The sequence below is a fragment of the Zingiber officinale genome, chromosome 2B (assembly GCF_018446385.1).
Source record: "Zingiber officinale cultivar Zhangliang chromosome 2B, Zo_v1.1, whole genome shotgun sequence".
Taxonomy (NCBI): domain Eukaryota; kingdom Viridiplantae; phylum Streptophyta; class Magnoliopsida; order Zingiberales; family Zingiberaceae; genus Zingiber; species Zingiber officinale.
In genome coordinates this window covers 117,682,607-117,754,695 of record NC_055989.1, presented here as the reverse complement: position 1 = coordinate 117,754,695, position 72,089 = coordinate 117,682,607, and the positions used below count along the sequence as shown (strand labels likewise).

General features: G+C 33.6%; 2 protein-coding genes across 3 annotated transcripts; one reads left to right on the top strand and one right to left on the bottom strand.

Annotated features, from left to right (window-relative positions):
• The first annotated feature begins 23,642 nt into the window (after positions 1-23,642).
• On the top strand, positions 23,643-56,159 carry LOC122046910. Of its 2 annotated transcripts, XM_042607865.1 has the most exons (25): positions 23,643-23,809; positions 24,207-24,886; positions 24,955-25,079; positions 25,181-25,275; positions 25,366-25,593; positions 26,577-26,667; positions 32,759-32,810; positions 34,499-34,564; positions 36,118-36,254; positions 38,630-38,700; positions 38,906-39,100; positions 39,244-39,285; positions 43,165-43,272; positions 45,812-45,901; positions 46,009-46,084; positions 51,185-51,281; positions 51,374-51,443; positions 51,571-51,747; positions 51,953-52,075; positions 54,533-54,616; positions 54,742-54,926; positions 55,011-55,149; positions 55,226-55,285; positions 55,467-55,535; positions 55,624-56,159. In XM_042607865.1, exons 2-25 carry the CDS (start codon positions 24,300-24,302, stop codon positions 55,747-55,749), a joined length of 3,093 nt encoding a protein of 1,030 aa, XP_042463799.1. In that variant the 5' UTR covers positions 23,643-23,809; positions 24,207-24,299; the 3' UTR covers positions 55,750-56,159. The 2 variants fall into 2 exon arrangements, with proteins under 2 accessions (XP_042463799.1, XP_042463800.1); XM_042607866.1 differs by lacking the exon at positions 34,499-34,564.
• Positions 56,160-57,634: 1,475 nt separating this feature from the next.
• Positions 57,635-65,203, bottom strand: LOC122046909 (2-hydroxy-palmitic acid dioxygenase MPO1-like). The gene is made up of 4 exons (XM_042607864.1): positions 64,706-65,203; positions 58,143-58,205; positions 57,968-58,039; positions 57,635-57,898 (listed from the first exon to the last, which is right to left on the bottom strand). Exons 1-4 carry the CDS (start codon positions 65,048-65,050, stop codon positions 57,785-57,787), a joined length of 594 nt encoding a protein of 197 aa, XP_042463798.1. The 5' UTR covers positions 65,051-65,203; the 3' UTR covers positions 57,635-57,784.
• Positions 65,204-72,089: the final 6,886 nt, after the last annotated feature.

Sequence of the window (72,089 nt, the reverse complement as noted above, 5' to 3'; positions counted from 1 at the left end):
TGTAAGCAACTGTTTATAATTTATAAGGATTTGATAACATGATCTTCTGTGCGTCTCCTCACACCATGTTATCTACAATATAAATTAAATGGACAACTACACTTAACATAAATGTAGTCATTTGACCAATGTGATTCTTATATGTTTATACAAAAGCTAAACTTTTAGTATACACTCTAACAATCTCCCACTTATACTAAAAGACTATGCTACCATATACCTTGTCATACATCTGATTCTCAACCCTTCAACATGTCCATCAAAAGCTCTTGCCTTAAGGGCCTTAGTGAAAGGATCTCCCAGGTTATCATCTGATGCAATCTAGGCGACAACAATTTCTCCTCATTATACAATGTCTCGTATTGGGTGGTACTTGCGCTCTATGTGTTTACTTGCCTTATGGGCTCATGGTTCCTTCAAGTTTGCTACTACACCACTTATTATCACAATACACTGTAATATTTTTTGGGCAAACCAAGAATCACATATAAGTCCATCATGAAGTTTCTAAGTCAAACAGCTTCTATGGCTGCCTCAGAGGCTGTCACATACTCAGCTTCCATTGTGGAGTTCAAAAAGCATCTATGTTTATCACTCCTCCATTGTTATGACTTTACCTCCTAAAGTAAACACAAAACCCCGAGGTCGACTTACTATTATCTCAATCTGATTGGAAGTCAAAATCTGTGTAACCCGCAGGGAAAATTATCTACTTAGTAAGCCAGCATATAATCTCTATGCTTTACGGCAGTCCAATATCTCTATCTTGGATTACTTTGATATCTGCTAACCATGTCCACAGCAAAACAGATATCCGGTCTCATGCATAACATAGAATACATTAGGCTTCCTACAGCTGAAGCATAAGGAACTGCCTTCATATCTTCTATCTCTTTTGATGTCTTCGGAGACATCTTTTTAGATAAAGATACTCCATGCCTAAAAGGTAGAAAACCTTTCTTAGAGTCTTGTATGCTAAAACGAGCTAGGATCGTATCGATATATGAAGCTTAGGATAAGCACAACATTCTTTTCTTGCGATCCCTTATTACCTTGATCCTAAGAATATGTGTGCATTCTCCCAAGTCCTTCATATCGAATTGCTTGGACAACCATACCCTTACTTCCGACAACATTTTGATATTGTTTCCAACTAATAAAATGTCATCTACGTATAGTACAAGAAATACTACCACATTTCCATCACACTTCTTCTTTACACAAGACTCATCTGGACACTGAATAAATCCATACGACTGGATTACTTCATTAAACCAGATGTTCCAAGACCTTGAAGCTTGCTTTAGTTCATAAATAGACCGATTGAGCTTACATACTAGATGCTCTTTGCCCTTTGCAATAAACCCCTCTGGTTGCTACATATGGATGTTTTCTTCAAGACTTCCGTTAAGGAAAGCTGTCTTGACATCCATTTGTCAAACCTCATAATCCATATGAGCAACAATAGATAAGAGTATCTAGATAGAATTAAACATAGCTACTGGTGAAAAGGTTTTCTCATAATCAATTCCCTCTTTCTGAGTATACGCCTTCGCAACAAGCCTTGCTTTGAAGGTTTCTACCTTCCCGTATATCCCTCTTTTCCTTTTGTAGATCCATTTACATCCAATAGCTTTTACACTATTTGAAGGTTCTACTAGCTCCCAAACTTTGTTAGAATATATAGATTCTTTTTCTGAATTCATTGCTCTTTGCCAAGATGCTGTATCTTTATCTTGAGTACTTCATCATATGCACGGGGATCAGGTTCATATTTACCTGGGATCAAGTCCGACGACTCTCCTAAAAATATGAATCTTTCAGGTTGCCTAACAACCCTCCCACTACGACGAGGCACATTATGCAATTGTGTATCATTTGTGACACGTGTTGTAGTTTCTTGTGGTAACTCATCTTGTACTGTTGGTACTAGATTAGACGTGTCCTTTATTATTTCCTTAAGAACAAATTTACTTATGGGCTTGTGGTTCATTACATAGTCCTCTTCTGAAAATCGGCCATTGGTGCTAACAATGACTTTCTGATTTTTAGGACTATAAACCTCCTTTCGTTTCTCTAGGATAACTCACAAACAAGTGAACTCCTGTTCAGTTCTCCCTTCAGCATATATGCTGGACTACTCCAAATCCGAATATGCTTCAGACTAGGCTTACGCCCATTCTACAATTCTATGGGAGTAGAGAGTTTTGACTTAGAAGGTACTATGTTCACTTCTGTTTCCAGAGTATATACTCAAAACGAATTTGGTAATTCTGAATAACTCATCATTGATCTAACTATTTCCATAAGAGTCCTATTTCTTCGTTCTATCACACCATTCTGTTGGGGTATATCAGGTGCAGTCAGTTGGGATTGAATCCCGACTTCTGATAAGTGACTCCTGAACTCTCCTAAGAGGTACTCGCCACTACGATCTCACCATAGTGTCTTGATACTTTTACCATGACGTTTCTCCACATCAGCCTTGTTCTCTTTAAACTTATCAAAGCACTCAGACTTGTGGCACATCAAGTAAATGTACCCGTATCTCGAATAGTCGTCTATAAAAGAGATGAAATATTCGAAACCACCTCTTGCCTGGATAGTCATAGGTCCATATCAATCAAAATAATTCCAACACATCTTTGGCTTTATACCCCTTAGTCTTAAAAAGCCTCTTGGTCATTTTTCCTTCCAAGTAAGACTCGCAGGTTGGAAAGTTTTCCACCACCAATGAACTCAAAAGTTCATCAACTATTATCCTTTGAATCCTACTCAAGTTAATATGACCTAGCCTTAGATGCCAAAGATATGATTGGTTTATTTTCGAAGGTTGCCTTTTCTTATTAGAGTTAGAAGATGTGTTATTAATTTCCATTTGTTGCATCGTGGGAGTTTTTTTATTTAGAATATATAAATTGCCAACGAACATACTAGAACAGATAACTTCCCTATTTTTCTTGATAACAACTTTGTTATCAAAATAGACAGAATATCAAGTTCTTTGAATAGTTTAGAAATGGAAATCAAGTTCTTTCTAAAACTTGGTACGTAAAGACAATTTCTCAAAATCCATGTTTTATTCCTATCAGAGGATAAACATCTCCCACTGCAATAGCTACTATTTTTGCAGCAGTGCCCATATAGACGGTGATTTTCCCTTTATATAGTTGTTGGGTTTCCCGGAATCCCTGCAATGAATTGCAGACATGATCAGTGACTCCCGTATCTACACACCAGGTACCGGTAGATAACACCACTAAATATGTTTCAACAACTAATGAATAAAATACACCTTTATTGTTCTCAGTTTTAAGAGGACAGTCCACCTTAGTGTCCAAGTTTTGTTTCCAATTATTATAATTGGGACTACTAAGTCTATTCTTTAGTATAACAGCTAGGAATTGAAAAACATTTGAAATCCTAAGAATCACAAAAATATTTGGTCAAGACCAACACCTCAAAATCCCCGTGAATTTTGTATGCCACGTTAGTGTGGACGTATACAAATTCAAACATTTGTAAGAGGAGATTTTATCCATTAATTTTATTATCTTGTCAATCTATCTTTATGACAAACAAAATTAATAGATCTGTCTTCGATCAAATATTTAGTCAAAACTTTTAAATTTAAAATAATATTGAATCCTCAAAACAATATCATTTAAATTCACCAACACCTCAAGCACCGTGAATTTTGTATGTCACGTTAGTGTGGACGTATACAAATTCAAACATTTGTAAGAGAAGGGTCTTACCCATTAATTATCTTGTCAACCTTAAATTACCTCAAACACCATAAATTTTGTATGTCACGTTAGTGTGGACGTATACAAATTCAATTATTTGTAAGAGGAGGTTTTACTCATTTTATTTTATCAACTTAACTTTATGACAAATAAAATTACCTCAAACACCATGAATTTTGTATGTCACGTTAGTGTGGACGTATACAAATTCAAACATTTGTAAGAGGGGGTTTTACCTAGCTTTATGACAAATTAATAGTTGATTTTCCTTCGGTCACACAAATAATAGCAGTGACTCCGTTGGAGAGAATAATATTAAATGCGCCTAAGTGTATACCATTACTTGATACTTAGTCCATTAAATAGGATTGTGCCCCTTCAGTTGGAGAAGATCACACGCTCCTAAATAATTTCCTATAACCATCTATAAAGGAAGTTTGATCTAGCGATCCGCAAACAAACTCATCCGATGTGGAGGGAGGCACTCAGAGCCAACACTCAAATTTGTTGTATCACTTACAAACCAGTAATGGAGACCGTGAAATTTATTTATAAATCCCTCTCTCACTTAGTTATTTAAGATGAGGATTTTAACATGCACACACATATCACATCAAATAAAAGCAATAAATATGAAAAAACAATTTTCCAACTATTATGGCCTTTTCCATCACTGTCCTCCATGTGCTGTCAACCCTAACTGCTGTCATCTTTAGCCATCGCAATCGGGTCTAGTTGCCGCATCTATCTTACTTCTTTTTTCGCTGCACCTCTGGTCCTCAAATAGCACCACACCTTACAAAGATATGATCCGTGACAAAAATAGAATTTTACATTCATCAATCCTATATTCCACGAAGGAATGCACATGTAATCTAGAATGAACAAAAAGTAAAATCCTAAAACTAATACAGCAACTATTGTATTTAATACATACAATCAAGCACACACATAAAATGCCCTCGACATGTCCGAGGGTCCAATCACACACAATCATAATAGGCCATAATAGTTGGAGTCTACAACCACAGAGTTAATCTATTTGCACATCCTACTATTATCCTACCTAAAATATGCATGACATGTGCATAATTAAACTAAAACCAAACACACAGAGGTTAAAACCTAGCTCTGATACTAATTGTTGGTTGCTACTCGGAATACCGTCCTAGTTCCCCTGTACAAAAATTTATACAAGCATAGAACTATCCTAGCTACCCGTGTTTTCTACTAAAGTTAAATTTGGATTGCAAACGATGTTTAACATTATTAATCCAAATTTTCCCTTTAGAAGTTAAACTTGAATTGGGAACGAAACTTAACATTCTTACTTCAAGTTCAAATGATGTGATCTTCCTAAGTTAAACCATATTACAGAAGTTGATCAAATATCTATTTCAAGGATCGGCTTCCAGGATAACGTGGCGAGGCACTAGGCCTTCTTAGGTATGGGATCATCCACCACTGCCTAGACAAAGTCTTTAAAAGAAATCGGATATTTAAACTTCTCATAGTAAACAAGATTTAACAATAGAGACTTCAATAGAAACACATTATCGAAACATGAAATCAAAACGAAAATCGATAACAAAAATAATAATTAAAATCGATAACCTCTTGTGTTTGATTTTTCAAGATCTATACAAAAGATGAACTAGTTATGATGCGGAAACTAATAACTAGTTATACCTCTTGTAACTTATAGACCTCCTGATCTTCTATTGTATTCTTTTTCTTATCTCGGACATCGTGTGGACGATGATCTACCAAGACGAGAATCCACCCAAGCTTTCTTCTTCCTTTCAAGTTTCGGCCACCAACTTTCTCTAAGAGATGATGAAGTTCGTGTTAGGATGTATACTAAAAGCCTAGGTTTTGGTATAAACATTTATCTAGAAATAAGAATCACATTGGTCAAATGTCTACATTTACGATAAATGTAGTTGCTCAATTAATTTATATTGTAGATAACATGGTGTGTGGTGTCACACACAGAAGATTATGTTATCGGTTCCTTATAAATTATAAACAGTAGCTCACGACCAAGATGGAAAGGAACAAACCATTGGAAGGTCATAGTGTAATTAGGTATTAGTTTATCTTAACTATATAATTACACTAGTACACTTAGAGTGTATTGAGTAGGACCATTTGAGGTCGTTCCTTTTATACTGACTTTATGAAGGAACAAAGACCTCAGTTATTATGGAAGTGTGTGCTCTTAATCCTAATATAATAACAAGCACATATATTTGATATTTATTTCTTTAATTTATCAATGGGTGAGATTTAGTTCGATAAATCAATAAGCCCGATAAGTTGAGAATTATATCACTTATAGTGTGTGTTGTTGATTATAGAAGGAAACTATGTCCTAGTGATCTAGGTTGAGAATGTCCCCAAGAGGAGCTCATAAGAATTGTCATGTTAAACCCTGCAGGTGGACTTAGTCCGACATGACGATGAAGTTGAGTGGTACTACTCTTGGAGCTAGATATTAATTAAGTGAGTTGTCAGTAACTTACTTAATTAGTGGACATTTGTTATCTTAAACACAGGGAGACTAACACACTCATAATAAGAAGGAGCCCAAAATGTAATTTGGGATTGGTGCGGTAGTTCAATAATAGTTCTCTAGTGGAATGAATTATTATTGATAAAATTAAGTTGTGTGTTCGGGGCGAACACAGGATGCTTAATTTTATCGGGAGACCAAAACCAATTCCTCCTCTCGGTCCCTATCGTAGCCTCTTAATTATAGAGTACTATATCCACCTATACCCACCTTCTTACCCATCCCATAGGGGCCGGCCAAGCTAGCTTGGAGACCAAGCAAGGGTCGGCCAAAGTTTGGTTCATGGGTGCTTCAAGGTGGTCGGCCCTAGCTTGGGTTCAAGCTTGGTGTGGCCGGCCCAAATTAAAATAAAAGGATTTTTATTTTTAAAATTTTTCTTATGTGGATAACATAATTTAAAAGAGAGTTTAAAAATTTAAATCTTTCCTTTTATAAGATTCTACAAAAGATTAAGAGAAGAGCTAAATCTCTTTCCTTATTTATAGATTAAAAGGTTTATTTTAATTTTGGTAAAAAATTTTCTTTTAACCATGTTCATGATTTAAAAGAAATTTAAAAATTAATAATTCTCTTTTATTAGTTTCTACAAAAGATTAAGAAAAGATTTGATATCTTTCCTTATTTGTAGATTGAAAGGAGATTTTAATTTTTGAGATAACTTTCCAGAAATTATCCACATGTTTAAAGAAAGATTTAATTTATAAAATTTCCTTTTAACCAATCATAAAGGGATAAAAATTATTGGAGAAATTTTTTATAAAATTTCCGGAAGCAAATAAGGAAGTTTTAATTTGTGTTTAAAATTTTTATTTGCTTGGAGATTTGGTGTGGCCGACCATTATAATAATGAGAAGGAAAATTATTTTAATTAAATAAATTTTTCCTTTTCATGGTAAAGGAATTAAGGAAGTTTTTATTAAAATTTCCTTATTTGCCAAGACCAAGGATTATAAAAGAGGAGGTAGAGGAGCCTTCATGGGTGAACAACCTCTATTCTTTTCCTCCCTCTCTTCCTTGGTTTTGGTGGCCGGCCCTATTTCTCTCCTTTCCTCTTGTTGGCCGAAACCTATCTTCTTGGTGGAGCTCTTGTTTGTGGCCGGATCAAGGAAGGAGAAGAAGAAGAGAAAGTAAGCCTCGTCTCTAGCATCCCTTGGAGCATTGGTGGTGGCCGAAATTCTTCATCCTTGAAGAAATTTATTGTGGCCGAAATCTAGAAGAAAGAAGGAAGGTGGAAAGGTGGTTCTCATCTCAGAAGATCGTTGCCCACACAACGTCCGAGGTTAGAAGAGGAATACGGTAGAAGATCAAGAGGTCTTTGTCTTCAAAAGAAAGGTATAACTAGTAATATTTTTCCGCATCATGCTAGTTTTATTTCTTTGTAAAAATACCAAATACAAGAGGCATGCGATTCTAGTATTTCGAATTTGTTTTCGATGTTGTGTTCTTTTGTTTTTTATTTTCCTTGTGATTTGATTGTTTTTTTCGGTTGACCTAAAGTTATTTAAGGAAATTAAATATTAGATTTCCTTAAAAGACTTTGTCTAGTCGGTGGTGGTTGCTTCCATATCCAAGAAGGTCATGTGCCTCGTCACGTCAGTACTGGAAGATAATTTTGGAAAAATTAATATTTAATAGAATTAATACCTAGGTGATTTGGATCGAAAGTGTTAAGTTCCGCAGGAGATCCAAGTCTAAACCTAAAAGAACAAATAAATTAAACTTAGGATCAAACGTGTTAAGTTCCGCAGGCGATCCGAGTTTAATTTAAAAGAACACATGGTAGCTAGGAAAGGGTTCAGACATTTGTACAAAATTTTTGTACAGTGGAACCATTAGGTTTTCCGAATAGCAACCAACAGTTCGGCCACCAACTTTCCTCTAAGGGATGCTAGACAAGAGAACCTCCTTCTCTTCTTCTTCTCCTTCAAGCAACCGACCATTAATGGATCTCCATGCCAATATGCTGTCGGCCACCAAGAGGGAAAACAAAGGAGAAGAGAGAAAGAGTAAGGGTCGACCACCACCAAGGAAGAGAGGAGAGGAATAGAAGATGTATTGTTGTGAGGTGAGGTACCTCTACCCTCTCTTTTATATTCTTCGGTCTTGGCAAATAAGGAAAGTTTTAAACATAATTATAACTTCCTTATATTCCTTGCCAATGACTAAAAAGGAAAGTTTTAAAACAAAAAATTAAAACTTCCTTTTTTTCTTGTCATGGTCGGTCACATGCTTGTTCTCCAAGCAAGGAAAGATTTTAAACAAAAATTAAAATATCTCTTTTAAAAATCCCTTTTGTGGATAGTTCTAAAAGAAATATTTTATAAATTAAAATTTCTCTCTTTTAAATCCTTTTATGGATATCTATAAAAGATAAGATTTAAAATAAAACATGATTTCAAGAAAGAAAGTTTTATCAAAAAAATTAAATTTTTTTTTTCACATTATAGATAACTACAAATAAGGAAAGATTTCAAATCTCTCTTTTATTCCTTTGTAGAAAGCTATAAAAGGAAAGATTTTAAAATTTAAAACTCTTTTTTAAAACCAACATAAAAGGAAAGTTTTCAACAAAATAAAAACTTCCTTTTATTTCTTTTATGACCGATCTAAAAAAGGAAAGTTTTATATTAAAATCATCCTTTTAATGGATCTCTATAAAAGGAAATATTTTACAAAATAGAACTTCCTTTTGAATTCAATGTGGCCGGCCACCCTTGCTTGGGCTCCAAGCTAGGGCCGACCACAACTTGAACCCATCTAACCTTGGTTTGGCCGACCCTAGCTTGGGCTCCAAGTTTGGCTTGGCCTGCCACCTTAAGGTGGGTAAGAAGTTGAGTTTGGGTGGATATAAGAATTTATAAATAAGAGTCTACAATAGGGACCAAGAGGAGGAATTTGTTTTGGTCTCCTGATGAGCTTGAGCTTCCCGTGTTTGCCCCGAACACCCAACTCAAGTTCATCAATAATATCTCATTCCACTAAAGAGTTATTATTGTACTACCGCACCAATCCCATATTACTATATGAGCTCCTTCTTATCATGAGTGTGTTAGTCTCCTAGTGTTTAAGATATTGAATGTCCACTAATTAAATGACTTACTGACAATTCACTTAATTAATATCTAGTTCCAAGAGTAGTACCACTCAACCTTATCGTCATGTTGGACTAAGTCCACCTGCAGGGTTTACATGACAATCCTTATGAGCTCCTCAAGGGGACATCATCAACCTAGATTACTAGGACAATTTCATTCTATAATCAACAACACACACTACTAGAAAACTAGGCTTTTGAGACACAACAAAATGCGTCTTAAATTATAAATTTAGTGTCTCAAAATGTTTTTAAGACTGTGATGAGACAGTAATGTAGTCGTCCCTAATACAAGCATCTCAAAAAAATATTGAGACAGTTGTACTATCTCAAATGCTATTTAAGACTGTGATGAGATAGTTATTCAATTGTCTCAAAAGTATTTAAGACAGTTATTGTTTTGTCTCAAATGTTATGTCTTATTCTGTGAAAAAACTAAAGACACTAAATCGAGATGGTAATGTGATGTCTCAAATAGAAGTAAAGATAGTAAATTACTGTCCCTAATATTTTAATTTGTTAGATGCAACAATTATGACAAAAATTAATAATCTTTAAAGAACATTTATTATACAAATTAATCTAAATTAAATATATTAAATTGTCATTTCAAAACAAAAGGAAAAACTCTCTTTTTATAAATTAAAAATGATATCCACAATATAAAATTCTATAATCATTAATTAAAGTGCATCCAACATTCATCCAATAAAAAAACAACTATTCCCATGAAAGTTACACAAAAGAAAGTCTAAAGAATAACTCCTCGTGATCTAGATATAACTTCTATAATCCTTCTTCACCAGAATCCTGAACATAAAAAAAAACTCTTATTAGAGGTAAAGATGATTTATAATATATAATGTTCAAAAAAATCAATAAATAAAACATTTCAATAAGAAATCTTATCATCTAACACATAATCCTCTTTCTTGTAACTATATATATATACAACATAAACAACCCCAAGTTAAGCAAACCTCTTCATCTTGTAATAAGAAATGATGGTTTATGTGTTTGTCAATATCTTTATGTCTTTCAAGTTGTTGCACCTGTAAAATAAATTTATCTACAGCTTAAAAATATATACACTACTACATCACCAAAATTGTTAATAAAACTAAAAAAAATTATTATGAAAACAACTACCAATGTACCTATTCGTTATCCAATCCTTGTTCATGTGAAATAATATTATCTACAACCTAAATAAAAAATAATGTACGTATTACAAAACTATTAAAATTCATTATAAAAGTTAGTTATTTAAAATAAAGTAAAGATACCTTTTGATTTCTAAATTCACTGGATTCCATACCAAGATGAGTCAATGGAGATTCATGATTCTCTAACTTTGATTGAAGTGCATCTATTTGAGATTTCATTTGATTTAGAATAGGAGTCACTACTTTCATACACTCTGCTACAGCTTTCTCCATAGCCATTTTTATTAACTCATTTGAATGTTCATTGGATAACAAAGGGTGAGTGCGCATATCAGAAGGACTATGACCTAAACCCATAGTGCGAACATAACCATGACTTTAATTTCCCATGAAACTATTGAAAATCTTCTGTCTCAACTCAGGTGTTTGATCCTCAATAGGTACCGCTGATAACTTTTCTTGCATTTAACCCTAGATGTTTATTAACATCAATAAATATAGATCCTTCACAAGTAAACAAAATGATGTCTTAACAATATAAGAATTGTAAATGAATGTGTTTACTATTAAATTTGCAGCCTCGGCATCAGTTGGAACTCCATTTTTACAACGAGCCTCAATGTAAGTTGTTAGGGGATCAGTTAACTTTCCATCAGCTGCCAGCTATATAAAAATGACAAATCTTTATAAATTTGTTATCAGAAAAATATAGTATATTATAATTATACATACTTTTATTTTGAAGTTAGGCATCGAAGTCCTTCTGGTCCTATGTATTGGCCCCGCAAGTTCTCTATTGAGTGAAATTTTCTTTCAAATTTCCTTAAAAACAAAAAAACTAGAGATTTTTTTAACAGGTTATAATGACAATAATAAAAAAAAACATAAACAATGTTATTTGAGACAAGAAATTACTTGAAATTTGTCTGTACTCCAAGTACTCAATGAGAATCCTCCATTGCTCATGTTCAACATGATTGGGAACATTGGTTAACAATTGGTCATACGTCTTTCCATTAAAATAATTAGTTTTAATTCGATTCTTCCACTTTCTCCATTTGTCGCTAACATATTTAAGACATACAGACTTATGTGCCAGAGGGGCATTATTGTTCTCTTAAATAATTTATAGGAGATATATGAACAGTTAAAAAATATTTAGAAACAATTATTATAATTAGGTTAGAAACATTGCTTTGTCATATTGGTCATATGATATGATTAATAATAGAGCAAAAATGGAAAACTTACTTGAACTTCATTCCAGATATAATCTGTAACATGGGTGGGCACGTCAGACCATTCCACATATGTTAAGGGAACTTGGACACTATTACGAGCAATTCGACCAAGCAATGATGAATACTTCCTGCATTCGGTCCAATAGCCTGGAATGATTAGTTGAAATCAACTATTACCTTTTCACCCACATGTAAATCCCCTTGAGCAGGGCCTCTTCCTCGCTTTTTAGTATCTTCATTATTAGTTTCTCCTATAAATTCAACAAACGTAAAAGACTTGTAAATTACAATAAGTAAAGAAGAACCAACAAAGAGGGGTGATAAAGAATACGAGAAATTTAAAAAATAACTGAACACTTTAGAAATCTATATAAACTAACCTGAATTTGGCAAGGTTAAACTAGGTTGTAAATTAGGTGGATCAATTGATTGTGAATTTTGTTGTTCATCTATGTGCTCCAAAGTTTGAGCTTGCAATGTTGAAACTTGTTGAACTTGTGATTGATGCTTGGATCTTGTTTGTGGATGATGTACTATTGGACTTAATATATTATTTGGTCTTTGTTTTTGCGGTTTCTCTAGTACACGTGTGGGAGGATGCACTTGAGATAAATTACCCTAAGCAGGACCTCTTCCTTGTTTTTTAGTCACTCCATTATTAGTTTCTCCTAGAAATTCAACAAATGTAAAAGACTTATAAATTACAATAAGTAAAAAAAATCAACAAAGAGAGGTGACAAATAATACAAGAAAATTAAAAAAATAATTAAACACTTCATAAATCAATATAAACTAACCTGAATTTGGCAAGGTTAAACCAGGTTGTGAATTAGGTGGATCAATTGATTGCGAGTTTTGTAGTTCATCAATGAGCTCCAAAGTTTGAGCTTGCAATGTTGATGCTTGTTGAACTTGTAATTGATGCTTGGATCTTGTTTGTGGATGATGAACTACTGGACGTAATATGTTATTTGGCCTTTGTTGTTGCGGTTTCTCTATTACACGTGTGGAAGGATGCACTTGAGATATATTACCTTTTACCACATTTGCTTGATCACCATTCAATTTTTCCAACATGGTTGTCCCTTTCTTTTTTTGTCTAACCATGATAACCTATAATGAAAAAAAATCAACATATCAATCCAGAGGCCAAAAAAAGGTCAATTACACATTTGAATCTAAACTTGGAAAAGAAAACATTGATGACCAATTATTAAATTATAAATAAATTAGATTATGCATCAAGCATAAATGAAGAATAAAAATGAAATAGAAATATACAATTAAAAAACAAGTCTATACTCAATAATAAATAAAAATGTATATTAAAGATTAACAATACAATAAACAATCCTAATATGTTTCATCATTCTCTGCAACTTCTTCGTCCTGTCCAAGATCAATGGCTCCATCAACAACTACATCTTCCCTCACCCAAGCATTATCCTCATCCCTAATAGGAATATTATCATCCAAAGTTTGAGAAGAATATGAATCCGCTTGATCCAAAGAAGAGTAAACATTATAATTATCTCTGCGATTCATTTTCAGAACAACATGCCATTTGGGTTCCACTGGATCATTGCTATAGAATACTTGCTCTGCTTGACTAGCAAATATGAATAGTTCATTCGACATCTGATTATCTCTATACATTAGATGATCAAAATTCACCAAGATAAATTTGAAATCATCTTCCATTTTCCCTCTTTGATTATCAACCCAATCACAGTTGAACATAACAAACTTCATCCTATTACTATAGTGTACTTGAATAATATTTTTCAATACTCCATAGTAAATAATTTCTCCAGCAATTGGATTCCTATCTTTCCTACTAGCATAACTAGTAGTTTTTGCCCTAAGCATTACTCCACTATTTTGAGTTGTTCTACTAGTTTCGAAAGCCTTTGTACGAAAATGAAATCCATTAATCATATAAGCCTTGAAACTTCTCCCTCGAGGATTAGGGCCCATTGCTAATGCTTTGATTACTTCTAAAAAGTTGGAATTTCCTACATTTAGCTGCTCTTCAACCTCAATACATGAGTATGCACATATAAGTTTCAGAGAAGTTTGTTGAATGAAATCATGAATTTATTTCTAAATATAAAACCAAAATAAAAACTTACATGAGTTTTGAACCATGTATGAAATGTATCATTATGCACACTTTGAAGTTGATGGTACCCGTAACGTGGAAACTTCACACAAAGTTCTGTCATATGCATACTGTTCATTTGGTAGATTTTGTTTCAATATAATATGTTCTCCTATAAAAGGGGCACAATATTAAACTAACCATGTATTGTAAATATTTTTTTACTTACTCAATAAATGGTTGCACAACATCAATGTTCATTAAGACATAACGATGGCATTGTGTCCATGTAACTCTATCAAGAGTTATGTTCACTCCATTTCTTGTGGCACGTCCTTCATCATTACCGCCATCAAAATTTCTTTTGGGTCGATTAGATTTGGTTTCCACATCATCTAGATACCTTGTGCAAAAATTCATGCACTCTTCCATTAAATAGCCTTTAGAATAGAAGCTTCAGGATGAGCACGATTTCGCACATATTTTTTCAGAGTACATAGATATCTAGAAACATTAAAGAAATATCAGTTGGTTTCAATTAATCAAAATGTTAAATATTCACACAAATATAATCAATTCATAAAGGAAACAAAAACTAACCTTTCTATAGGGTACATCCAGCGAAATTGTACGGCTCCAGCAAGTAATGCTTCTTCAGCCAAGTGTATAGGTAAGTGCTCCATTATGTCAAAAAAAGATGGAGGAAATATTCTCTCAAGATGACATAGGATAACAGTAATTCTATCTTGGATGTGTTCGAAATCATTTATGTGATTAACTTTTGAGCAAAGTTGCCTAAAAAAATTAGTTAACTCTATAAGAACTTTAACTATATCTTTAGGCAATGCTGCGAATAGCTAACGGCAGCAACAGTTGCATAAGAATATGATGATCATGAGACTTCAAACCCCATATATTTCGCTCCTCCAAGTGTACACATTTTGATATATTTGATGCAATGCTATCTGGAAGTTTGATATTTTTCAAAACTTTACAACAAACCAATTTTTCATTCTTGGACATTGTAAATTTTTCAGGAAGAATAGACTCTTTACCAGAGGCCATTAGAGTAGGATGCAATGCTTTCCTTATTCCCATTTCTTTCAAATCACGACGAGCATTCAGATGATCCTTTGATTTTCCCGCTATGCCAAGTATTGTAGAAAGTACATTTTCCATGAAATTTCTCTCTGTATGCATCACATCAATATTATGTGGTACTAAATTATCCATCCAATAAAGCAACTCAAACAATTTTTTTTTCTTCCAATTGGTCTCACTTGGTAAATGAAACTCCCCATTGTGTCTTTTGTTAATGTCTTCTTTCTTATAATATGTTAAAACTTCTCTCACTTCTTCATACATTTCATACCTTGAAAGCCTTCTTGGCTTGTTTTTATATTCTCATATTCCATCAAAGGATGCTCTCAGCTTTCGAAATCTATGATTAGGAGGTAAAAAAATTCTATGACCAAAATAGCAAAATTTCTTACTATGTTTCAACCATAGTGATCGAGTTATGCTACCACAACAAGGACAAGCATACCTCCCTTTTGTACTCCACTCAGATAAATTTCAATAAGCCGGAAAATCACTGTTTGTCCATAATAAAGCTGCACGAAGATTAAACATTTGCTTACTTGAAGCATCATAAGTACATATACCATCATTCCATAGTTCTACTAATTCTTCAATGAGTGGTTGTAAGTATACATCTATTCTGTTTCCAGGTGCTTTAGGCCCATCAACAAGCACAGATAATATGAGATTTGATTGTTTCATGCATAGCCATGGGGGTAAATTGTATGGAATAAGCACAACAGGCCACGCACTATGAGATATGTTCATTGTTCTAAAAGGATTGAATCCATCCGCAGCTAATCCAAGTCTAATATTACAACAATCACTAGCAAAAGATGAATATTTGTTATCAAAAGACTTCCAAGCTTGAGAATCAGCAGGATGTCTCAGGACACCATCATTAGTTCTTTCTTTTTCATGCCATTTCATTAATGAAGCATTCTCATATGACAGGAAAAGTTTTTGCAATCTTGGCTTTAATGGAAAATGCCTTATTTGCTTTGCAGCAATTTGCTTACCCCCAGGCTTGTATCGAGGTGATTCACATACTTCACATTCTTTAAGTTTACTATTTTCACCACGAAATATCATACAATCATTTGGGCAAACATCCCAAGTGTGGTATGTGAAGCCAAGATCTTCAGTTATTTTTTTGGCTTCATAAAAGGATGAAGGTAACTTTGCATGAGGAAAGACTTTTACCAACAATTGAAGTAAAAGAGTGAAGGAATTATTAGGCCAACTACCTAGAACTTTTAGTTGTAGGAGATGAACAATGAATGCCAGTTTTGTGAAATTCTTACAACCTCCATACAATTCACACTCAGCTTCTTGCAATAATTTCATATATCGCCTGGTTTTTTCATCCATCCCAACTAAATCATCTTCTAATCCAAAATCATGGCTATTGTTGTCACCAAAAACATCTTGAACCATTCTAAACATATTATCATCTGTATTCATATCACTTGCACCTCCAGAAGACAAGGTTGTTTGTTGAGAACTGTAAGTTTCACCATGGTAAACCCAAACTCTATATTTGTTATAAAAGCCTCTAACAATAATATGCATCCTAGCATCTAACTTAGAGACAAAATAACGATTCTTGTAATCATAACATGGAGAATAAATTCTGCTATCTTAAGTCTTGTCTTTGTAAGCTAACTCTAAAAATTCATCAACTTTTCTTCTATATTCTTCTGAATTCCTATTCTTTGAATGAATCAAACTTTTTTCCATATCGCCGATCTTCATCAAGGAACAGTTTACTAATAAAAATAATCATTTATAAAAAAATTAGTTTGTCAAATTTATACATTTATGACAATTGAATCATTATATGACCGAATAAAAGTTACTTCTTGGATCACAACTAAATATTTACTACACGAATAACACTTACAAGTACAATTAAATTTAACTAATGAAAGAACAATACCTTTTCTAGAAGTTCTCTCCAATGTGATAAAGCTCTAACTTCAGAACTGTCAGTATTCAATTCCTACAAATGAAATTGTAAAAAATTAAAAGTGCATCATGACATCAAAGGATTGACCACCCATCTTCAATTGCAATGCAAAAAATCATCACTAGATCTATTTCTTTTCCAACTTCTTGTGTCTGTGAAGTTTTTCCTATAGTAAAACAACACAAGCTTTCCATTCCTAAGAGAAATACTAAAACTACTATTTACTTTCAACTATTGCATGCTAACATTTGGGGTCCATATCAGGTAGATTCACTTAATGGTTCTCATTATCTCTTAAAAGTATGCTTGCTTTGTTTGGTATATAGTTAGTAGTAATCTTAAAATTGCTGAGTTCTCAAAATTAATCATATTAACCTTTTATCGAACATCTTAATTGTAATAGGATGGGGAACTAAATTTCTTTTCTCTCCCTCACATCCAGTCAAACTACTAAAATCAAATCAAAAGCAATAAGAGATATACCATGTAAATTGATTTACTCAGGGATAGATCCAGGAATCAGAGTTAGGAGAGGCTTGAATTGTGTTCACAATTTTAAATCTAGAGTGCAAGAGACAAAAATGAGTGCAACAAACAAAAATTCAAGTGGATAATAAGACATAATAATAATTTCAATTTAGCTTTTATTTTTCTTTGGGTAGCATGCCCCATTTTCGTCGAGTACAATTAAAAAATTGATAACATCTGGTAACAAATTCGAAGGGTCTTCAGTTCATTTGCAGAACAGTTGAAGATGAATATACTTATTGTAAATTCTAGAAATCATGAGAAGTATGTTAAAAAAAATGCACATTGTAGTTCTTCTTGTAGACGACTTGAAAACATGAGGTATAGCTAATAGCTTCATAGTATTTCTTCTAATAAACACTTCATGATATCAACGCTTATAAATTGTGCCAACTTTCCTATATTTTTCTAATACAACTGATATAAAAACTAAACAGATACAATTGTAAAATAGTTACAAGCAGAAAAGAGGATAGAAACAGATTAAAAAAGCGCACATGAAAACATCCGATGTTATTACTTATTACCAAACCAGTTAACTAAATTGACATCAAACAATCTATCTAGAATTAGCAACAATTTGAAAAAAAAAATTGTAAGTTGTATTGAAATAATTTGAATGACTTGATTAAATAAAAATAATAGCAGTTGGCAAAAGAAAGTTATTACAAAGATTTTTTATTTCAAAACTTGTCTTCATCATAAAAACAATAGCTAGCAAAATAATACAGCCGCAAGATCAGTCTCCAACTCATTCTTCGATTCCATATCTCCTATTCTATGTGGGATGCACTGTTAATAAAGATGAGTATCTTGCTAGGTTGTTATTTTTTATGGGACCAGTGTGGGCAGTTGCCCACACTGGGCTTGGGTAAGCTCCACCCATGTCTACTGCCAACTCCTTTCGTACGATGCTTTGGCCGCGACAGTGGTCGTGCTGTGATCTTGGAAAAGCAGGAGTCTCCCATGGCCATGTGCACAGCAGGAGTCTTGACCAAAGCATCGTGCGGCATAGCGGCAGGGCAGGAGCAGGGCGTGCGAGTTGGTCGCGCGAGCGGCAGCAACCGCGCGATGCTGGCGGATGCGGTAAGAGAGGCAATCTCAATAGGTTGTATGGAGAGAAGAGAAAAACTAAAGAAGTACCTGAGATTTGCCGTGGAGATCGTCGTTGACTCCGTCACCCTCTTTGTTCACCGTGTTCTCTTTTGTCGCACGAAAGAACCAAAACAAACCTAACCCCTTTAAACCTCATTAATATACTAGATAAATAATGTAGATATATAATGTAAATTTAATATGTCTATCAAACCTTAAAATAAACCTAACCCCTTTAATGTAAATTTAATAACGTAGATATATAATGTAATTTAACGTAGACAAAACAAACCTACCCCCTTTAATGTAAATTTAATGTTAAAATAAAAAACTTAAAACCTTTAACTATATTAACATAGATATATAATAAACTTATTATTTATTTCAGTATATATCCTAGGCCTATCAAAAGATAGTATATTATTAAATATTTAATATGTTTTTTTTCATAATTTTTAAATTATTAATAATCTAAACATAAATTAAAAATTAAAAAATTGTATTAAGTTAAATTTGTTGATGTATTTTTCTATGTTATTAATATATATATATATATATATATATATATATATATATATATATATATTCGATTCGTGTCGTGACCGTTCCGTGAAATGATATTGGAACTGGAACGGTAGAGTCTATAACGATTATCGTGACCGTTCCGACGAACCATATTCAAGATAATTTGAGACAAATAATTTTTTACCGTCTTATTTGAATGTCTTATATAATTATATTTTTAACCGTCTTTATTATGTGTTCTATTTAGTTGAATTTGAGACAGAATCTTAAATATTGCCTTAAAATTAATGTCTCCATATAAAATTTTGAGACGTCTATTATTACTGTCTTAATTACTTAGTATTTAAGACGAATTTTGTGGCTGTCTTAAAATATTTGTCTCAAAAGCCTAGTTTTCTAGTAGTGACACCATATAAATAATATCATTTCCCAACTTATCGGGCCTATTGATTTAACGAGCTAAATCGCACCTTTGATAAATCAAAGAAATAAATACTAAGTATATGTGCTTGTTATTATATCATGATTAAGAGTATACAGTCCCCTCGGGGCGGTGCGATGGTTAAGATATGGGGTGTTGCCACATGAGGTCTTGGGGTCGAAACTCGGCATGACCGAGCATAACCTCCCCCATGTCTTGGCCATTTGCACTAATGGCTAGTAGCCACCCGTGATTTATCTCCTCCGTGTTGGCCTAGGGACTGGTTGGCGGGGGTGCTGAGGGCAAGCGAATCGCCTTTTGCCACATGATTAAGAGTATACAGTTCCATAATAATAGAGGTATTATTCTTTTATATAGTCAGTATAAAAAGATACTACCTCAATTGGTCCTGCTCAATACACTCATAGTGTACTAGTGTAATTTATTAGTCAAGATAAACTAATACCTAATTACACTACAACCACTCTAATGGTTTGTCCCATTCCATCTTGGTTGTGAGCAACTGTTTATAATTTATAATGATTTGATAACATGATCTTCTGTGTGTCTCCTCACACCATGTTATCTACAATATAAATTAAATGCACAACTACACTTAGCATCAATGTAGCCATTTGACCAATGTGATTCTTATATGTTTATACAAAAGCTAGACTTTTAGCATACACTCTAACAGTGTACAACTAAGAAAATGATAAAAAACACACATTGAAAGTAGACATAGTGGTAAAATTCAGAAAAGGTGTACAATGTGTTCATAGGTCATAATCGTCGATCTTATAGGATTCCTCCAACCATTTAAATAAATGTTACAATGAAATTTTGTGCATTTTGCATGATGTTTAAAATATGTAAGTAAATGCCACGATGGATCAATGAAATTCTAAGCATTTTGTATGAGATTGAAATATGTAAGTAAATATTTGATGCATGTAATCTAACATACTAGTATTTAAATATTATATGATATTATTATATATTTATATTTACAATATTTAAATATTTTTAGTGTTTGATTTACAATTTCATTTTCATATCGATTGTGTCTGCTACATATAATACTTGAGCACGTCTGTAATGTAGCAACTATGATTAAGTAGCTACTAGAACATAATTGAAGAATTCAAGTTTGTGTTATAACATTTATGGCTACGTAATTGCTACAACATAAAGTCAAGTCCACATTGTAGCAGCTACGGTTTCATAACTGCTACAACTCAAGTCTGTGTTGTAGCATCTACAAAACTATAGTTACTACAATGTGTTTGAAGAAGGTTACGAACCGTGTTATAGCAACTATAGTTTCATAGCTTGTACAATGTCAAACTTGTGTTGTAGCAACTATGGTTCAATATACTGAGATAGATTAACTCATTGTTCAACATTAAAAGTATAAGTTCCTGAGTCCATAAGATATACAACAGAATGAAGATAGTCATTATAAGACATCAACAGAAGGAAGATCAATAAAATAATCCAAGGCCATACGGTCTTTTAAAATAATCCCCTCCCTTAGTAATTGTTGCTTTCCAACATATACATGGCTTCTTTTAGAGCTACATTAACTTTTGTCACTTATTCATTCAGCTTGTTATAAGTGTGGCATGGTCTTTTACACTCTTTGAAGGGCATCCTTTAACTCGCTCACCGCTTAATTCTACTATTGCTTCAGGGTTTTCACTTGCGCCAAAATTAGATACAGTTGAATATCCTGCCTAAGGACACTTCTTAGATTGGCAAATTAGGGACCAAGATCAATACTAGGATGAGAGTTCACTTGAGTGATTTCTGCAGTTTACTGTCAAATATATAAGGAAAAGGGATTGTTGGGACATGAAATATCACTCGTCGTCCTGAGGATCCACTGGTGTAAACGACCCTACCAAGATGTTCAGAGGTAGGTAGAGGAAAGAGTCTTCTGATGACCCCTTAGAAGAGTCAGAACTCAAATCATCAGGCACTATCACGAGACTAGAAGAAGATATTGGTTTTCGGTGACACAAACGTGTTATGATGTGTGAAGTGTCTTGTGCCATGATATGAAAGTAAAGGGTAAACATATGCTAGGAGGTTATCTTTATAATGATATGATTTCATCAATTCTAGAGTTAAAGTTTAGGAAGGAGTAGGTGAAATTTAATTCAAGGAGTTGAACATCAATTCTAGATTTATAACTTGGCTCATTAATAGACGTGCAAAAGTATATGAGTAGGAGAAGAGTTAAAATCATTTATCTGGTTGAGGGTTTGTATGTATATGTTTAGTCACCCCATGAGACAAAATGATCCAAATAAGGGGATATCAAACCTATGTTGTAGCATCTATGAAATTATAGCTGCTATAAAGTGATTGAACAAGTCAATACCGTGTTGTAGCAGCTACAGAATTGTAGCTGCTACAATGTCAAACCTATATTGTAACAATTATGGTTCAGTAGTTGCTATAATATAATTGAACAATTCAAGTCTGTGTAGTAACAACTACAATTTCGTAACTACTACAACTTCAAGCCTGTGTTGTAGCAACTAAGGAATCGTAGTTACGAAATTGTAAAGTTGAAGTATAAAAACCAATGGCCGAGAGATCTACTGGCCGAGGCTCACTGGAAGAAAGAACCACAGACAAAGAAGATATAAAAACCAATATTTTTAATAGATAATTATGAATTGTTTATTATCTTTTTAGATAATCACGAACTGTCTACATTATAATTTTGTTTGTAATTTACTGTTTTCACAACTACTGTTCATACCGAATTACTGTTCACAATTACTGTTATTACCAAAATTTAGTATTTTTGGTATCAGAGCCTAAAGATTACGTTTAAGGACCTTTTATGCCTAAACAACAATTACCCCTGATATATAATCATTGTCAAGAATTAAAAATTAGCAAAGAGTTTCTTCTAACACTTTTCAACCAGATGGAGGTAATACTAGGACTCAATTTTCTTGTCCAACCAGACCGTGCTCTCCTGTTGACTAAAGATTATGTTTTTTTTTCTCTCCACTCCTATTGTATCTCCTATTATCTCCGACTATTCAACATCAGTACAAAAATATAGAGGTACTCCTCACAATATCCTTGCGTCATCAGCATTACCTCCATCTAAAGTAGTACCTCCCATAACAAATAGTCAAACAAATTGCCATTGTAAAGACCAAAATACTTGTAAATTCTCTTGCCTAATACATCAACAACCCATTTATAACTTAACTTTTCAAGAATTTCAAGAAGAAACTCTTTGCTAATTTTTAATTCTTGACAATGATTATATATCAAGTGTAATTGTTGTTTAGGCATAAAAGATCCTTAAACGTAATCTTTAGGCTCTGATACCAAAAAAACTAAATTTCGGTAATAAAAATAATTGTGAACAGTAATTCGGTATGAACAGTAATTGTGAACAGTAAATTACAAACAAAATTATAACGTAGACAGTTCGTGATTATCTAAAAAGATAATAAACAGTTCATAATTATCTATTAAAAACATTGGTTTTTATATCTTCTTTGTCTGTGGTTCTTTCTTCCAATGAGCCTCACCTGTAGAGAACAATATTCTTGTAACCCAGACTTGTCTAGGTAGTTTTGGGACTGTCCCTTTAACCATAGATAGTCAACAATTACCCCTGATATATGCTAATTTTTTATTATAAAAATAGTATATATAATTTTTTAAAAATAGTATATTATTTTTTATTTTAAAACTATTTTTGTTATATCATATTATAATAGTAATTTTATCAAAACTAGTAGCGCATCATTTAATAAAATTATTCTAAATTAATTAAAATTATTAGACATAAAACACACACATATATATATATATATATATATATATATATATATATTAACTTTGATAAAATTACTTTAATTTAATTAAAAGTATTTTATTTTAATCAAAATCATTTTAATACAATTTAATTATCTATCAAATCTCTACATATAAGTAATTTTAATCAAATTATTCTAAATAAAAAATAAGATCTTTTGACAAATAAGACATATTTTTAATATAAATAAATAGATATAAAATGGAGCATTACAAAAGGGCGCTTGTTGATTATATACCACCGCACGATTGGTTGGGTGAAATAGCGGTTAAGCAGGAGCGCGGCTCGGCTCCTCCTCAGACCTAACCTAGCCCTTCCACCGTTTCCCGGCGCTCGCACGCCTGACCTAATATTTCTCTTCGGCCGCCGTCTCCCCTCTTTCCGCGCTCAGATCAGCTACTACTTTGAGGTAATTTGACGTATCATGCTCATTGCAACTAATGGTTTGTCCGAAGATTATCGAAGTTTGGTTTTTGTGATCCTTTGGGAATATGCGGAAAATTTGATCCAACGTTCTATGAGTTTCTCGAGAGATTTGTGGGTATGTGGTTGTTTCTTCCTTTTTTACTGCTGTTTCCCTTGCTCTTCGCGATCCTTCCTGGGCATTTTTGCGTTACATGCGCCATTAGTTGTATAATTTGGTTTCTTAATGTGATGGGCAAACATTTGCTTCTTTTTGGTCACGGTTTTATGTTGTTTGTCTCGTGTAAAAGAAATAAATTATTGTTTTTCTAGCAAAAGTTTCTATTATATTTACCAAAAGCCTTCTACTTCGAGTAATTGTTTATTTATTTTTGGATTTCCAGGTTCATGTTTCATCCCCAGAGCCTCTAGTTAATATTGATCTACAATAGAGTTTGTGCTTGCACTTAGTTTTGTACCCATAGAATAACATCACGATGTTTTCAACGAGATTAAAATGTAGGATACTCAAACGGAGTTCTGTAGGACAAGAATATTGGTACTTGTCCGGGCTAATAAGAAGGGATCTTTCCCATAGCTGTTATGACAGATGTAACATTTATGACTACCCTCCACTACCGAGAGATTCTCTTGTTAGACGGTTTAGTTCAGCTTCACTTCCTTACACAACTTCACTTTCCTCACAGAGAAGAGATGTGGGAATAAGCAATAGGTTAAGTACCAGCATGTCATATACATGCTGTAGATTTTACAGTTCTGAAAGTGATGGGAATAATGCCAGCGGTGGTAAACATGTGCCAGTTAAAAGTGTCACTGGGTTTGACAAGGAAAAAGTGAGCAAAGAAGAGGCTATTTCTGATTCAAATCACTGTAATGAACATGCTTCGCTTGGGGAACAAGACCAGCTTGATTGGCTTAGCTGTGAGAAGTTGTCAATTGATAGTCAAATAAAAGGATCCCCTTTGCTAACCAAGCGACAGCGATTCAAAAAGGAATTCATGCGGAGGGTTGTTCCATGGGAAAAGATCAGGGTGTCATGGGATAAGTTCCCATACCATATTCGGTAAGGCCTTTTGAGATCTTTTTAGGTGATATCATTTGATCCACGCATATTTTATTTTATCCAACCAGGGAGCACACAAAGAATTTGTTGACTGAATGCGTTGCTTCTCATTTGAGACACAAAAACTTTGCATCATCTTATGGTGCTCGGCTGATCTCTTCGACTGGGAGGATACTGCTACAGGGTGTACCAGGTTTTTTTAGAAAATTTTTTATCTATGTACAATTTTGCTTTTTTCTCCTTCCACACCAAATTGTGAATTCAAAATCTTTGAAATCTGGTTAATGTTTCCAGGAACCGAGCTTCTGAGAGAAAGAATGGTAAGAGCTCTGGCTCGGGATTTACAGGTCCCACTGCTAGTGCTTGACAGCAATGTTCTCACTCCATATGTAAGAACAGCTTATATTATATTTACACACACCATTGGATCTAGACTTGATGATTGATGAGAGATCTGACAACTCTTGTTTTTCACGCAGGACTTTGGTCAAGAAAATGCTTCTGAAAGTGAAACAGATGATAGTCATGTGGAATCAGGAGAAGAATGTACATCTGAGTCTGATGCTGAAGATGAAAATGCTGAAAGCAATGAAGAATGGACTAGTAATAACGAAAACAAGTCAGGGGAAAGTGATAGTGATGATGTGCAAGCTTCTGTTGAGGCACTCAAGAAGCTTGAACCATGCAGTCTTGAGGAATTTGCAAAGGTAAGTAAGCCAGAAAAAGATTGCAAGTCACCGTGCAGGATTGCTGTTGCTCTGAAACACAAAAGTTTGCTTTTTTTTCCTTTCTCCATTTAATGTTTGGATGCTAATATTTTGTGGCATCCATTTATACAGACTATTTAATTGCAGAATAAAACCTTCCAGAAGCAGAGGAAGGTTTCTATGGTTGTATAAAACCATGGTTTAAAATCTCGAGCATGCCAAGGTTTTAATCTCAGACGGGAACTATACAGTTTAGTATCGTACCGTGCCGATATAGTTTTGATATTTTTTAAATATAAAATATATCACTAAAAATAAAAACTATATATATATATATATATATATTTAATGGGATAATTTTATTAGTCTTTAATTAAACCTCTTTAAATTATCTCATAGCTAAGAGTTTATTAAATTTATTTACCTAAGTATTTAATTAAATCATAAGTTCCTATTGCTGATCTGCGACGATCATGGGCACACATGGCCACTATTCCTCTTGTGTTTTAAATATTCTTTAAACATATTTATTAGCTTGTATTTTCTGTATGACAGTTTGGACCTTTTTTAGGATGTTCATTTTGTTATTCTTTACTAAGATATTAGGCTGTATGACAAAATTTATAATCCAATTGAAATTTGATCCTTTGCTTCAATGACTGTTATTGGTTTTTCAAACAATTTTTTTTCGGCGTTTCATCTTCTCATTTGTGATTTTCCAGCTTTGTGTTTGTTAAGATAAGGATAGTCACAAAGTTTAGAATATAGGATTGTTAGAATTTGGTGGACTTAAGACTGAAATTTATATAATTCTTCATTTATAGTTCATGGACATTACACATATTTTACTGCCTGAGGAATATATAGGTGGCATTAGTGTCTAGTTTGCTAATTATCTGTCTTTCATTGATTTGGGGTTCATAGTTCTAGGTGGTATCATCAAATCTTTGAGTTTACATCTTTGTTTTTTTTATTAACTGTAGAGAGTTGCTGGAGAAGTTGAGAATGCTTCTACATCAAAAGATTTAGATGCTGCTACACCACCTGAGCAATCAAAAAGGCCACTTAAGAAAGGCAATAATCCTAGTTCTTTGTCGACGTTTATTACTCCATGCTTTTTGAAGTTTTCTTAGATTTCTAGCTTGCATCTTTTTATTATTTTCTTTCCCGTGGTGTCCATTCTTTGCGTCTTTCGAGTTCTGAGGCTCTAACCTAGTATATATTTGTTTTATAGTGGATGATTTTCCTCTGCAAAAGTTGGCTAATTATGTTTGTCTTGATAATGAAGATTCATAAATGGATCCATCTCTAAAGGCATGTCATGTCCTAGTCCCAAAGCATGAACATAAAACAAACATTAAAAAATCCTCAATGATAAAGGAAAAGTAGACTATTGTGGATAAAGACTTGTGAAACCACTAAATTACACACAACTGAATGAATACCTAGTACAAGGTAGTACAAGGTAGAAGCTACATCTCTCTCAAAAATATAAATGAAACATCATTTGTTGCAATTTTAAGAAGATAGGCGAATTGGGCAATGACCTATTTTACTTAATTTTTATTCCTATGCTTGACATAATTTTGTCGCAATGCAAGCATCTATCATCGAGCGGACCCTATCTAGTGGGATAAAGTTTGGTTGTTGTTGCTCATTGTACAAGTATCTATCATCAACCTTTTAGGCATAAATCGAAATTGATTTTAGTCATCTTGTTCTCCTTAATCATTTTTCTATCATTCTTTTTCAAAATTTCATGGAATAACTCATTGGCTTAATACCTCCATAGTTTGCACAATTTTATATGTTTCATTTGTTTTTATACAAGGGCCTATAGTGCATACCTTCCATTGATTAGACACTTTTTTCATTTTTTAATATCTGGTTGAATACCTTTGTAAGTCATTCAACACCATACTTTTTTAAGCACTTCTATACTTCCATTGGAATATCATCTGATTCAACTGTTTTTCCATTTTGCATCCCATTTAATACTGAATTCTACAATAAACATTTAAACTTCGATATTCCTCTGAATTACTTAAATTTCCTAAGCTAAGTTGGTCACCTGAACTTTCATTAAAAAGTTGATGAAAATACTTTTCCATTGCTTCTTTATTTCCTCATCCTTTACTAGTATGCTATTAAATTCATCTTTAATCCATTTCTCAATTTAGCTATTTTATAGATGCCCTTTTTCTCTTCTTTTGTATCAAGTTGTCAATACAAGCGTTCGAAAGCGTCATTCTTATTGCCTTTTTTTATCTCTTTCTCAGTTACTAAATATTATTATTTTTTAAAAAGTTTATAGGTTATTTGTTTATGTCACTTTCTCTTGTACTTCCTCATTCTACTATAAAAATTCTTTATTTAGTGGTGCCACTGAGTAGGTTCTTTACCATCATTTTCAAATTTGATGCCATTTTATCCTATGTTGTATTCGAATATCTATGTATTTCTCCTAATACTTGTGTTTCTATCCTTTATTTAGGGATACTTTGCTTCTAATTCTTTAACTTCCACTATTTGATCATAGGATTCATTCACATTTTTCTTCTACTAATACTACGCTTGAGGTGCACATCGAATACTACTAACTTATATTGGGTGATTAAGTTTTCTCTAGGGATGACCTCACAATTTTTATATATATATTTTTGACCAAAGTCAATTTGCGATTTATTTTTCCCATTTTTGAATGTAACCAAGTATTATTCACTCTTGAAAAAATATATTAGTTATTATAAGTTCATATGCTATTACGAAATCTAATATGACTTTTTTTTCTTCATTTCTTGTTCTAAAATCATAGCTCGCATGCACCCTATCATATTTCTTATTTTTACCCTTACATACTCGTTTATATCTCCTATTAAAACCATCTCATTTTTGTACTATCTCATCTAGGTCTTCCTAAAATTTATGTTTGGTGTTTTCATCTAACTCTACTTGAGGTGCATATATGTTAATTACATTAATAATTTCTTTTACCACCACTACCAGTGAGGGTTCCTACATTCCGTTCAAAGCTAAGATAATAAGTATTCTAATGTTTCTTATCCAACCAGGGTGTGAGAAACACTACACCAAGTTCTCATGTAGCAGTCCTTGTTGAAATGCTAGTAGCATAAACATAGAGTGAGGTGAATATCTAATTAGATACACGAGAAGAAAAAAAGGGGGGCATGATAGGGGTTGTTGAGAATCTCTTGACGAAGCTAGGTGCGCCATGTGAAACATGCGGTGATGAGTTGACGCTAGGAGGGGATGATTGATGTCTAGAGTACATGAGGGAATAGGCATGGGCTTTCTTTTGGGAGGGTGAATGAGTGTTTAGAGTACAGGGGTTCAATATTTACAAAAGCAATGCATAAGATCCTAAAGGGAATGGATGAGATAAACCAAAATTTTGATATGCTTGTAAAAAAAGTGATATTGGAGAATGAAAACTTATGACTCTAAAGGGCATACATTTTTCTCCATAGACAGGCTATATTAGAACTGCTACATCCTAAAAATATTTTGGAACATGCATAGTAAATATTAAGGCCTTGGTTTCTACAAAGGGAAAAAACAACTAGGGATATAAAGTAGGAAAAAAACTCTCAGCAAAATAATTGTAAAATATTTTTTGTTTGACTCTTTCCTTGCAGGAAGAAAAGAGGAGAGGAAATTTAAGTTTAAATTTAAAACATTATATGTTAAATAAAAATATGAAAATATTATTAAAAAAATATATTTGAAAAAGAACAAATATTCAAAATTTTTAATGTTAGATTTGAGCTCTATTGCAAGTGGAAGTAAGGGTTCCATCCAAATCAGATTGAAGCAATATAAAGTAAATCTATTTTTTGCTCCTTTTTTCTGTCAAATGAAATAGAGGGTAAGCGCATTCTGGAAAAAAAATTTATAGCAACTTATTTTCTTTTGGATTTCCTTCCGTCATGGGAATCACCCCTAAAGCTCTAGCAATTTAAGAAGGTAGCAATTTTTCTCGTTTTGTCGCACCATTTTATTGAGGATGAGATAGATTCTTTTCCATTGTCAATTCTCAAGGTATGTAGGTGTGGAATTGATTTTCTTTATGATTCAATGATTTTATTGTTTGAGACTTTTCTTTTACAAGGTAGACCTTGCAGACCCTAGTGTGGTTATCAATAAACGGTATGAACCTTTGACTACCTGAGATTTTTGATATGAGAAAGGATGAGACTCTATATAGTTTAACTGACGATGCTATATGCCTGTGTTACCTAACTGATAAATTTCATAATAAATGGATTTGGAAACGAATGCTTTAGATAATGGATTGGAGTGGCTTATTCTAGAGTCCCACGGTGTTATTTTATCATTATTGGAAACACAAAAGGAGTTATTCTAAAGAATTATAATTTTTTTTTCATTCAAGCATCATGCTTAAATAGTAGAGTAAACCATCTTGTCCAATCATCTCCTGAAATAAAGCCCCTCAATTTCACAACAAATTGCAAAGAAAGTAGTAGTGTAATTATGTTTGAGTCACCTTGCTAATAGAAATCAAATTACAGGCTAAATTTGGTATGTGCATCATAATATGAAGAGCAATTGTTTTAGACAGTTCTATTTAACTATTTCCAGCAATAGCAAAGAATGTTCCATCTGTTATTTTAAGAATTCCCATGACAAGCGGGATAAAAGTATAATAGAAATGGGATACTTGTCAATGAAGCTTGTGCAATTGTTCTACTTGGGTCTTATTCAGAAAGACTCATTGCTTGGTTCCTTGATCTGTTTTCTAACTTATTTCTGTAATATGTAATGATAAATATTCATGAAAGGATCGTGAAACCACTATAGATGGGAGAGATTCGAGCGCATACACATTGTTGCATGAGCTCAAATTCTGCATCACTGAACTCATCATCATGTGGGTTCAACAGGAGAAGGAAAAAATTTAATATGAAAAGAGGCGCAAGACTCTGATACCATGAAACTAGTTTTTGGAAAATGATTTTATTTTCATAATCATTACAGAAATAGAATTACAATATATATACACATACACAATGGAAATACCATCTGTCTTATAAAGAAAAAGTAATTAAGAAACTAAATAATTTTGAGTTTTTACTTTTGAAAATGTCAGAAACAAAAACAACTACCATCTCCTACATATCAAGCATCTATAGTGATCTGTGTGAATCTACTTGCTTCTGGTGAGGCCTGTTCGTATAACTTAAGTGCTGCATTTCATGCTATTTTGGACTAAGTTACATCATGACACTGATCTCCCATTGGATTGTTTTTTTTTCCTTTACATAGCCCTACAGCCGTGTTCCATGCTGTGCGGTACTACATAGCTATGCTAGTTTTACCAATATAAGTTGTCAGTTGAGTTTTGATGGCTTGTTTACTTGTTTTCCAAACAGCCAATATTAGATAGCATGTGAGGATTGAGATACAACAAATGCATTTTGCATCTATACTGGTTGACCTTTCCTTGTGAATTTATTTTGATATCATACAGGTTGGGTTCCTATTGATGATTTTTCAGTAGGAACTCTTATTGATTGATTGATTTTTTCATGCATTCTTCATGTAACACTTTTTGGCTTTCCTAGTTGAACAAGGATTCTCTTTGAAGCATATGGAGGTAGCTTGACGGTTTCATATTGATATAAATAGCATGAGACATCACCACAAGAGCCAATATTATTGTGTTATCAAGATGTAAACCTTGGTTGAACTCAAGTTAAATCAAGTTGAATTCTCCAAATTCGTTTGAACTTATCTAGACTCCACAAACATATAGTTAACTGAGTTGCAATACTAACACCATTATTATTCCCCCACAGCATTATTGTCAATCTAGCTAGTTGTGAGAAAGAAAGGAGACTGAGTTAAAGAGAAATCATTAAATAAAATTGGTTTACAATATCTTAGGTTGTAGAATCCCTATTCTATCCATATTTCTTTAGTTTGCTTTCTTAATTGGATCTTTCCAAGGGTGCGAGTTTTTGACTGATAATGGGTGTGGTAGGATCAATCTACATTATCCTTGCATTTAGTGGAAGCTGTTTTCTTGTACATTGGTCTTCTAGGTTGCAAAGGAGCAATCTTATCTCTGTCGCCAAGGGTCCTTTATTTGTCTTCTGAATTCAGTATTAAAATCAAATGTCAGCTTAAAGAAATAACAAACAATTATGCTATTGAGCTTAAGCTAAATATGCCTAGATATATATCTATCTATTTTACATTTGTTCTCTTCATGTCCATATTAGTCATTTTCCTTCATATCTACCTAAGTCAGGAAACTTTAGATCTTGATTTCTTGAAGCATTTATGCTCAAGATTTAAAATTTTGATCCGTGCCGAAGTTTCGCTATATGACCGGAACGATACGCTGATACAGTTTCGGTACTTTTTAAAATATAAAATATATTAATTAAAATGTTTTTATTAATATTTGATCATTATAGATATTTATTATTAAGTTATATTTGATATGTTAGTTTAAATTTTAATATGAAATGTTTGATTTTTATTGAGTAAAAGTCGATTTTGGTTAACTAAAGTCTATTAAAAAGGTTTAAGCTATATTTAATTTAGATATATTTTGAATAGTTTATAATTAAGTCCAATTTATATATAAAATAATTTAGTTTATATATTTTGATTATATTATATTTAATTTTTTTATCTAAGAAGGGAAAAGGGTAATTATCTTTCAAGAGGTTTTTTTCCCCCTCTATTTATCTTAGGAGGTATTTTTTTTTCTCTTTGTTTATTTTGATGAAGAAAAAAAACAATGAATGAAAGAGGAAAAAAATAATAATGAAGAAAAAAGTTAATGGACAAAAGAGAAAAATTTAATAGGGAAAAAGAAATAGCTGTTTAAAAAATAAAAATTCAATTTCTAAAAAAATAATCGCTGTTGCGACGACATCACGGTTGTGGTACTAGTCAGTGGGCAGATGCCGACTGCCACGACACGATATTTACATTCTTGTTTATGCTAAAATCTAGTCTTCGTATCTAGAGACTCTACTGCATCAGGATGCATTTTTAGTTTGTAAGTTAGCTTATTCAATTCATTTAAATAGGGATTTTAGATTAATACATTCTTTATCTTTATAATCTTGTGCATGACACGTCCATCTTCTTGTTTTTTTTTTTATTTCAGGGGATCGTGTGAAGTATGTTGGTGCTTCAGTTCAAATTGAAGTTGGTAACAGGTGCTTTACTAGATTTTTGACCTTATTTCATGGTACTGAAACATGTGCTAAATGTAACTTTTCTGTTCTTAATGGAATTATTTTCTGAAATAGCTACTTTGATTCTTGGTTGACGTTAAATTCTTGTTGGACATTGATTAACTTGACATTTCATTGTATTTTTTCAATTCATGTTAGTTTTGATAATTTCCAAGCTTTCATTTTTATCTTTGCCTCATGAAACCAATTATATATTAGTCGCTCATCAATCTTTTGGAAAACATTTTGGTAACCTAGATGAACAGGATGTTAGAGGCAGAAAAAAGGCTTCATCTTGTACTGGAGCCTGCCTTCTTGCTCTTATGTTGGGTTTGAAGAAAACTCACATTGTTTTAGAGGATCTCAACTGCTGAAGTGTTTTCAGTTGGCCAAAGAAATTAAATCTGTCTGATATAGTAGTTTTTCTGATTGAGATTACGAGTGAAAGAATACACCAGCAAGAAGTTGGAGGGATTATGTATATTTTTTGGTTTTTTATTTTTCTTTTTCCATTCTGTTCTTATAGTGGCTTTGTAAATTGGGAAAACAACTCTAGGTTTGACATGGTTGCACCAAACACCAGAAGCACTTAATGTCGAATTCTGCAATTCATATTTGGAGGTTCATATAGCATCTATAAGCAGGGAAACTTGCTAGTTTTATGATTGATCTTAATAGATTTTAGTTTTTCCCCTGATACTTGGCTCATATGTTTGGTTGCTGGTTGCAACTCTTGCCTTAAATTAGTTTTGACTGCTAATTTGGTTAGATAATTGTTTCATTGCCTTTATGTAAGGTTTTTATAGTTGACATCTGAATGTGAGAGACTATTAATCATTGTGAACTTCTGAAAGAATGTCAGTCTAACTACGGCATTCCTTGCTTAAAACATGATCAAGGATGCCAAGAGTATTAATCAATATATGTTGCTTGAGGCCTTAATCCATTTTCTTCTCCCGGTTTTGCCCATAATTAACACGTTGTCTTTTCTCTACTAATTTGATGTAGAAAATGTTACATGAGCATCTTTAGCATCATTTAAAACCCTTGGAAGTGAAGTTTACTTATTTAACCCTTTGTTCCCCTCCTTTGGTGCTGAATTAATACTAAAGAGTCAGGAAATTACCTTCTTGAATGTAAATAACATTCTTATATGTGTAAAGAAAAAGAGAAAGTGTTTACTTTTTTAGGGAGGATGCTGTTCTTTCATGGTAGCTAATTGTATACATGTTTGAAATGAATCACTTCTTCATGATTGTCTTTTTTTGACCAAATTTTTTGTTCCTATCAATTGGGATTGGGAATTTCAAATGCTTTTAGAAGGTTAATTCCCTCTTTCTTGTGAGTATTGCTTAAAGCTAGAGTATTTTTTTCTTTTGACATTAAGCAAACAAATAGTTACATAGATTCAAATGACATTTTGACCCACATCTATTGCTAGATAAATTGCTTATTTATGTAGTTTATTAGGCATTTGAAAAGCTTATCCCAGATAGGTCCATATAACTGATATAATCAAATAGGCATTTTATATTGGTGCAAACTCAAATCATTTGACCTCCTTTATTTCCTAAACCAGTGTTGTTTTCTCCAACCTTTTAAATCTTCATCCTACCTCAATGAGCTACATCTTGATACAATTCTAATCCTAGCAATATATTTGATCACAGGATCATACTGGGGAAGATACCGACTTCTGATGGCTCAACAAATGCCTTTACTTTTCTTAGTGGCAGGTGGGTGCATAAGTCTTTCCTATGTAGCATAGGTTAACTTAGTCTTGATGAACCTTGTAATAGTCATGTAGTCATGTTCATACAACAATGCAACTACTGCTGACTCCTAGTAGTTTTCCAAGGTTTGCTTGTGGGAAAATGCTAAATATCTCCTTTTTCATCTTTTATTGTTGCCCTCAGTTAATCATCAACTCTTCTTTTGTGCCTTGTTATGCTGCAAAATAATTTCCATAATTTATCAAAATTTCAGCATTTATAAATAGGATTTGAAATGGGAGTAGACGATTAAATGGAGAACTTTTGGAGTCATATCATATATGATCATTTTGTGCCCCATAGGGTAAGAACTATGAAGGGATTTTTTTTAGACATTTCTCTGCCCCTCTGTACTTTGTTTAAAGCATTGAGCTCTTATGAATTAACATAAAAAAATAGAGTAGTTATGAAATGACATCGTGGTATTGAGCTGTTATGAAAAGGTGATCTGGTATGCAAGGTACTGTAATCACTAATTTTTTGATACATATTCCTTTCATCTTTCCATCTTCTGTAGTAAATAAACAACATCAGAAGCTCATCTATCATTCCTTCTACTTACTCTATCATTCCTCAATTCCCTTTCATTTTTTTTCTATCCTCAAGTAACGTGTAGACCTAATTATCTGTAGTATGACAGGTTATTGTTTACCTCCTTTAAAGTTTCATCTTTAGAAGATGTTTGATTTGAGATTCCCCATTTTTGTTTCTGAACTTGAATATTTACTTGGACTTTTTCCTTTTTGGTTTGCACATTATGATCCACGTGTCGGTTGATTATTCACTGGGTGATTATTAGAGAAGCTATCTTGATACTCTGCAATGAAGTCCCAATGTTTTGTTGCTATAAAATTTTTTTTATTTACAACCAACTACAATTATTTAATAGAAAATTTGTTTGAGTTGATGAACATTGACATTTTTTTTCATCTTATAAGAATTTGACATGTGTTAATATGATCAATGTGGTGAATCAACACACAATTGTCCTTGCAGATGGTGGTGTAGCTACTATTAACAAATGAATTGAGCATTAATTTGTAGCAATTTAACTAAAAATTTGAGCAGATATAATTTTTTTCGTAGTGCTTTTCTTTTCAACGGTAAAGTTGTTGCCATGTAACCAAAAGGTCACGGGTTCGAATCTTGGAAACAGCCTCTTGCAAAAAGCAGGGTAAGGCTGCGCACAATGGATCCTTCCCCGGGACCCCGCATGGCGGGAGCTTCGTGCACCGGGCTACCCTTTTTTTGCTTTTCTTTTCAAGTGAGGCTATTTTATTCAACCAGCAAAATAGGATAAATTTGTTTTCTTTATTTAAAAGCTGTATCTTAAAATTGAAGTAGCAAATGTCTATTAGGTTTGATTCTTTGTTTGAATCTGTATTCAACAATCTTGTATCCTGCAACTTGATTTTAGGATTTTTTATAATTGTGTTTTTCTCTTTCAAATTTATTTTTCTAGATTAGGATTTTGGTTTAGGCGCTATGATTTCATCTTCAACCTCTTTATCTTGCAGGCCTCTATCATCTGGACAGCGTGGAGAAGTGTTTGAGATTAATGGTGACCAAGTGGCTGTTATTCTTGACAACGCTGAACCAAATATTGATACTTCTGAGGAACCTGATGCAAAACCATCTATTTATTGGATTGACAGTATGCTTTTACTCCACTTCAATATAGTGTCTGCTTACTGATGATTATCAATTGTGCTTGCATTGTGTATAAGCATGCATCTAATTGTGGCTTTTTTTTTTCAGATTCTTTGTGCATTTATTGGTACAAAATACTCAAAAATTTCTAGATAAAGGAATACTCAAATTCCACCACATGGTTCACATATTCCTCCTAACTGAGAATGCAGCCTTACATAACTGGGGAAACCAAGGCTGTCAAACTTTATTTTCTACCTAGAAACAGAGGCCTATTGGTTCAGAATGTAGGATTGTACTGTGTTACAAATTAATTATATTTGGCATTTATATTATTATATGCCAACTTCCAATTTTAAGTATTACTATGAACATATTCTAAATTCCATTGCATAGTTCACATATTTCTTCTAACTAAGAACACAGCCTTACATAACCGGGGAAATTAAGGCTGTCAAACTTTATTTTCTACCTAGAAACAGAGAGGCCTATTGGTTCAGAATGTAGGATTGTACAGTTTTACAAATTAATTAAATATTATAAAATTATATTTGGCATTTATATTATTATATGCCAACTTCCAATTTTAAGTATTACTATGATAATTTCAAATTACATATCAATATCACAAAGTATTGATTAAACTATTTATATATTGAAATATGAAAACAAACTACAGTTCGTTAATCATTCCATCTGTAAATAGCAAATAACAACTTTTGTAACATGAATGAAAACGATAGTAAGGATACTTCTAATTAGGAGTTAAAAGGGAATCTCAAATAAGTGATTTTTTCATATGATAGCAAGCAATGCCAATCTTTAACATCATTAATTGAATTTATACATAGTTAAGGTTGTTGGAGCTGAGATCATAGTAGAAATGATAAGGTATTACAAATCAAATTGTATTTTCATATGACCATAGCAATGTAGTTGCTACTAGCGATCTGGATTGTGCAGGTCAGCTTGGATCCAAAGATCTCAAATTCCTAGGTCTGAATCACAATCTTGATTACCATCTTAAAAGTGAAAAAAGTCTTGTATATGAATCCCACAAGTTGTGGCTATTTGTTTACTAAACTATTAGTTTGTCTCTCCTGGTTGACATGCTTTGTCCTTGTACCTATTCACAGATTAAGCATTAGTATGTTTTCTTTTGCATTTGAATTTTGACAAACATTGACTACAAACTTGAACTTGCTCTTAAAGAACAGCTCGTATGATGATTTCTGGGACTCAGTTGTTTGTGCCTAATTAATTGTTAAGTAAATATCTGTCTTTGACATCCATAAAGTGAAAATTTCTTGTCAAACTTATAAAAGTCTACTTAATAGTGTGGTTTTCCTTATGCTCCAAATAAGATCAAGTGTATGTCAAAGATAAGGGAAATCACTCTTAACCCTTCAACAGTTTGAGTGGCACTTTATATTCTCTCAAAATCATTGTAGGTTTTACTTCTGTTCTCATGTGTTTACATGTATCTTATCATCTTCCATGGAGCACGATGTTTTAAAATAATGTTAACTGTACCAACACGAGCTAAGGCATTGCACTGGTTAGACCAAGCTGATGGAGTTGGTTCAATCTCACAAGGTCCAATATCCTGCAAAAAGTTAAATTCAAATAGTTTGAGCCGAGTGGTTACATTTGAATTAAGTAATGCATAATTGAACAATTAGAACTTGTTGGAAGGTTCATTTTTATGAGTGCTGATACCTCTATTAAGTAGGTATTAGTTTAATTGTATTTTACATTCATACCCAAAGAAGTTGTGATTTACAATTTGATCCCTACATATTTGTACTTTACTCCATAATAGTTATGGACATAACACATCCTGTGAATTCAAATTTTGATGTTAATTTTTATTGGGGATGACAATTTGAGATTCATATCTGGAATCACAAGAAGGTGAAGGGGATCAAATTTTCTGGTAGCTATATCTTATCTAAAGACAATTAGGCAAATGTTTTGTCACTTAGAATTAGGATTATAATTACTATCTAAATTTTACCTGTTTGATCCATTTATAAATAAATAATTTAATTTTGTATACTTGAACCTAATGAAAATTAACTTGATGATTGAATTAGATTATGCTTTAGGATATTCTAATATCAATGAATCTCTACTTGAATTAATGCTTGGAGTGATCCACAAAAGCTTATCTAAGAGCTATAGAGAATTAGAGAGCTGGAAAAAACTAATTTGCAAATGTATAGTTTAGCAAGTTGCATATTAGGGCAGTGAAACCATTGCCTTGTAACTTGTGGCACATCCAATTCTTCAATGCATTTTGCATTATGCAATGGTATTGTTACTTAATGCACCATAGTATTGGCCAACTAAAACATTCCTTTCTCTGTTCCTTTTCAGTTCAGGATCTTGTGCGAGACACAGATACCCTGGCAGAAGACTGGTACATAGCAATGGAGACACTTTGTGGGGTATGCTATTATTGGTTTAAACATTTTAGTTAAACTTTCCTCATTTTGTCTATGCACAGGACATGCATATCTATTTGGCTATCCTGGCACCATTTTTGTATATCATATTCTATTTATAATTTATGCTACCATTGTGGCTACAATATGTTCAGTAAGTCACTTCAGCAGCTGTTAACATATTGTTACTGGCTGTATGATTTTGCAGATTTTGCCGTCTCTACAACCAATTATTGTTTACTTCTCAGACTGTTCCCAGTGGTTGTCACGGGCTGTTCCTAAGTCAAATCGAAAAGAGTTTATCAAGAAGGTGGAAGAAATGCTTCACCTAGTACCAGGTCCTGTTGTTTTCATCTGTGGTCAAAGCATAATGGAATCAGGGTCTAAGGAGAAAGAAAAGCTGGTATATTCAACTTGTGTGCATCAAGAGAACATTTTCTTCTGAAATTTATTATGATGATTATGTCTTTTGTTATTGTGAATATGTTAGGCATTCAACCTTCTTTTATATGTTCTCCTTGATGATATGCTTGGTGACTTGTGCAGGCGACAATGTTGCTCCCTGGTCTTGGTCGCATTGCTCAGCTGGTATATAACTCTTACATTGTGTTTGAAGTTAGAACTTTCTAATTCAAGTAGGCACATGGTTAACGTCTGATTTCATATAGGCAGGTTGGTCAATTATAGACGTCGTGTACCCCTATCTCTCTTTTTGAGTTGGTTTTGTACTATATTAAAAGCTTATGACACTTATTGCAGAACCATGATCCTTATATAATGTACACAATTCATGAGACCCCTTGTCATAACAAACCTTTTTTACAGTTCAGATCAGTTAAGATTAGCTGAACTGATTGAACTGCAAAAAGTAGCTCTAGAAATAATTTATGAGCACTGCAAACATGAGAAAGTGGAGTTACAAGAATTTTTTTAGAGAATCTCGGATCAGATAGTTTAAAGAATTATGGGCTCCATGTATAATTATCATTAAGATAAATGTAATAATATGTTAGTTTTGATCTCCAAAAATCACTTGTAGTGCTGCTTAGAGTTCCAAGTCATTGGTGTTGCACTTGCATGGTCGCGCGCACAACTATGAATTCCACTTATTGAACAGGATCTATGATTGGCTTGTGACCCCTTAATATCAAAGGCGTCCTTTGGGTGATCTCCTAGTTCTCAAGGGGTGGAGGCAATTAGGTTGATTCATCACAGTTAGCTTAAAGGTCATAGGATATAATGCATCAAACTTTCCACATGGGCTATCGAAGAGGCAACCCTAGGGGAGCCATTAAATCTTTAGCATCACGTTTTAGTCCTATCCCCAATTACTTAGAAAAAACAAGTCCATCCATCCAGGAAGAAGGTACTAATCACCGTTTGAACAATTAGACATCCGCTTCTAGTTGCAGCAACCCAATTGAGATATATCCCTCAAATCATGTGGAGTGTAAATAATACAGATATATTATTGTAATAAAACTAATAATTTTTATGCCCAGTAGTTAATGCCATATTTGAACAGTTGGACTCCTTAAACTACAACCACACAAGAGCATACCCACTATCCATGATACCAACCATCAATGTCATGTGACTAGTGGGTTTCCACAACTATGGATATTAGCATGAGACCCACAACCTCGACATGTTAATTGCCTTGATACCTGCTTAGTCAGAAATACTATGTCAAAAAATATCAAGAATTTTAAACTCTATGAGTTGCCGAATATTTTGGGTGCCTTGCCATAATTATAGGATTATGCCAAAATGACCAAAACGTATGAGTTGTGTATTAGATAAAATGTCATCTCTACATTTATGTTAATATGTACAAAACAGGGATATCAACTACTCTATACATGATCACAACTAAAAAGATTGCTAACAGTATATAAAAATACCATAGTTGGTAACTCATGCCTATTAACTATAGCTGTGGATTCATAATGTTAAAACATGATTATCATTATCTGTCAACTAATATCAGTATGAAATGTGAAATGCATTATATGCGACATAACAATCATAATGGAGACAGAACATTGGTTTCATCACATGACTGTAAATCAACAATATCCTAGTACCAATAGACCATGACAAAATTAGAACAAAAGGAAAAAAAGAACCCTAAATTTTTTTGACTTAATCCTTCATGGATCTTTTGGACCAGGTCAAGTCAAACACGACTGCACATATAAGCCCTAGATTTCCTCAAATATCTGTAATCTTTCTCCTTAAGCTCACCTTGAACTCTCCCTCCATAGTTTTTCCTTCGTTACTATGGATCCATTCAGATACGGATCTAAGATAGAGCTGTCCTGGGCTCTAGCCCAGCCAAAAAAAAACTTACATAGGTATTTTATAGCCTACAACTTGGCACCAAGCAGAATTGATGTGTTCTTTCTTTTTTTCTTTTTCTCTTGTTCATTTTGTTTTGGTGCTTTCCACCCCTTCCACACCCAAAGCCCAGCCCACCTCTAATTCTTGGACCCGTCCCTGGATTGATTTCACTAAAACATACCCCTCAACTTTCTCATCTACTGCAAAACATCAATTAACTTTCAGCAAGAAATATTTCCGCACCATGTGTGCACTGGGTAGGTCAGTTGAGTCATTAATAATAACCTTGTAAGCACATTAATATACAATAGGATTGACACATTGTGTTTATCAGTTTATTAGAGAACTTCATTGGTTGACCACTAAACTTAAATTTTTTTAAAATAATATGTATATATCTATATACCCAAACACTTTCTCTTTGATTTTGTTCAGTTTTGTTCATTTTTTTTTGTGGTTCAGATGCTCACCCCCTTGAGATATTCAAGGTTATCAAAATAAGTGAATTTGATTGGAATATGAAAAGTCAACTGAGACCAAGTAATCAATTGGAAAATGGCAGAGAATGTCAAAAGCACTCAAAATGCTCAAATTTAGTTAAAAAGGTAGGAATTAGAGTTGTGAGAATTTGCCTGTCAGAAGATTGAGCAAGTCCAGATTGGCAAAAATGAGGAAAGATGGACACTGCATTATCTCTAACAAGAATAGAATGGATTAATAGGAAAGAGAGGAAGATAGTGTTAATCACTGGTTCTCAAACAATGTTTTAAGAAGAAAGTGAGGGAGACTAGTTAACTTGCATTGCTCACTGCTCCATGAGATTCGTCGTTTATGGAATGATTTCTTGGAGACTAGTGACAACTGACAATTACGTTTAATGAATAAATCACAAACGACAAATTACCGAACTGCGTAGGTAAGTTTCCAAAATACCTAAATCATATACCCAACTTTCAAAATGACCAAATCACGCACCCTATAGACGAACACAATGGACTTGATTCCATGTCAGTCCATCAGTCGGTTTCAGTCACATTCGAGCCAAAATTGGCTAATAGACCTAGAGAGCTTGGAATGACATGAAATCAGGTTCTATATGTTTGCCAAGTTCTGCTGATTGTATCCATACTCTCAAATATTAATTTGGCACACTATATTGAGAACAGTGAGCTTTTAAATACGATTCAATCTTTTTTAAAAAAATCGGTCTATTTTTTTTTAAAAAATAACCCTAATCGAGATTGGGGTAAATGAGGAGGGGTAAACTGAGTATAGGGTACGTGATTTGGTCATTTTGAAAGTTGGGTACATGATTTGGGTATTTTAGAAAGTTACCTATGCGGTTTGGTAATTTGCCGAATCACAAAAGTATGTAAAAGGGTTAATTACTTGTGTTGATTATAGCATATGAGCTGGGTTTTGTACTTTTGTATACTCTATATTTGCACAAAAGGAAATGGTCTCTGTTGTATTTTGCATTAGAGTCAATGATATTAGTAAAAAGGGTAGCTCGGTGCACGAAGCTCCCGCCATGCGGGTTCCCGGGGAAGGATCTATTATACGCAGCCTTACCCTGCATTTTGCAAGAGTCAATGATATTAGTAGTTGTGTTAAAATAAATTTAATGCGAATGATACAATGAAGATTTGAAAAAAAAGGTAAAAAAGGAAAATATGTATGATCTATTTTAAATATGTTTATTGAATCATCCTTTTCTTATATCGCCTTTTGTATTTAAATTACCTATTGGCTGACACCAATCTATCTAATCTACTTGGCAAATGGTTGTTCCGGTTCATATTTGTTTGTTGTATTGTGATACCTATAATGGTTTTTATTCTGTAATCTGTGATTTAACATGATTCATACAATTATCAACCCAGAGACGATTGCAACTATGCTATAACTATTCTTTTAGTTTGGGTCTCTGCTTATTAAAGAATGGTCCTTGCACTTGTTAAATACTATGTTTGGTCATTACTAACAGTTGACATGGACTATTCTATTTGCAGCCCCTTCCATTCTTTTAGTTTGGGTCTCTGCTTATTAAAGAATGGTCCTTGCACTTGTTAAATACTATGTTTGGTCATTACTAACAGTTGACATGGACTATTCTCTTTGCAGCCCCTTCCATTGAAGCGAGTAGCTGAGGGATTGGGAGTCAGCAAGTCATTGGAAGAAAAAGAAATATTCAAACTATTTACTAATGCTCTATATATCCATCCACCTGAGGTTTGTAGCTTTCTGTTATGCTTGTGCTGTGTCTTTTATTTCACAAAATAATACGAGATTCATACTAGCATTTGTAAGAGATGGTTTGGCTACCAAGATATATAGTGATATATTTAAAAGAGTAGTTAAGTTCCAGCTAATGATGTTAGACCATGGGTGGCAGTATTGGGAATCCAAAAAACTTGAATATCTTCCATATTGGATTTGTGGGATTGGAATCAATTTAAAAAAAAAATTCAAAAGCTAAGGAAACATTAAAATAACCAAGAAAAATATAAAAAAACCTAAAAATCATTTGTTAATGATTGATGGGTATATGCAAATACTATAAATTAATGAAGTTTTACTTTGCTAGCTTTATTTACACACAATTTTAATTAAATTAACTTTAAAAATTAATTTTAGTTAATTAAGTCATGTTAAATCAATTTCAAACCTAATTAACTTAATTTTAAATTTTAATCAATTTAATTCTAATTTAATCAATTTCAATTATGAAATAAAATATATTAAGTAATTTAATTTTTAAATGAAAGGAAGTCTTGACTCAACGGTAAAATTGTTGCTGTGTGACTTTATGGCCGTGATTTTGAGTTTCGGAAATAACCCCTTGTAATATAGATAAGATTGCTTATAATAAACCTAATGTGGTCTTCAGATCTTATATTGGCGAGAGTTTTGTATATGGGGCTGCCCTTAATTTACTTAATTTTAATTAACTAAATCATTTCTATTTTTTTAATTAATCTAATTAAATTTAATTAATGTAACTAATTTTACTTTGTTTAATTAAATTAATTTTAATGTCGGATTAAAATAAAGGACAACCCAGTGCACGAAGCTCCCGCCAGCGGGGTCTCGAGGAAGGATCCATTGTACGCAGCCTTACCCTGCTTTTTGCAAGAGGTTGTTTCCAGGAGTCGAACTCGTGCCCTTTTTGGTCAGATGGCAACAACTTTACCGTTGCGCCAAGGCTCCCCTTCTAATGTCGAATTAAAATAAATTAAATAAATTTAATTTATTAATATTAGTTATTTAAATTATATTTAAAATTTAAATTGATTTAATTGTAAACAAATTAATTTAAAATCTGTATGAATTTAGTTTATTAATTTCAAATTCATATGAATTTAATTTATTAATTTCAAATTCATATGAATTTAATTTATTAATTTAAAATCAGAATTAATTAATTATTTAAAATAAATAATATTATTTAAACTATTAATTAAATTAATTAGATAAGCTAATTAATTATCAATAAACTATTAAAAATTAATTAATTTTGTAAATTATTAATAATAATTAAACCCAAATTAATTGTCTTAAATTATTAATATAGTAGACATTCTATAATATATTAATTTAATTTTTTTTATTATCAGTATGGTTAACTATTAATTTTTTATTAATACTTGGTGTGGATGGGGAGGAGTTGTGATTTCCTATCTGCACTTGCAGCAATCCTGAAGACACAAAGATGTCTCAAATTACTAGATCCCATTGAGTCATTTTTAGTTTCTGGCCTTTCTACATCCATCGAATATTCGAATCCCTGATCATCTTCACCTTGAACTCTATTTCTTTCAAATTCACTCGTTTTCCCTATATCTCAACTAATTCCTCTATCTTATATTAAAATTCTTACAGGCATTAAAAATAATTGACAACAATCATATAATTGTGGATATGAATTCATGTCAAGCACATGGTTGGCAGAATTTGTCAATTCGAATTTGGATTGCCTGAGTTGGATTGGTATCAGCTAATGTCGATTCACATTTGAGTGAGAAATCAAACACAAAATTTAGATTATTCATGTAGAAATTGATATTGAATTCATATTAGTAGCTACTAATTAGTTGAGATATAGGAAAAGTGATTGGATTTGAGAGAAATAGAGTTAAAGGTAAGGAAGATAAGGGATTTGATAGAGGCTGGAGGTTAAAACAATTTGATGGAGGCTAGTAACTCATGATGTCTTTGCGTCTTATGAATTGAGTATCAATTTCTCCTTGAGTAATCCAAAATTTTCAAGTCTCAGGGTGTTTGATTTCTCTCTCAAAAGTGGATAGAGATCAGTTGATCCCAATCCAACTTGGTCAATCCTGATTGGGATTGACCAATTCTGCTAACCATGTGCTTGACATCAATTCATATCATATGATTGTTGTTAATTGTTTTGAATGCCTGTAAGAATTTTGATTTAAGATAGAGGATGATCTGAATTAGTGCAATACAAGTAAATTCTATTTTATGAGATAAAAATAATGGCAAAAATCCATGTTATTTTCAATTATATGGTAGCCACATTGATCTTATGTCTCCATGTCTCATGATGACAAATTTCCTTTTCTGGCAAATGATTGAAAAGTGAAATGGAAGCTGGTTGTTAACACATTTTTCCTTTATTTAGAGACACCTGATGGGATGCCAAATGGTTGCTAAAATTGACACAATTTTTATAACATTATGGCTGTATAAACACACTTGCAACCTTTTGTGCTGTAGAAATATGATTCAGTTCTTTTGCTTGCAGGATGACGAACAACTTAGAATATTTAATAAGCAGATTGAAGAAGACCGAAGAATTATTTTGTCAAGGAGCAATCTTATTGAACTGCACAAGGTTGTATACACTTGCTTTTTTCTGTTTATTTTAATATGATATCCTACATTTACGAGAGGCTACATGTTGTAATTTCATAATTGTTGATGGGCCCTTTTATTCTATAGGTGCTAGGAGAGCATGAATTATCATGCATGGATCTTTTGCATGTCAAGACTGATGGTGTGCTCCTAACAAAGCAAAGTAAGACTGTACATTTCAACTAACCTCTAAAATTTTCTATCGTCCTTATGGTTGATTTCTGTATGATTTAATAAGGCTAATGTTTCTTTCATTTGATGCCTTTAGACATGCCAGACATTTAATAAGATTTCTGTTCATGTTTTTTTAAAAATTATGATTTGAGTCCAATTTGCTCTTATCATGTCTTTCTACTTGATCATTGATGTAGCAGGTTTATATTCATAGTTGTACTAAAAGCCTTTTATTATGCTGTTTCCCAGTTGTTAAATGTGGAATAGGGTTTCCCTAATTAGTCTCTCTTTTGCTGCTTGTACTCTGCATCTACACTCGTTATATTTGTGTTAGATGTTGACATTTGAACATTGTCACTGTGTGGTAGGTCACTACTAGGCGTTTAAACGAATCGAATCGAGCCGAATATGAAGAAAAATCTAAGACTCGAATTCGGCTCGAATTAGTTATATTCGAGTTTGAGCTCGATTTGAAGCTCAAAAAGTTTAAAATTTTTGGTTCGGATTCGGCTCGAATTAGAGCTCGGGTTCGAGTTCGGCTCGAAAGATTCGAATATGTTCGTGAGTAGTCAAACTATTGCTCAAAAATAAGTACTCGAAAGGTTCAAAATTTATTTATTTAATATATAATTATATTATATTAATAAAATATTAAGGCTCGCGAACGGCTTGTGAACTATCGAACTAAAAAATTTGGGCTCGAGTTCGGCTCGAAAAAAAGTTCAAACATGTTCGAGTTCGGCTCGAAAAAAAGTTCAAACATGTTTGAGTTCGGCTCGAATTCGATATGATCGGATACGAACAAATATTTATCGAGCCGGCTCGAAAAGCTTGTGAACCGGCTCGATTCGTTTACACCCCTAGTCACTACTGATCATGTATAATTTCTTTTAGCATAGCTGACTTCAGCCATTGTTGATCTGCCAGACACTTATATCCACATTCTTGTTAAACTCGTGTACTGAGTCTGCATAACATAAGTTTCCTCTGTATAATATCTCATTTACCATTTTCAATGTACATCCTTCTAGTTTGTATATTTACAACTGGGTCCTCATCTAACATTTAAGATTTTGCACCATTTTGATTGGCATGGGATTTAGGTGCTGAATGAAACTGTTGGCTAGTTGGCATGAAAGGATTTCCAATACAAGTCGAAATGATGTTGGTACTTGATAATACATTCCTGGTTTTGGTCAGTGTCAACTGAGACAAGAGCTTTGCCTCCAAAAGGGGCATAAATGAGGCTGTTTTGTCTATTGAATATGGATGTGGGCCCAGTTGGCGTGCAAGCAGGCAGGAAAGGTGGTAGCTGTGTGGAAGAGGTTGTACCATGGAGAAAGGAAAGTTGTGTTGATGTCGTGGGTGGAAAAAGTACTGGCATTGAATGGCTTATAGGGCAACTGATATACCTGCCAAGTTGAAAAGAGATACCGAGTAAGTGAAGTGTGGGTTGGGTATTGAGGTTTGAAACTAGGTTTTGGCAATCAGTTATATTTAAAAGATATTATTTATACATGTTATATATAGCATATAAATATATTATTTAACATAGTATATTATGTATTTGTACGGATTAAACAACTTAAGAGCCTTTTTTCCACCTGAATTAATTCAGACAGATGATACAAAGTAGGGGTGTCAATTCGGGTGGGTCGGGTCGGGTTGAGTTTTTTTTTTTTTACCCAACCCGAACCCGAATTCATCCCAAAACACCTAAACCTGAACCCGGCCAACCCGATCAACCGGAACCCGACGCATATAACCCGAAAATCCGATTCAAAACGATTTTTTTGGGCTATTTTTCCTATAATTCTTCACTTTTATCTTAATACTCCATCATTAATTCATTATCATACAAACATGATATTAATATACATAAAAACATCTAAATTTTTAAAATAAAATTTGATTTAACCCAAAAAAACCCCACAAAACCCTATATTTAAGTCAACCCGGGTCAACCAGAACCCGACCCGACCAATCCGAAAATTTTTAACTCTCCAACCCTCCAACCCGAACCCGACCCGAACCCGAAAATGCCCAACCCGAACCTGATTTTTTTCGGGTCGACTCGGGTTGGGTCGTCGCGTCGGGTTCATTTTTTACACCCCTAATACAAAGTCTTCACTTACCAATTATGCTGTTTAATAATTAGATTAACATTGACATTAGTACTATGTTGTTAATGTTTATTGTTACTTCTAACTTATTGATGAATATATATTTGTTTTATAGCATTTTACACTGTTATATTAATAGTTATGTTTTTTGTTAAAAATTGGCAACACGTGATTGAGTTTTGCTTTGAATAAAATTTTAAACCAATTTACTATCTAAATGCTATAATTTTTTTGGTAATGAACAAGCTTAGTAAAATTATATTAAATAAGTAAAATACTTCAAAATTTGTCTTTGCCTGCTTTAATGTTGTTTTGCTTCTAAAAAATTCTTAAACCAATTGCCTCTTTGAATGCTATAATTTTATTTTTGGTAGTTATCAAGCTAGGTGAAAATGTGAAATGAGGTTTAAGAAGGCAAAAAACTTCAAAATTTGTCTTTGTCAAGTGTCAGCATGGTGGGATATTGACTATATCATTTCATTCCAAACGGGAACTAAAACTGCAACATAAGATGATACCATCTGACAAAATTCATCATTCATATTCTTTGTGCTCCATTTTTTATTCCATACAAACTTATTTTATTTTTCCTTTTGTTTTTTTTTTCATTCTGATATCACTTATTTCTCATCGATTCAATTTGATACCTTAGATTTTGGAATGCCCAATATAGTTCTCATATCAATTTTGATAACCATGATGGTAAATTTTGGTGTTTCTAAGGTAATTCAGTTTTCCAACTGATCTGTATTACCTCTTTAAATTAAATGATGACCTTGCATTATGATGCATGGGACTACAACTGACTTCCCGACAAGCGCATGCCCTCGGAGAAAAACTCCTCCCATCTCCTAGCCATTTGGCGGTCTGTTATAAGTCGATCCCGTGATTTACCTCCCTTCACATAACCTAACCCGGGGACGGGCTATGAGGAGCGCCTGAGGTGAGCGTAATCACATTTTGCTACAATGGGACTAACTTAGACCCTAACATCTTAGCTTTCTCAAACCCATGAAGCACATATTTTTATTGTTGAATAGAAATATCTTCCCTTGAACAACAACCTCTATGTTAAGGAAATTCTTTAGGAGCACGTTAAGACAAATCATACAAATCATGTTAGGCTAGAGTAGTCATCAATCATTAAAGGTTATAAAATATTTAAAATCAAGTTTTGAGTAGATGTGACTTGGATCCCAAATATTAGAATGCTCTAAAAAAGCACGCTTCTTAACATATTTTTCTAATTGACTACACTCAAGAAGTTAAGATTGTCTTTTTAAAGTTCTGTAGACATGGACAACCTAGATGACTATTTAATTGAGTGGAGACAATTCAATAACAAGAGGGTACAACCATCTCTTAGAATTAGAACCCCCGAGACTCATGCCCTATGTTGATCAGCCATCAAATCCTGAATGGAAATATAATTGTCTGTAAATGTCATTGGACAGTTCAATGGTATTGTGAGTTTACTTACTAGCGATAGATTCAAAGGAAAATTCAGCATATCAAAATACAAGGGAAAGTGATAAAGATAGAGCAATTGAAACCCACCCAATGCTATGACCAAGAAGTATTACTGCACATATGGACACTGCACACCTCAGTGAGAGATGAAGCATTCAGCCACCTGTTATTACTTGACAGTTATTTCTCGTTTAACAGAGTAGATCCACTATAAATGCATCCACATTGTTGTGATTTATTGGTCTTCTATGTTTAATCATCCCAGATTATTTGCAGGCACATATATCTTGTTGCTTATAAGCAAGATATGTTTGTTAGATTGATACCAGTCATTGCTTGCACTGATACAATTCAATGGGATCCTGTATTATATTAGGTCATGCCAACTGGAGTCTCTTAAAATAGTAGTAAAAACAGTAAAATGAACAATATGGGGTTTGGGGGGGGGGGGTAAGATTTTGACCTTCTTTCTTGCAAAAAACATGTAGTAGTTTTGAGCATGGTAAACACAATCAGATGATTCAGTGTTTGAATTATCCAATTTGATTCATCTTAAATAAATTCGAACCCCATGTCCGAATCAGAATCAACCAGGAATCAGTCCAATTCAGTTCTAGTTTGACTGATACAGTTCGATGATAGCTGATTCATGATACAGGATGTAAATTTTATGGAGTAAATTCAGTGATTTTGTGCTAAGAAATTTGTTTGTGTTTTGTATTCAATGAAATGCCCTCTTTGTTCATTCACTTGTTCGCTGTCCTCATCAAACAACTTTGACCAACACACTTGGAGATCAACCACCGACATCCCTTGTAGTTGGCTGCCTTTCTCACACATATTTAGCAAACCACAGCATGACCAGGTACCTGCCTCACTCCAAGGACCTGCCTTAGACCAGGTACCTTTAACAAACCAGCAAATCAGCACATGTCCTTACTCCAACACTCCAATACCAATGGACATCCTCAGCATAACCAAAATACCAAAAATTATTAGATTCTAGCATCTAGATAAACATCAGACTTACCAGAAAATTCAGATTCAGATTTCAATCACTATCAGGCAGGAACTAAGTTATTGTCCTGTCAAGATAACTACCAGAATATGTATTTCCGTGTCTACTCACTTCCCACTTGCTGGTAGACTTTGATTCATTTTGATAAGTGAATGATTATGTTTGATTTCACATACTTTATTATGATACTTCATTTTTTTTTATAACCCCTTTTGTCTATTTGTGGCAATCTGCTATTGTGCTTATTAGGTTAATTTCGTTGAATAGAATATTTTAATAAGTTTTAGTTTTTTTTTATTTTTTGTCTTATTTATGTGATTAATACGAACCTTATGTTTCACGATTTGATACGATTCACGATTTAAACCTCGATTAAATAACCTTGGTTTTAAGATGTATGTTCCTTGATTGGTACTTGAGTGGTATTTTTCTGATTTTTTCATCCAAAGTCTCAGTCTTTTATTTGAAATATTTGTAGAAGCTGAGAAAGTCATTGGCTGGGCTAAGAATCACTATCTATCCTCGTCTCTTCTTCCCACAGTCAAGGGTGATAGGTTGATGATACCTTCTGAAAGGTAACCGATAATTCTTATGTTTATGACTTTCCTTTATTTTTTAAGATTTGTTTTTATATTTTTTATGTGACTTTTTTCTCCTTGAGATATAGTTTGGACATTGCAATTGCAAGATTAAAGGATGAGGAGTCAATTTTCAAAAAGCACTCTCAAAGTCTAGCGGTATACATGCTATCATCGATATATTTTATTTCTCTGTTCCTTAACCAGAATGAGTAGTTTTATATCGTATTTGTTGGTTCATATTATGCATATTACTTGGTTTTCATTGCAAATATATTTGTTGCAGATAATTACCAAAGATGAATTTGAGAAAAATTTTGTGTCAGCATTAATTCCCCCAAATGAAATAGGCGTGAAATTTGATGATGTTGGTGCTCTTGAAGATGTGAAGAGGACGTTGAATGAACTTGTTTCGCTACCTATGAGGAGACCTGAACTTTTTTCTCGCGGCAATCTCTTACGGGTAATGCCCTTTCACTGGACAATATGCTTCTCTGCATTCTGTATTCTATTAGTTTATTTCCTTCTAATTTCAAAATGCTAGCATGTCTTGCCTCTCCTTTTGCCATGCAATTAAGTTACTATTGTTATTTGTTATTCTGTTTCTGTTAAATGGGCATCTTTGTGTCTTACTTATGGCCGAGTTGTAATAGCTGGTAAACTTTCAGCCATGCAAGGGAGTCTTGCTCTTTGGCCCTCCTGGAACAGGCAAAACTCTTCTTGCAAAAGCACTTGCAACTGAGGCTGGGGCAAATTTTATCAATATAACAAGTTCATCACTTACATCAAAGGTAATTAAAATTTCTTTACCTATTAAGTTTCATTTATTCCAGTTTGGTTTATAAACTACGGACTAGGTAACGCGTATTTCATGCGACACTGATCGAGAATCATATGGACTTTGTTCTGTCTTCACATCTCTCTTCTACTAATGTTTCTTCACAATAATGCACAGATTTTTTTTTGTTAACTTGAAAAGGAAAAGACAAGTTGTTCAGTTCAGGCATTAGTTTTGTAATGTTATTTTTTAAGTTTATTTATGTTCTTTGTTTGTATGCACATTTTAATTTATCTAAGTTGGTATGTTCAAAATTGCATTTTTTTATTGAACCAAAACTTTTGCACATTTTATTTATTCATAACATCACTTTGGAATTGTGATTTAGGCATGAGGGTTGGAGTTGTTTTTTAGTGGATTTACATTTAAAGTTCTTTTTTTTAAAATTTTTTTAATGGAGATTTAAATTTATGAAATTTGATTCTTCCAAATTCTTCATTCCATTATTGATTCAAAATTTTTTCTTGGATGTTATTCGTGGAAAGATAGCCTAATATTCATCTGATTAACCCCTGATTTACTTTTATTATTCCTTCTAACTCTAATTTTGTGGTTTTAGTGATTGGTTTGCATGGGCATTGAGTAGTTAATTTGAGTTATTGATGCCAAGGTTAACTGAGTTGTTGTGCTTCCTGATGGGTCTTTATTTATCAATTTTTTTTTTGTTTCTGTCATAGAACATTTTTGTCATCTTATGTCATCTTGATGAATCTTTATTTATCAAATTTGTTTTTGTTAGAGATCATTTTTCCTATATTTTTGTCTAAGCATTATGTAATACCTGCTATTTTTATTTTTAATTAATTTTTTTTTTTGTCATTATTTTTGTCACATTTAGATGAACTTGTCAAAAACATTTTTCAACCTTAGCTTTCCATGCTTTTCCTATGGATTTCAAAATATTAACCATTCTAGGTTTTTTGTTGATCGATAGCAACTCATACCAACACAAGATATGCAAACAATCAATGACACCTTCTCATTATGGCTATCCACTGGATGCCTAGATGGAAAATCCGACAAGCAATGATCAGAAGTTCCCAACTTTAAACCTTGCACAAGATAAAAATTAATAAACTAATAGAGAAATATTTCATGCTGGACCTAACTTGATATTTTAAATTCTATATTAACATACTATACACTTGTAAATGTAATAGATAAAACTTTACAAAGAAAGCTAATATAACAATTGCATGCATAGGGTATTAAGGATTCATGAACCCTAATTTTCTTTGCATGTTATTCTCATCAAGATGTTTTGGCATATATCTTGGTGCTACATAATATATGTACAAATTCTCAAATCAGTTGTAAAATACTTAGATATGACAGTTGCTTTGTAAGCATTTTTTCTATATTTATTTATTTTAATTATTCTAAGTTTAGGTGCATAATTTTAAATATCTCAATTAGGGCAAATTTACCAAATTGTTATCTGGCCACTCTTAGATTGGAATTGGAATAATTTTTGTTATATGATTTGTTGTCTATAGAATAATATATTAATGTCCAGACTACGTTTCTATTTTTAAATATTTTACTGATTTCTAGTTTTTGAAATTTGAGGCAACAACTGTAATATTCAAAATCAGTAGGATAAGTTGATTTGATGGGTAGTATGCTTATCTTGAATGTTTGGAACCCTTGTTTTGCATTTTTCAACTCAAGTTTAAATTAGAAAAGTGAAAAAATAAGGATGTATATTTGTTACTATCCAGAATCCTCTGGTTGTGATATTAATGGTTTTAAGCATGATGTGTCTCTTTCCCAATTTGAATATTGGGGAAGTCATATCCAATCAATATTTTGGATAGAAGTTAGTTTTTTATGACACCGCACCATGGCACAAGGTATAAGAATTTTGGGGCTTTATCCTAATTATACACGGCCACAGCTTGGTTAAAAGTACTCTTTTGAGATGCAGAGAATCCATCTTGATTCTATTTGGTGCTTCTATTTCATTGAACTTTTACTGCTTGAGAATGTTTGTGGGAGAATGAACTGAGATGTATAGTTGATTTCAAGTGGATACATGTATTTAGCTTTTGTATTTACTTAGTTCCTTGTCTGTTAATCATAAAAGGGATTCATCATGTATATGAGTATATCAAAGTTTTTAGAAATTTGACCTTTGTTTTGCTTACAGAAAAATGTTTAAACTGATCATTGACCTTGTCAGGTTGCAGTGTATTATACTTTCTACTATTATGTTCTTTTATATAATTCTTTTCTTCTGATTAATAAAACAGCTATATATTGGTTCAGATTAAGACCAGGTTCGAACTTAGTTGTTTTATTGACTGACTACACAAAACTTCAGCACCATCCTTTTTTTTGTTCTTAGTTATTCTGATCGCAGTTGATTTCTTTATCGTGATGGTTTCTTTTTGTGTTCCTTTGAATACAGTGGTTTGGTGATGCAGAGAAGCTTACCAAGGCCCTTTTCTCTTTTGCCAGTCGGTTAGCACCTGTGATCATATTTGTTGACGAGGTAGGCATTGGTTGTTAGGTACTTGTTTTATATGCTGTATTCTCAATCCTTTTTTAAGTGTAAACAGTATTCGTTGTCCTGTTATGCTTGTTCTACTTGGAAACTTTTTTCTTGTTGTCTAATAGGTTGATAGTCTACTTGGAGCTCGAGGTGGTGCTTTTGAGCATGAAGCAACAAGAAGAATACGAAATGAATTTATGGCAGCTTGGGATGGACTAAAGACCAAGGATAGCCAGAGGATCCTTGTCCTTGCTGCTACAAATCGCCCTTTTGATTTGGATGATGCAGTAATACGCCGACTGCCAAGAAGGTAACGAGAGAGAAGCCTGAAAACATCGAATATCTACTTTTTTATTTTCATGTCAATAACTGATTAATAGAGGATTGCTTGCAGGATTTATGTTGGTCTTCCTGACTCTGGTAATAGGAACAAAATACTTAAGGTACTTCTTGCTCAAGAGAATCTGGAACTTGACTTCAGATTTGATGAACTTGCCAATGCCACTGATGGGTATTCAGGAAGTGATTTGAAGGTATACTTACAATTGACATTGTTTTCATCATTCACTGTCAGACTACAATTGCACTTTCTGACATTTTAAAATGCAGAATCTGTGCATAGCAGCTGCTTATAGGCCAGTTGAAGAGCTTTTAGAAGCAGAACGGACGGTAGGGTTCTCTTGTTTTATCTTTCCCCCCATCATGTATCTTTTAGCTATTGTTTCAGTTTGATTTTCATGCCAAAATTCCCCTCAATTTTTTCAAAGGCAACTACTTCCTGTTTTAAACTATTTAGTCTTTTGTATTTCTCTGTTCTTTGGCTCCCTCACACCAACTTTACTGTGATCAGAGAGGTAAAGTTACCATGCCGTCGTTAAGACCACTACAGTTGGATGATTTTATCAAAGCAAAATCTAAGGTACTAAAAATACTACAGGTTGCTATACGTGATCCTATTTTCATCTACTTAGAATTATTTCCATCTCCAAACTTGTTTCTCCTATTAGGTGTGTGCCTCGGTTGCTTATGATGCTACCAGTATGAATGAACTAAGGCAATGGAATGATCAATATGGCGAAGGTGGGAGCCGAGCAAGATCACCTTTTGGGTTTGGGAACATCCGTGGAAGATAAAAAAATTGAAAATCTCCAGATTTGAGGCTAGCTCCATACCGTTGAAAAATGTTTCTGACCTCTTACATCTCAATTTTGGTTTTATAATTATCTTTTATCTATTGGTAATTGGTCATCCCTGTAAGATTAAAGCAGTCCATGTAGACTCCATTCTTTCTTAGGTATCGCAATGCAATGCAATGCAATGCTGGGCATAGCACATCTGTAACAGTATGTAGTTCTCATTTGAATGGGTTTCCTTTTCTCCAACAAGCACTGCAGCTCCTTTTTTTTTCCCTCTCAAAGCAGGTGTCTACTTTAGTCATGTATATAATAAAGGCTGCTTATTTCTCTACACTATGATGTCAAGTAACTCGGATGTCGTATTGTATCCGATGGTAATAACCTCATGGAGAAAGAACTTAATATCATTTTGTATTCTGTTTCTGTGCAATGTCTGCGGAGATGTGTTAGTCAAAAATTGTACATGGCAATTGATCTTGTGAAACCTTGATCTCCTGAGAAGATAATTGATTCTCAATCGACCATGACCTGTAAAAGCCAAAAGCATCAGATGATGAGCTAGTTCAATGCCTATTTATTAGAAGCTGCCCTTGATGGCGAATCTGGTCATCTAGTGCATTGTCTTTTGAGGAGCAAAATATCAAACACTGACTGTTTTAGAAGTGAAAGCAGGTGAGATATGTCGCCCATTGCACTGATTATCAGTGTCTGCTGGTTGAGGATGAAAAACTCTACTCCCACGCAGAAGACCAGCTCACAAAGGATTAACTAGATAGAGTAAGCCTGCCCCTGTATAAAGTTGTTAAATTTACATTAGGACGGTGATTCCTCCCTTATAGTTGAGTTTAACTATTATGGCCTAATATTCTAGGAATTCAATTTAAGTAAACATTTATATTTGATCACTGACTGGTTTTTGTGTAGCTATCATGAGATGAAAAAGATTTAGGTGATTGAGCTTAGGTGAACTTCGTAGATCAACTATAAAGTTGCTGTGAGGAGCTTCAATTTTGTTGGTCATTGAGTTTGATGATGGATTTAAAGGTCCATTTGTTGTTTGAATTATGGTAATCTTAGGTTTATTCGTGTAGATTGATTGTATTAATGCGATTCAAATTTTAGGTGGAGTTTATTATTTAAGGAGTTTCATCCTAGTTTCTAAAGGTTCTCTGATACGTTCTCTTGTTTTTAGATCGACTTTCAAGTATTGAAGAGTCAAATAAATCGGGCCAAATCTCAATACCCCCTTAGTGATTGTCTTCGTTAAAGGGTGTCTATTTCAAGAGTTTTCTTGACTTAAGATTAGACTATAAATCAAGAGTTTACTTGACTATAAAGAATCTAGCCACTAAGTGCTCCGTAGCTTATTGTCAGAACTTATAATGTCATATTGTCACATTCATAGAGGCTTACTCCGACGTCTCATTTAAAGAAATGATTTAGTGGTGCGAGTGTATTATAGATTGTGAAATAAGAGGAATCTACAAACCACGTTTTATCTATTAGTTAGTATTTTGTGTGTGTGTGTGTATATATATAGAATCAAAAGAAAAGCTTGGTATATCCCTTATAATATAAGACCATCATTATTATTCTAAATGAGAAAGGTGCACACACTAACAATTAGGCAATTTTTACGTTCAATATAATATGGATTTGTGTGCATGGAGGATAGGTAAACATAGAAATGGGATAATATCCCAAGTTGATATATAAATACATAATTGTTGAGAATGCGTTTATCAACAATGAGGTACCTTTCTAGGTTGAACTCCCTATCTGCATACTCATTTGGTCTTCGAGTGTCAAGTCTAGAAAGGAGTTGCACACCAATGATGTTTAAACTCCAATTGAATACGGTAAAAAAAAAAAATTACAAGTATGACTGCACATGCATATATTTCACATATGATTCAGGAAATGTATCAGGGCAAACGTGGTTCTGTTCTTGTAAAATCGACTGTGTTAATTTTTAAGATGTACAATGTAGGACTTGAACATTCACACAGACAAGTGTTTGAGTTGCTACCATTCACAAAGACTTCTTTTGTTTGCTCGCCTGCCATTCTTTGCGGTCCGCTTCAATCTTTGCGTGGACGTTGGCGTGGAAACCAGGATACGGCTCATACCCGATAAAATTAAGTGCCTGGATGAAAACTAGAAAATTATTCTCCATACCAGATCCTCCCTAGTTCAAGAAGTTGGATAAAGTTACCTCAAGCAGAACGAAGAATGGAGCCATCAAGAAGGCTTGAAAAAGGTTATCAAGAAGAGCGGGTGCTCGTTTCTGTTATAGTATGCAAACAACAAATTGATCCCTAGCGAAACAATATATAGATAGATATATTTGGCCAATAATCAAATTTATTAATTCAGTGAGTAGGATGCACCTCAAATACTCCATGGCCTATAAATTGGAAGGTCCAGCAAAATAACTGAGCTGCCAAAACAACCTGTTCAAAATGCATTTGACAGAGCATCAGTCTACATAAATCTGGAAATCAAGTGCAATACTCGTCTGCGGTTTAGATCCAAAAATGACTACAATTTGTAGATGAAGTTTCCTGTGTACGTCAATACTTTAATCGATATTAAAAGAAGGCGAAGAAAACATGCTTCAGGATAACAAACTGACATGAAGCTTGACTGATGTACTTGGCTATATGCACCAAACTATAAAACCCAACTACTTGGATTGAAGACCCCCTAATGGAATTAAAACCTCAGAATTCAGAAACCATCACAAGAGTCAAGAGTACACGTTGGTCATAGAAAAAGCACAAGCAAATTTATGTCTCTTTTAGAATGTCAAACATTGCAGAATCAGAATCCAGATCAGGAATCAGGATTAACTAATCTGAGAATATTAAAATCAGTTTTATGTAAACAACTGAAATCAGGATACAATGATATTGTAAACTAGAAAAATTATAAATTAATATATTCTCAACTACTAAATAAATCAAATTTATTATACAACATAAAATAATTTCTTATAGTCATCAAATGATCAACAGAAGTTCATACATTGCAAATCTATTAAACTCTTAGTAGTTACAAAATACTTAAATTGTTGATAATTATTTGATGATTAATATGGAGGTAAGTGTTTAAAAATTTATATTAAATAGCCCACCTAAAAATAGTTGGTAATTTGTATTAAGTCTAAAAAATCTAAATATTTAAATATAAGTACCCAGTTACATGATTGAATGAGATTGTTTGCCTGTTTAATATAGATATTTAAATAGTGCTTTAATCACAAATCATATCTAATTTTTAGAAGTACTTAACATAAATACATAAAATAGGCAAAAGAAAATGATATTAATACACTACCGATGAGACTAGCTCATATTTGCCTTATGTAAACAGCTCTGTTATCCATCTGCCATCCTTCCATCTTGGGTTAATGACCACAAACCTCACATCAACCAGACACCACACCGAGGTTTAAACTTTACTGTTGAGCAACACGTTATTGCGCATATGCCTTGTCCAAAAAACTTCAATGATGCAGGTTAACCTTCACCAAGGTTGACCTCTACCTTGATTTGACTACTCCACTATGTTATATGTGCATTAAAACTATTGCAAGTATGGTGAAAGTTTCAACCTTTGGCCTATACTATTTCAATATCGTGCCGATGTTCTGATGTATAGTGCAACGAATTTGAGGTGGAAGGAGGAAGGAGATGAAGAAGAAAAAGAAGAGAAATAACTATATGCCTACGTTAGCTATCTAGCCAAGTTTGGACTCTGTGTCTCTCATTTGAAATAATATGATTTTGACATTATGTTGTATGAATATAAGCTAGAAAAAATAACAAATAATATTTAAATTAATTTTAATTTGTCTTGTAGCATGCACCATGACCTACAAGTTACAGGTTTAAGTCTCAAAACCAGCCACTTACAAAGCAAGAGAAGGTTGTGTCCAATAAACCATTCCCCGAGACCCCGCATTGGCAGGAGCTTCATGCACTGGATTATCCTTTTGTAGCATGCACCATGATCAACATCGACAAAGGAGAGATTCTCTATGCCAAATAGTATTGAGTTTAGTAATTGATCTGAGTGATACGTTGACTCCAAGATCTCAAGCCATAGGTATCCAACATCAAAATTAAGAGTGATTTCATTGACTCCATTGATTTTTGGCAAAAGATTATATATATATATATATAAAATACAGACTTTTGTTTACTTTCACTTTATTGTTTTGACAAAATTTACAAAGAAATATCAAATTGGAGTTTGCCATCCAACACTGTTGAGATCGACTGATTTTTCAAACTATACATATCAATGATCGGAATGTTAAAAACTAATACAAAGAATAAAAGGTAACCAAAAGAATGTCTAAATAAAATTTTACCAAGTTAGGGTTTTCTCGACTATATATCAGATGTTGATGTTACTCCAACGAATTGATATATAACAAAAATACAGGAAAGAAAACATATTGCATTTTTCATCTGTACAATAAGAATGTAGAAACAAGGAGAGGCTACCTAGTTGCTTCCTTACAAAATCGGTATTTTATAAGGTCAGCATATTCTGCATGATAACTTAACTCATGCAAGTCGCTTGAGTAGGAAAAACAAGCAAAAAGGACCAACTCAAACCAACCATTGACATTCATTTAGTGAAGTACAGAAGGCATAAAAATAAGAACTTTTAAATTCCAAGTATAATTAGTGGGGTATATGCATCTTTTTTTCTCCAACATTGGCTCTATATAGTCATACTAATGTAACAAATAAAAAAGAAGTTGCAGATGCATAGAGAGGAATTATAGAGACGAGGACAAAAGAACATAAAAAAAAAAATTAATGAACAGACTAGATTATAAACCTACAGCTACCTTTGCATCATTTACATAAGTCCTTAAATCATTCTTTCCAGTCAATTGACACTGGCCCAAATATTGTTAAGCATCATAATCAAAGATAAATTTTAGTAGAAAAAAAATGTGTAGGGCATTGTAGTCAATAGCATTCTAAGAGTTTCAATAAATTTACTAAATTAAAATTTAAATAAAATATATAGATTTATATAATGTACAATTTATTTTCTTAATTAGCCCGCAAATCCAGAATTTCTATTCAGAAATTTACAGTTGTCTAACTTCTAAATTAATGATTTATCTAGTTGAATCAGTTTTTTTTAGGGTTGATAAAGTTGAAAGCAGTTTAGCAATTTGTATGAAATCATTAAAAACTAATATAATCTCAAGCTACTGAAAAATTATGCAGTTGTCACATAATAAAAAAGAGTGCCATCAAATCCCCCCAAAAATAGAAAATAAATAATATTTGCTTACTCCCAATTTAGAAAAGATGCAATACTATGCAATGGTTAAAAGGCAACTTATTTTTCATTTCAAAAGGTGTAATCTTTTTTGAACTCAAGTCAAGCTGGAGATACCACAGAGGTCTCAAGTTTGTGAAGATGAAAAAAATTAACAAATTGCAAATGAGTGTTCAAGTATTTAATCTCAAAAGAGAGTAAAGTGGAGAAAATACCTAAGTTTAAAATTTCATGTCATGCTAGGGTTTTTTTCCTTAACTGAAATGATATTATTTTGGTATCATGTCGCCGTTTAGATAAATTGTGCTAGTGGTGAATTGGAAGTGGAAGGAGGACACAGATAAAAACAAAAAATACAACTATATACATAAATTCAAATGATATTATCTTGTATGAAGACAATTATTGTGGTCAAATGGAAGACGAGTTAGATATGATATGACTTATAAGTCTATTAATTTTATCCTTATTGGTATTATATGAATCAATATGATAAGATTTAGTTTCTATTTTACAAGATTTTTTTCCATATTATTGTTATTTTTAAGATTGCATTTTGGCTCAACATTATTCATCTATCATATAATTAAAGTTCATTTTGGTTTAATTTTATTTTTTAATAAGTTAAATTTCCTTTTAGTTGTTAGACTTATTTTTAATGCAGTTTCTTTCTTATTTTTATAACAAAACAAAATTTGTATTAAATCATATTGATTCGTTATGGTTTGTGCCACTTCAAATACATTTGTAAGAGCGGTATATTTTTTATATGTGAATAGTATCATATCACATGATATAAATCATGAATTGTATGACTCTAATAACTATGCTTCCTGCCAGAAGCCACCATAGGATGGAAGGCTTTTGCACAATAGTTGACTAGATGGAATGGGCACTTATAATGGACGAGTTTGTGGAGGCATCATATTATAAAGGTCCTGATATTGGGTGCAAGAAACTATCAGAGATGTGATATATGTCCAAAGAAGATGAACTAAAGGTAGATGATAAATCTATTCATCAACGTTGTCAAGGCCTTGAGATAAGACGACATGCATCAGTACAACTGAAGTACATGTGATGATGGAGTGACAATTGGATAGTTCATTAGTAGGCCAAGCAACCTTGATTGTGATGATGATGCAACATAATATTGCTTGAAGGTGAGTCTGGTGGACACTAGATTAATAAAGGAGATGAAAAAGGCCATTGTTGTTGCATTGAAGGATGAAAGCTAGATGAGTAGTAGAAAGGGAGAAGCATGGAGGAGAGATGACGCACACAACTACTTCACACCTGAATCTTCCATCTCAAAATGGTTTCTTGCACCACTTGCACTACTACCAAGTTGAAAGTAAAGAAATATTATTTTTATAAGAAAAACATACTGCTATAGCTACATATGAGGTCCCAATCAAGTTAAACTAACACTAAATTGAGTTAAGTATTAAATATTGCAAATAATAGTAATTGTAGCAAATAGAGGATCGCCAATACCAAGGATAACTTAACTTGAAATATGGACAAAAGATCAAACCAGTCTAAAAGAAAACTTGGATAAGAAAGGTCCATATGTGCAAGTGGTCAATGGTCACACAAAAGAACAACAAGAGGACAATGACAACAAACTCACTAACCCATAGTCACAATTGCAAATTGAAAAATCTAAGGATTCAATGCCCTCTATTCTCTCATATCAAATGTCATGTTGTTGCATACCCTTAAGCCATCAAAGTCATTGCATGGCTTCCCACCCAAATCCTAGCCTCCCACCCAAATCCTAGCCTTTCCACACACTTAGAGAGATGATAGGAACCATGGTTTGGAATCTCATACAGTACCGTGCAGCATGGTCGAAATGTATTATACGGATAAATTACCAAAATTTGATACTACTCGGTACAAACAATGTCTTTTGTGTCGTTGTATGATGTTATGCCACTGAATGATGTTATGCCAACACTTAATAGCCCTTGATATCCCTTGACATGTTATAATATGGGTAGAGATAAATTAAGATAATGCTGTCTTCTTATTCTTTTCTTATTTAGTTTTTCCTCCTTTCACCTCTAATTCACCACTAGCAGCATATATTGAAATGTTGGCACAAGACCAAACAATATTGTTCTAGTCAAAGACGAAAATTTCAACATAGCTTGGGATTTTGAACCTTAGTAGGAACCTAGGTTTTAGTTACTTCAACTTTATACATAAAGTCCTTGTTTAGGAAGAAGGATGACTTATTTTAATCTCTAAGAAACAAGACAATGTGAATCCAAAATTTGCAATGATGGTTTCAAAATGCACATGTAGGTGACATGCAATTGCTGTATTGCATAGTGCATAAATGGATGCATAAAACATTTGCAACTAAAGTTTTAAATGCACATGTGGGTGGAATGCAATTGTCATATTGCATATAAGTTGGCAAAAGACAATTATGCTCGGCCCCGCCAACCCATCCCAGGACAACACGGACGAGGTAAATCACGGGTGACTACTAGCCCTTGGAATAGTGACTGACACATGAAGGAGACATTTACCTCGACTATGCCGAGATTCAAACTCCAGACCTCAAGTTGGCAAAACCTCATGCGCTAGCCATTAGACCGCCTTGAGGGGACGCCATATTGTATATAAGGATGCATATGCGGTTGACATAAAATACAAAAAAAATACTTATAATTAACATATATCCGATAAAGGATAATAATAAGCACATTGAATTCAAATTTACATAAAAAGTAAATGTCAATCATATGATGCAAAAATGGACAACATATACGGTTGGAAAGTTGACAATTATTTTAGGAAGTTGATCAAGGAAATCCTTGATATGAGGCATCCCTTATTATGGACATCCCTTGCTACGAGGATCCATTTAGGAATAAAATATTTTAATTTATTATTTTATATTTTTTGATCTATATACATAATCAATGTACAATGTATATATACACATTAATATGCATAATGAAAAAGTAAGAGAGAATTTCATTCCACGTTTCTTGTCATGGAATCATAGCTCTAGTGTTTTGTGCCTCTGAGATTTTCTTTTTCTCGACATTTATTGCCAAGTTTTTGTTTGTTCTTTCTCGTCTTTCAGTGTCTATTTATTGCTGGTCTTCATTACCGATATCCTCTTCTTCTTCCTGTTGTGCTGACCTTGATAGTTGGTATTTTTTTTTCTCATATTCTACAATATCTAAGGTTGCAGAAACAAACAACCCTCCTCAATTTGATGAAGAGTGACAATAACCCATCTTCTTACTAGTGAATTACTGAATATCAAAATACCCACCACTCTTAAAGACTCAATGGACAAAACTATTTGAAATTGTCTCAGCTAGTAGTTAAAAGATATAGTACCTTTGGCATTCTAATAAGGTTACAAAAGCAAAAAAAATATACAGGCACCGTGTTTGGTTCTCGGAGAGACAAAAAAAAGTTTGAAAATTAAAGAAAACTGATAAGGACATGCAGACAGTAGATAAAATGATTTAGGACGAAGGCGTGCCCAAATCTTACCATTTCTGCTCCAAGATGAGCAGGGAAAGAAAATTTTCAGATCTACAAGCTCTCAATTTCATCGAGAACGAGCGAAATTGTATCAAATTGTCAGAAATAAAATAAAACTTACCTTCCAAGCGAGGGGGAATCCGAGGCGAAGGGCGAGGGCACGGCTGCCGATCCAACAGAGGAAGCAGAGGAGGGCGGCGAGGGATCCAGCCTTCCTGTCCATGAGGACGTAGAAGAGGGCGTAGACAAGGGCGAAGACGAAGGCGAAGTTAAGGGGCAGGGTGCCTGAATCGGCGAGATGGAAGGGGAGGTGGAAGAAGGGAGGGGTGAATTGGAAGAGGAGGAGCGATGTGAATAAGAGTGGCCAGACGAAGAGCGTGTGGATGAGAACGTTGATGGGGTCGCTGTGGTAGGCGCCGTAGAAGGCAAACTGGCGCTCGAGATCGAAAAGGGCCTGCTTCGCCATCGCTGCTGTTCTGCTGCCGGTGGATCGATCGAATGATAATTCCGGTGAGAAGGAAGAGAGGCAGGTAGGTCTAATTTTCCAACAAACCGCCGCGAAAAAGGATAAGAAGAGGTCGCCGGGGCGTACACGCCGTAATGACGTTGTTTAAAACAGTTTGAGCGAGTGGAACGTTCTTGGGCCGGCTCAGAGGAGAGGGGCCACCACCGTCCTCAAGACAATGCACCTGATCTGTCGTACAATTGACTCATAATATATGTAGATAATTAAAATTATACGACTACTAATCAAACCAATCTGTCATGCGAGTATCATATGTTATCTTTGCGCAAATTTATATAATTAAGGGTCAAATCTTGACAGATATTGAGAAATTATCCTCTCATGATTAATTTTAATTTTTTAATTTATTCTCTCGGACAATTCGGAGGGGTGCCAAGGTGAACAGATTCCACCGTCACGTAATAATACATTAATTTGGTACAGTACACTACGTGTTCTCCAACTTAGCCCAAGTTATGGTATCATGTCATTCTCGCCTAATTAAAGACCAGTGGAGATCCCACTAAAAGTTAGACCAGAATTGAAATACTACCTTCAATTTCTATCTTTCTGTTAAAAATATTTTCATGAATATTCAAATAAAGTTTCTTATTTGCATAATCCTGATTTTTAAACTAAATGAATATTTTAAAAATATACTTCTAAAAATAGAACCCTTACTATATTTCTCCCTTGAACTATATTCTTGCTTAGCTCCTCCATATAGAAAATATCTATTTAATGGATCGAGGGAGGACCAATTGTCTAATATTTCATAAAACATTCTATCAATATATGCATCCAAATGATATATTTATTATAATGGAATATGGATCAATTTCTGACGGACATATACTTTTAAAAAAAAATTTCTCTCACCCCTTAGCCACTTAATGATTTACTATAAGCTGACTTTGTAATTTATCTTCCTTAATATAATTTAAGGACAGACTATGAAAAATATCTAGGATGAATATAATCATCTTTTATTACAATATATACTTCCAAGTGTCTTTTAAATTCAATCTTTTCATTTGCATATTGCATAGTTATGAGAATTGTTTCACCATTTTCCATTAAATTTATTCTTATATTTGTGAAAATGAAAATTATGACGGGATGAATATAATTACTTTTCGTTACAATATATACTTCCAAGTGTCTTTTTAAATTCAATCTCTTCATTTTTCATATTGCATATGAGAATTATTTCATCATCTTCCATTAAATTTATTCTTAATTATATTCATGAAAATGAGAATCATGTCTTTACTAATCAATACGAATTAAATAATTAATCACAATTGGAGTTACTTAATCATAATAAAGTTATGAAATGTGAGTCATTTAATAGAGAAATAAACCATAATAATGAAAGTTATTTAATAAAATAATATGGATCATTTAATAAGAAATAAAATTATTTCTTATACGTGGGCCATTTATAAGAAATAAAAATTATTTCTAACATCCTCTTATTTATTTTTTTTTAATTAGTACAAAGTATTCAACTTACGTCAACTAATGTAGGGTGATTAGTTCGGCTCCACGGAAATTTTCTATCGATTACCAAGATAAATCGGAAAGCGCTTGCAACATACGACTCTTCAATTCAACATTCTTAGGTTAACCGTCCATTAAGGAAAATTTATCTGTTAATTTACCGAAACTAAGATTTGATCATTAGATGCCTAAGAAACTAAGAAGGTGCCCTACTATTGCATCATTACCCTGGGGGCTAACATTCTCCTACTTAACCCATATCAAAATTTTCATTTTACACTACAACAAAAATGTTAAAAGACAATACCCCAAAGACAACGGTTTTAAGAGAAACCGTTGCGAATTTGATCAAAGACAACGATTTTTGACAAAACCGTTATCTTTGAACTCCCCATTAAATATAAAAGATAACGATTTTCTGAAAACTGTTGTCATTGAGTGACTTCTTTTTAAATCAACAACACCTTTTACAACGGTTTTCTAAACCGTTGTCTTTATGCGCGTTTTTAGGGGATACGACAACAGTTTAGATAAAACTGTTGTAATTTGACTTTGGTTTTTTTTCTCCTCGCTCGCAGTTTTGCTTTCCCTCCCTGAATATCTTTTCGGCGCCATGTTTTCCCCTTCGCGTTCCGGAACCCTAGCCATATTTCTTTCCCTCTCCTCATACAATCTCTTCACGCCATCCTGTCGACCGACCGTCCACCTCCGCTGGATCTTCCTCCACGACGCGCGGTGTGCTCTCCTCTCATTTCTTGGTGAGCGGATTTCTGTGCAGGTCCGGATCATTAGGGATTTATCATCGGATCAAGTTGGAAGAATAATGGCGAAGCAGAGGAGTGACTGCTCCTTCCTTTACCAACTCCTCCGCTTTACAGGTGCATTCTTCTTAAACGGTTTTAAAACGTTGTCGTATCCTTCGTAAACAAATTTTGAGCATATAAACAACAACGGATAAAAATCGTTGTCAAATGTCTACAAAGACAACGGATTCAAAACCGTTGTCGTAGGGCAATACATTCTACAACGCCCTCAGTTACAACGGGTTTTTGACCCTACGACAACGGATAATATCTGTTGTCGTTTGCAGGTTTTGTTGTAGTGTTAAATATAATGCAGAAAGTGTGTTGTCAAAACTACAAGTGTACGATTATATCGTCAAGTAATAAAATATTAAATCCACAGAAACTATTGATTAAACACTAGCCAAGTTCATAAATCAAGTTATTTAGACGATCAAAAGTTGTGTTGGTCACGAATGCAAGAGAGAGAGAGAAAGAGAATTATCGAGAGAGAGAGAGAGAGCAAGTGAGTAAAGAGAGAAGTTGACTTTGGAGGAAGATTCTAGAATTTTAGTTTCACTATGATGTTAGTTAATGTCCCTAGGCATTATTCATCTTCTTATCTCTATAATTACATTCTTGTATGGATTCTAATCAAATTATCGACATGGACCTATTAAGATTACATCGGAGTGTTTACACTAATTTCCAACGTCATTAAGTAAAGAAGTAACTCTAGAAAATATATTTAAAGGGATACCCTCTATTACTAAGGGCCCCACGGTTTTACTTTCTAGAGTTTTCTCATTTACTTCATAATGTTAGATTAATACTATTAAGTAAATAAGTAACATAGAAAACTTGGTTAAAGATATATCCCCTATCACATAAGAGCCCCTCGGTCATATAGTCTAGATAACACAAATCACTTCCTAATATTAAGTTGGGGAAAATCTATTAGACTCTAATTAGCTAATCCCTTGCAGAGATTTGATCCCCACTTCAAGGCGATGACTCTAGAAAGTCTGATTAAAGAGATACCCTTTGTCACTAAGGGCTCCCCGGTCATACAATCCAAAGAACCTCCTCTACATGGTGATCAATCCTTTACATCCATATGCATTTACAATACAAACATTTAACCAAACACAAACTATGTACAATACAATAGAATAAGTCATAAACACATCATAGAACAAGGAAATGGATAAATTCATAGTTCATATATCCACATCACATCATAATTACTCTTTACATCCTAGAGTTTGGAAGTCTACTCTATGGAGAAGGAAGAACAAACCAAAGACATAAAAGAAAATATTCTTACAACCCAATTCTGAGAATGGAGGAGAAGAAATGCTCAGCGTGGAGATTACCGGTGTTTTCGGGATTCTTCCTTGCTCCAGAGGTGGACGGATTATCACAATGACTCTTGAATTGTAGATTTAGGGTTCCCCACAAGGGAAGAACCCTTCCCCAAGAAAAGGGGTGGAGCCCCAAATCCAAGATACTCCTCAAAGAGGGGATCTACCCCATTTTATAACAGGGCATGACCTTGCTTTTATGCCACACGGTCATGTCAAATGACACGATTGTGGCATAAAATATCACTAGAAGATGACACAATCATGACATAAAATCTACTTTTGAAGAGGGCACGACTATGCCCATAAGGCATGAGCATGGCATAATTACCACTATTGAAAAGACACGGTCATGCCTATAAGGCACGACCCTGGCATAAACTCCACTGCCTTCTGTTGAAATTGCTGTGAAGAGGTACAATCGTGCCTATGAGGCACGTTCTGGCCATAAAACATGCTACTTAAGGAGATGTAAGGCACGACCGTGCCTCGGAGGGATGACTATGACTTAATTGTTGCTATTGGAGAGGTATGGATGTGCCTTGTGGGCATGACCAAACCATAGCAGATGTTTGAGCCTCCAACATTCTATTTTCCTGTTATGCTCTATTTTTGCTCTAATATACATTCTATCAATGAAAATACGAAAAAAAAAAAAAATCTCTGAACCGAAAGAGTATAAGCATGTTATAATAATAAAATATGGTGCGATAAGTGTAAATTATGCCGATGAAATGCAACAAGAAATATGTTAAAGGATGCTTAAAAATAGGTATAATCTACACACATCACACCCCTAAACTTAAACCTTTGCTTGTTCTCAAGTAAAACATGCAATCTAGATTTGTGTGTAGATGGTGCATTATAATCCCTAGTGAGTCAGTCTAATCCTATCGTGTAGTTTCGTTGATGAGCATGATACAAAATTATCCGAGTGCAGCCTAAGTATATGTTTTCCATACTTAGTGCAATGAGTGACATAACCTTTTCAAGTATCAATCTCCAAGCCTAGTCAAGTCGTTATCTAACCGTGTTCCTCATGCTTCCGACGATATACACTTACCTACCACTCACAAAGTTCATCCCTCTTAAAGTCTACACAAGGTCTCAAAGGAATACTCGGTATCAAGAGAAACATAATAGTTATTTCTCTAGTAATCTAACTTAGTTTTAAAGGGATAACTTGTTAGTTTCTACTAATGACAAATGCTTTCTATTCTATATATTTTTTTAAGTGTTTACAAAGTGCAACACTTGAACAAACCTTTTTTCTCTCTTATTTTTTTTCCTAAGATTTTGATTTTCCTAATGAGTTGACATGAACTAAGGTTATCTAGTAACCAAAATATAATTGAGAATTTATGAAGGAAACAAGCATACTAATCTGAATCTATGAATCATGACTATTTTCAGAAGTATCTACCATTAAAATCAAGGATAGTGTAAATAGATCCTTAAAATAGGCCAACACTCAAACTCTTCCAATAAAAACATAACTTACTTTATGCTATTATGAATAGAAAGAAGTAGATCACTAAACATACTAGCATATCAAATCACATCAACATAAATATCTAGAACAAGTATGCTAGTATCTTACTATGAGGGACAACCAAATAAATATTGTTCGATCGATTGAGACTAATTGTCGCGAGCATAGAACGTTTCCCAATCAATCAGCCGATCGATTGGGCATCTCCAAACGATCGGTCGATTGATTGGAGACTGGATTTCTCACACATAGAGCGAGAAAGGCTGGATCGATTGGTCGATCGATTCAGCCATTTTTAGAGAGCATAGAGGCGCTCTGAATCGATCGACCGATCGATTCAAAGCCTCCCCGATCGATTGAGAGTCATTCAATAGATTGAGGTCCGACCATTGCGCAGGTTTAAAACTGTGGCGGGCGATTTCCTCTACATGACTTCGAGCGCTTCTTCCCCGATCTTCACGATCTGTTCTCCATTGAGCTCACTGACACACACCAGATCTTGGAGGCTTAGAGAGGAGTGTTGTTGCACTTCCAAGCAAGGCAAGAGGTGTATTCAAGCAAGAAGAAAAGCAAGCTAGGATTTCTGCCGTGTAAATCTAGTAAGATTTGATATTGTATTAGCTTGTATTTTGTTCTTCTTGTTTATCTTTGTGTGTGAGCTTGTACAAGGCTTTTTTACCTTCGGTAGTTACCGTAAAGGAGTGTTTTCATAGTGGATGAGTGAGTGAGGTCGGATCCTTGGATTAGTCACCTCTTCTTGAGGTGAATACTAAGTAAATCCTAGTGTTAGCATTGCTTTGAGTTCATTCCGCTGCATATCATCATCATCAAAGAAGCAAGCAATCAAGCACGATGAGCTATTCACCCCCCTAGCACCAAAATGACCCTAACAAAGAAAATATACTTTGAACTCGCTCCACCATAGTTGTTTTGTGGTCAGTGGAGTGCTTGAATATGTCATCGATTCTCCTCCCCAATGGTTATTCATGATTCTATTAATTTCGTGAACAACTTGTACAGGATTTTCAAATCTGCATTAAATTACAAACAAACGATGTTAAATAATTAAGATAGATAAAAATATAAAATATTTTATAGTACTTACGAATCTCCGATGGGGACTAAAAAAGTTCTATCATTTCTAAACTCAGCAAATGAGTTTCTTGCTAAGTTAGGAAGATCTGTGGGCACTGGTAACTGCATGGGTGATGGTACTAGTGGCGGCGAATTTGAAGTCGGTGGAGAAGGTACATGAGATGATCTTGCCTGATCAGGTGGTGGCACAAGTACACTGGCAGGTGATGAATCTGTCTGATCCTGTGATCTCCGTCTACGTCCACCACGTCGAAATATATACTGAAAATTTCAATATAAGATAAAGTAAATTGCAAATTTGATGCATAAAAAAGAACATTTAAAAACTTATCATTTTTACGTAAAGCTTATAGAATAAGAGGGAAAAATATGAGATGTCACCTCTAATTGTGGTGCAATATTCCCTACGTCAAGGTTGACCTGGTTGACTAAGCTTGAGAAGGCTCAACCTTGAGTCTTGATGTTTGGGTTTTGATGTTTGACAATACATGAAAACTGACAATACATGGAGATTGCAGGTGCAATCGTTCATTTGGGGAGATTGTTGGTACAATTCTCCCATGGTCAATGTTGACCAGTTAGATGCGAAGAAGAGTGAAGTAGGTCAAGACTGACTAGACACTTGACTGGGAAGTGCTAGTGAGTGAAGCCAGGCAGTTGGAAAAATCCTGGTGAGTGAAGCCAGGTGAAAGCCCTAGTGAGTGAAGCTAAGTGAAGTCCTGGTGAGTGAAGCCAAGCAGATGGGAAGTCCTAGTGAGTGAAGC

What these genes read in the sequence shown, in the direction of transcription:
- LOC122046910 (XM_042607865.1), top strand. Translation starts at nt 24,300, where the DNA reads ATGTTTTCAACGAGATTAAAATGTAGGATACTCAAACGGAGTTCTGTA. An exon ending in ACTGCTACAGGGTGTACCAG is followed by an intron (nt 25,080 to 25,180) that starts GTTTTTTTAGAA and finishes TAATGTTTCCAG; the next exon opens with GAACCGAGCTTCTGAGAGAA. An exon ending in CAAATTGAAGTTGGTAACAG is followed by an intron (nt 32,811 to 34,498) that starts GTGCTTTACTAG and finishes ATTTGATCACAG; the next exon opens with GATCATACTGGGGAAGATAC.
- LOC122046909 (XM_042607864.1), bottom strand. Translation starts at nt 65,050, where the DNA reads ATGGCGAAGCAGGCCCTTTTCGATCTCGAGCGCCAGTTTGCCTTCTAC. An exon ending in GATTCCCCCTCGCTTGGAAG is followed by an intron (nt 58,206 to 64,705) that starts GTAAGTTTTATT and finishes CATTTTGAACAG; the next exon opens with GTTGTTTTGGCAGCTCAGTT. An exon ending in CATTCTTCGTTCTGCTTGAG is followed by an intron (nt 57,899 to 57,967) that starts GTAACTTTATCC and finishes GTTTTCATCCAG; the next exon opens with GCACTTAATTTTATCGGGTA.